The sequence below is a fragment of the Amaranthus tricolor genome, chromosome 1, assembly GCF_026212465.1.
Source record: "Amaranthus tricolor cultivar Red isolate AtriRed21 chromosome 1, ASM2621246v1, whole genome shotgun sequence".
NCBI classification, from domain to species: domain Eukaryota; kingdom Viridiplantae; phylum Streptophyta; class Magnoliopsida; order Caryophyllales; family Amaranthaceae; genus Amaranthus; species Amaranthus tricolor.
In genome coordinates, this window is record NC_080047.1 from 42,671,516 (window position 1) to 42,743,604 (window position 72,089).

At 35.0% G+C, this 72,089-nt stretch overlaps 3 protein-coding genes and 3 pseudogenes across 13 annotated transcripts in view; 2 read left to right on the forward strand and 4 right to left on the reverse strand.

The window, feature by feature from the left end:
• Window positions 1-6,660, reverse strand: part of LOC130825699 (DEAD-box ATP-dependent RNA helicase 58, chloroplastic-like) — a 22,701-nt gene extending 16,041 nt beyond the window's left edge. For 2 of the 6 annotated variants that reach the window (XM_057691079.1, XM_057691073.1), the window contains exons 1-4: window positions 6,286-6,631; window positions 5,349-5,427; window positions 3,291-3,366; window positions 2,880-2,931 (exon numbers count right to left, since the gene is read on the reverse strand). In XM_057691079.1, the coding sequence (XP_057547062.1) occupies window positions 2,880-2,931; window positions 3,291-3,296 (58 nt within the window). In that variant the 5' untranslated portion in view covers window positions 3,297-3,366; window positions 5,349-5,427; window positions 6,286-6,631. Of the gene's footprint in view, window positions 1-2,879; window positions 3,367-5,348; window positions 5,428-6,285 lie in introns of those variants that run through there. The other 4 variants (XM_057691064.1, XM_057691054.1, XM_057691096.1 and 1 more) reach the window with 4 other exon arrangements.
• An 8,547-nt stretch (window positions 6,661-15,207) lies between these two features.
• Window positions 15,208-24,034, forward strand: LOC130821130 (peroxisomal adenine nucleotide carrier 1-like; annotated as a pseudogene).
• Window positions 24,035-24,641: 607 nt separating this feature from the next.
• Window positions 24,642-26,034, reverse strand: LOC130821136 (SKP1-like protein 12). Its single transcript, XM_057686789.1, has one exon. It carries the CDS (start codon window positions 25,412-25,414, stop codon window positions 24,938-24,940), a length of 477 nt encoding a protein of 158 aa, XP_057542772.1. The 5' UTR covers window positions 25,415-26,034; the 3' UTR covers window positions 24,642-24,937.
• A 3,507-nt stretch (window positions 26,035-29,541) lies between these two features.
• LOC130825766 (SKP1-like protein 12) lies at window positions 29,542-30,988 on the reverse strand (annotated as a pseudogene).
• A 532-nt stretch (window positions 30,989-31,520) lies between these two features.
• Window positions 31,521-54,221, reverse strand: LOC130825736 (DEAD-box ATP-dependent RNA helicase 58, chloroplastic-like). Of its 6 annotated transcripts, XM_057691138.1 has the most exons (13): window positions 53,847-54,192; window positions 52,910-52,988; window positions 50,852-50,927; window positions 50,441-50,492; window positions 39,139-39,232; window positions 38,317-38,430; window positions 38,051-38,176; window positions 37,735-37,839; window positions 36,971-37,129; window positions 36,780-36,848; window positions 35,141-35,230; window positions 32,674-32,814; window positions 31,522-32,269 (listed from the first exon to the last, which is right to left on the reverse strand). In XM_057691138.1, the coding sequence occupies exons 5-13, from the start codon at window positions 39,229-39,231 to the stop codon at window positions 32,006-32,008; spliced, it is 1,161 nt and encodes a 386-aa protein (XP_057547121.1). In that variant the 5' UTR covers window position 39,232; window positions 50,441-50,492; window positions 50,852-50,927; window positions 52,910-52,988; window positions 53,847-54,192; the 3' UTR covers window positions 31,522-32,005. The 6 variants fall into 6 exon arrangements, with proteins under 6 accessions (XP_057547129.1, XP_057547113.1, XP_057547121.1 ...); XM_057691146.1 differs by lacking the exon at window positions 39,139-39,232 and having other exon boundaries at window positions 31,521-32,269; window positions 38,317-38,426; XM_057691122.1 differs by having other exon boundaries at window positions 31,523-32,269; window positions 50,441-50,927; window positions 53,847-54,221.
• Window positions 54,222-62,768: 8,547 nt separating this feature from the next.
• On the forward strand, window positions 62,769-71,595 carry LOC130823194 (peroxisomal adenine nucleotide carrier 1-like; annotated as a pseudogene).
• The last annotated feature ends 494 nt before the right edge of the window (window positions 71,596-72,089 follow it).

A 72,089-nucleotide genomic window follows, 5' to 3' on the forward strand; every position in this document is an offset into this window, starting at 1 on the left:
GAGGAGGTGGAGCAGTCTAATCAGGGGTCATCTAGTCAATCTGACACCATTCTTGAGAGACCTAGACGAGTTATCAAGAAGCCTGTTAGGTTGATTGAAGAGATGGAAGGAAGAAATTGCTTTGTTGAGAATTTAGCAGGTTATGCATTGAGTGTAGCTGATGATGTAGAGTCATATGAACCTGCCACGTATAAACAAGCAATTAGTAGTAGTGAGTCGGCGCAATGGCGTGCTACAATGGGTGAAGAGATGTAGTCTCTTTATAAGAACAGAGTGTGGGAACTTGTGAAGGTACCAGAGGGGAGGAAGCTTGTAGGGTGCAAGTGGATTTTTAAGAAGAAAGAAGGGTCATCTGAATCTGAGAAAGTACGATTTAAGGCTAGGCTAGTTGCAAAGGGGTTCAGTCAGGTAGAAGGGGTTGACTTTGTGGAGATATTCTCACCGGTGGTTCGACATACTTCTATTCGTGTGCTATTGTCAATTGTAGCACATTATGACCTTGAGCTGGAGCAGCTGGATGTTAAGACGACTTTCCTCCATGGTGATTTGGAGGAGGAGATTTTGATGAAGCAGCCCGAGGGATACGAAATTCCAGGGAAAGAGCACTATGCATGCAGATTGCTAAAGTCATTGTATGGACTTAAGCAATCCCCTCGGCAGTGGTACAAGAGGTTTGATTCTTTTATGGTTTCGCATTGCTTTGATAGGAACTCGTATGATTGCTGTGTGTATCATAGTAAGTAAGATAACAGTTCCATGATTTTTCTGTTGTTATATGTTGATGACATGCTTGTTGCCACAAAGAATAAATTCGATGTTGCTAGACTTAAAGAGTTGCTTAGCTCGGAATTTGACATGAAAGATTTGGGTCCAGCTAAAAAGATTTTAGGTATGGAGATCTATAGAGATCGAGCTAGGGGTAAGCTTTTCTTGACTCAGAAAAGTTACATCGAAAAGATTTTGTCTCGTTTTGGGATGGAGAAACCTAAGCCTATAAGTACACCAACATCTGTAAGCTGCAAATTATCTTTGTCTATGTCACCTCAAACTGAAGAGTTGGCGTATATGTCTAGGGTCCCTTATTCCAACGCAGTTGGTTGTTTGATGTATGCTATGGTCTGTACTAGGCCGGATATTGCGCACGTTATTAGAGTTGTGAGTAGGTTCATGGCTCGACCTAGGAGAGAGCACTGGCAGGGGGATTTTTCGCTATTTGAGAGGGACAACTGATATTGGTCCTATGTATGGGAATGGTAAGGAGTGTTTGGTAACTGGGTATAGTGATTCTGATTATGCAGCTGATGTAGATACCAGGAGGTCGGTGACGGGGTATGTGTTTACTTTGGGTGATTCTGTAGTTACTTGGAAGTCTACATTGTAGTCTTCGGTTACGTTGTCAAAGGCCTTGTAGGAGAACTGGGTATTGCGCTACGGTGTATTGTAATAATCTAACTGTCATTTGCTTAGCTAAAGACCAAGTACACCATGATCGGACAAGCATATTGATGTCAGTTATCATTTCTTGCGTACTGACAAGAGAATAAAAGTAAAGAAGTTCGGGACCGCTGACAACCCAGCTGATTTCTTTACTAAGTCTGTTCGATTTAGTAAGTTTAAACATTGCTTAGACTTGCTAAATATTGATTGCTATGTGATGTAGTAGGCACTTAGGGGCCGTGTTGGGGAGCCCCTGTTGTAGGCATGTTGGCCTTAAGGTGGAGCTTGCCCGGGGCTTGTGATGCAGGTGGAGCATTATGAGTTGTTATACTTGGTGATGAGTATGTGATGGGTCTTGGTCGGAGAGTTGTCGGGATGAGTCTTGGTTGAAGACTTATCGGAATGTACGGCTTATGCATGAGCTTTGCATCGGGTTTTGGCTTGAGATATGTTCACTATGTGTTGGTGAGATCGTTTGTTGTGGAGATTGTTGAGTATGGTGACTCCAACTAGTAGCACTATTGAGTGGTGAAGAAGATGAATCAAGAGACAAGTCATGGAAGAGCTGCAGTGTGAGTCCACAGGGCGGGCGCGGAGTGCGTTCTGTCTTCATTTCGCGGCTCGCGTAGTTGTACACGGCTTGCAAAATGGCGATTTCTTTTCACGGGAGGTGTCTTTCGGGCCGGTTACTTTGTGTTTATTATGTAATAACTTCCTTTTATTGGGCATTAGTATATAAACTCCCATTTTCGGATTAATACATTATGAGTCACAAATTGAGAGAGATCACAAGAGAGCCATTATAATTTGTGAGTGTGATTGAAATTCATCTTGTAAATTCTTTGCGATTATAGTGAAATTATTTGATCTCGGTGACGGTGGACATAGCTATCACATTGACAATGAACCACATTAATTCTCTAGTGTCATTTTCTTATTGTTTGCATTGAATTTCTTATTGTTTCATTATTGTTCATCGATGTTGCTTCTGCTGTCACACAACACATGTAGTCATATACTATATGCACAATCAAGTAATGGGAAAAATGAAATGGTCCAAGAAATATGAAGATAGCATGTCCCTAAGGCTCGGATTGATAGTGGGTCATAAATGGTGGTAATTAGAATGAATTTAAACATCAATTTCATAAAAATGTGTCATCTTTAAACATGTGTGAAACCATGCATGAAGAAATTAGGTTAAATTTTATATCAGTTTTATCATTTAAAACCCATAAACAAACGGACTGTAAATATGTAGAGCTGGAAGAGCATGGAAAATGATATTCAGTGGAAGAACAGAAACAACAAAAAATTATGCAACTCTAAAAAGAAATCAGTGGAGCCATACATAGAAATAAACTTTTTAAAATTCAAAAAATGAAATTGAAGATATTTTTAGAATGGAAGTATTACTCCTAAAAAGAATAGTGAAAACATACCTTTGGAGGACGTGGTCAGGTACATGACCTTCACACAATTGACGAAGTGTTGCTGAAGTCCGGAGTTGAGCAACAAAAGATCCAATGGCGGTGAAAGCATTAACAAATTTAGAATGATTTGTTGGAAAGAATTGATTGGATCTAAGCTTAAGGCTACCATTTTGAAAGGAAAGACTTGGTGAAAAAGAAAATTGTAAAAGTAGATGAGATGAAGAGAAAAAAGCAGCCATTGTTAGAGCTTGAAGAAGGATAAGACTTAAGAGAGCCAGGCAAATCTTAGAAAGTTTACAAGAAGGATATACAAGGGAGGACACAAGGCCTCATAACAAAGCATATACAATCAAAGTTTACAAAAGATAAACAAGAGCTACAAAATCGAAAGATAACGGTATGACACGGGTTATGCTTCACCTTCATCACTCTCCCCCAATGCAATGTAATGCAAAAGGAGCTCCAAAACCTGCTACGCTTGTTTATGATCTTCCTGCTGCTCGACATTAGACCAAAGGTCAATGTGTCATAGCAGGACAATCATAGAAAGTCATCAACAATCAAACATAAACACAAACACGTACACGTCAGTAACTAGCATCAAATATAATAAGGCCAACTAGTAGATAACATTATGTTATACAACAACATAAGATAATTTCATAAGACACAAGCACATATAGTAACCATTTATCGTCCACTTGTACTTCTTAATCTCATTACATCATTTCCAACCCGAACCATGTGTTCTTGGGTAGAATGCAGGTCTTCACACTCCTCTTCTCAAAACATAAACTCTTGCAAAACACGCGTAGTATCAATTCAACCAAGGCATTAACAGACTACCTAACACATGACCTTATAGAGCTTGTCTATCTTAAAGTAAGTGTGATCATAGTTTATCTTTGGGACTGGTAACTCCCTTGAGGTAACTTAACTTAGGCGCACTTCTCACTAGCATAAACTACTCTATCATTGAATAAATTTTCTATCAATGAGTAAACGTTTCATCAATGTGTAAGCTTTCTATGAATGAATAAACTTTCTATCAATAAGTAACATTCTATCATTTCACCACTTCATGGCATAGTGACATGACCATAAGCGTTATCGGCCACCCCGCACCCATGGCAAAGTATGAGCTCATACCCCCTCCAGCTGACCCTCTCGGGTCCTACCTTCGAGAAAAACTAACACATTGGGGTACCAATCCAGAAGAGGCCACCATATTGGGATTTGCAAGGCCCGGACGGTAACACCTCGGTCAAGGGGCGGTATCAGCCACCCAGCGCCCAATGACAAAAGTATGCTCATACCGAAAAAGAGATATGTTATGTAGATACAATCGAGATAAAAATAAAATGAATTGGAATCAAAACTTTGAATTAGCAAGAAATCGAAACAAAAGTTGCTAATTGAGTCAGAACTTAAAACCAACCAGATCCGATGACAATACAAAAATATTTTAGAGAAAATACATTTTTAAAACAAATATTCTCCATTTTTTGGATACAAATTATATATCGCAAAAAATTCAACCTATTTATTGGGCGGAAGACAGAAAGAAACCATTTCATTTTTTTATTTCATTATTTATTTTGACTTCAAAATTGAATTATATTTGTTCTATATACTCTTGTCAATATAAATATTAAAAAAATGAAATTACAATTTAAGTAAAACGTAGAAAGAAAAAAATGCAAATGAAATTCAAAATATAACTTTATTTTTAATTTATTTTTAGAAGGAGAAATATATATAAATAGGAAATAGAATAATATATTTTACTAATATATATATATATATATATATATATATGTATGTATGTATATATATATATATTTTAAGATTTTAATTATTATTAACGTAATTAATATTATTAAAGTAATTAATATATAAAATATATAGAGATTTTCGTTAAATATTAGTTAATAGAATAATTTTATTATTATTATTATTTTATAGTATTATTAATATTAAAATTATAGAAATATGATATTGTATATATCGTATTTTAAAAGCGAAGTACAAACAAAAGGGATACGGTGATCCCGTCGGATCTCACATAGGGGACTATTAAATTAACCGGCAGTTGAGTCACGCCAGCTAATCATAATATAATACTTTATCAAATGGGAATAACTCCCGCTTTCGACTATTAAAGAGTGCCCTGGGATAGTAGAACGCCGAAACTCATTGAGCAAATCACACAAAATATGAAATTTACATATAAAGGAGTCATTCTAACTCCAAGTAAGGCATAATCCAATTCTTAAATAAGTAAGGGGGTGGTTTCAGCCTTCTACTAACACTCTCATTCTCCAAACTATTCTAAGCGCAAGGATTTCATAGTCGATAACTCTTCATATAAAGTGTATTCACTATACCTCATAGTTTTGATACAATGCATATTATCACAATAAACAATAATGTCTTAAAGCAAATTATATATAAGGGTTAGTTACTGCGTGTACGTACCTGTAAGCGTCACTGCACGACCAAAATGTCACAAAAATCACCCAATTAAAGTTCTACCTTCCTCTTATGAAATGGGCACCTATATAAATAGAAATAATAAGTTCACTTATCTACTTTGTCATACCAACTAAATGCCAAACCACTTTCATCCATTCAAGATAAGTCTCTCATTACTCTAGCACGCAGACATCTCATTCAACATAATCATAATCATCAACTTAACAAAGACGCAAGTCTTTCCATGACTTTAAGAATAGAAGTATTATGTGAATCGTTCCTTTACATCAACTAAATGGGAGTTATATGATTCACGTTACTTTAAAAACATAAAAATTCACACTTAAATCTTACAATGTTAATATGACACTAGTATGACGATAATGACAAATCTTAAGTTATCGAATCGCGAAATCATTCGCTACATTCCCCATGGTTAGAAAAACTACCATCAAAGAATCACAACAAGTAACTTTAGCAACCATCAACAATAAGTTGACACAATACGCATGATCTTATTTATAACTTTAATAACAACCTAACAAGAGTAGTTGTAATTAACAACAATCAAACAACAACCATTAACAACTATTACTCTTAATTAACAACCAAAATTACTCCCATAGTCAACTACAATCATAACCATACCAACTATCACTGTAATAAAAATAATCAACCAAACTAAGCCTTAAAACAACTTGTAAGGTTATCCAATCAATCATCACACCACCAAAATATAGCATAAGAACACACACCATTAATAATTTCAACTCTAAATCAAACCCTAATCCATTCATGTTCAAAGACAACACCTTTAACTACATTCATAATAAGATTCATTAGAAAAAAAATAATATACAAGCAACACAAAGCTCATAAACTTTATAAAATTTCAATTAGAAACTAGAAAAATTAATTAGGGTGGAAGAAAATAGCTTACAATGGTGAAACTACTAAAGGGGGTGAAAGACAAGGGGTTGATATGGTAGCCGTGACCCAAGGACCGTGTGGAATGGTGGAGGAAGCACCGAGTGCGGCTGCTACTGCTGGCGGCACAAAGCAGCCAGGCTGCTGATGGGAGGAGAACACGCAGCCAGCTGTTGTGAGGAGGCAACGCAGGCTGCTGCTACTTGTGGCTGCTCGTCGGGTGGCTTGTACTGCTCATAGGTGACTGGTGCTGCTCGTGGAGGCGCCAAAACAGTGGGCTACTTTTGTGGAGGCGCAAAAACAGTGAGGGAGAATGGAAAAAAGGGAAAACGTGATATTTGTGAAGTGAAGGCAATGAGTGGTCTCAACTTAAAAACCCTAATTTCTCTTTTCCTAGGGTGAATTTTCTAGTTTGGCCAAAATAAAATAAAATAAAAACCCCATTTTATTGTGCTCAATAATTTTTAATGCAAGTATAACTTTAATTTGAACCTCTTTATTTTAGTAATAGCAAATCGATTTTTAATATAAATTTGTTAGCCTTTTTAAATTTATATATATAAGTAATCAATTTAACTGATTTTAAATAATTTAATATAATTATAAAATTTTCAAAAATTATTATGATAGTAAATAATAATGTCATAAAATGACATGGTGTTACACTTATCCCTCTCCTCATCATATTCATCTTCCTCTTCTTCAACACCGAGATCACATTCATTTTGACTAATGCTCAAACCTCCTACAAGTGTTGAAGCCCTAACATGAGGTAAATAACGATCAAACTGCATACCCCAACTGCTAGGTTCATATTTTCCCATTTGAGAAATTCCGTACCCTGCAGAATAGTGAGAATTTTGAGGGTTTTGGGACATTTGAAGCCATTGCATAGAATAATTTGGTCGATATATCTGTTGAGTCATGGGAATTTGAGTGTTTGGGATGTTTTGTGGATATGGTTGGGGTGAAATTGTGTTATAAATAAATTGTGGCTTTGGTAACCAATTATGTGGATTAATTTGAGGGATTTATAGTGGATTTGTGATGTTTTGAGCTTGTTTTTTCTTATTTTTTCTCCTTAATTGAGGATTATTACAATAATTTTGATTTTTAGAATCCTTATTTATATTTTGAGAAATTTATGGAACTTTTTAGATTTTTAATGAATTATTTTTGAATAAATTGAAAATAGCTTAAATAATGATGGATTTTTTTTGTGATAAAATGTATCAAAATTGGTCCCTATTTATAGAGAAAAAAAATTCTGGAATTTTGGTGAATTTTTTTAATATAAATTATCAATTTTTTGTATGCTCCATATTAAATTAGTAGTAAAAAGTAGAAGGGTCACTATCACAACACTGCCGTTGCGACACGTGTCTTAGCAGTGGCAGATAGATTTCTGTTTTTTTACTGTTCCTGTTGCAAACGCCATCATTTAGCTTGTTTTTAGAGCTGTTCATGGGCGGGCTACCCGCCAGGCCCGACTCGAAAAACGGGCGGGCATGGACAGCGTTTTTTTAAAAAAATTTAAGTTTGGACGGGTAGTACCCGCCCGCCAAGATAAATTGGGCGGGTAGCGACACTAAAAAAATACCCGCGGGTATCCCCGTCCGCCCGCTTAGTTTAATATATATTAAATTTTTAATAATTAATTATATTAAGTTACCCAAAAGAAAAAATAAAAAAGGAAGTAAGGAACCGCCTCTTTTAATGTTTTAAGTTACCTTAAAATTTCAAAACCTGCTTTTCAGTTCTTGCCTTCTTCATTTTTCCCTCACGGGCACACGGCTTCACAGTTCTTCATTCCTCCCTCACGGCTTGTGTTACCATTGACCAAGTTTTTTGAAACTTTTTATGTATTTTTATATACATGTAATTCGAGTATTTTGAAACTTTTTATGTATTTGGAGTATTTTGGACAATGTATTGTATTTTAATTATTATCAAAACCCAACTTTATATTTTGTATTATATTTTTGATATTTATGTAATAAATACCCGCGGGTTCCGCCCGCTTTAAAAATGGGCGGGTAGCGACAAAAAAGTTATGCCCTCAAATGCGGGCGCGGTTTTGTATATTTGTGCCCGCGGGTAGATTTTATAGCAAATACCCGATCCAATACCCGCCCAAGCCCGCCCATGAACAGCTCGACTTGTTTTTGTTCTGATTTGCATTGTTTTATCTTGTTTTTTGCCAACTCATTTGTTCAAGAAAATATTGTTGTCAAGCTTATTTTAAATGAACATGCTCTTGGTGAACAACTTTTTACCACCATTAAGAGCATTTATTTGTATTTCATGGATTGATGAACAAGTAAAATAACTCTATTAAGGATACTCTAAGGTCAGTGTTAGTTCGTTGTTATTAAAAGCGAACAAGAGAAAAAAAATATATCACAGCTTTGTTTGCTATACTAACGGCGAACAAAAGAAGAAATTGTCATAACGGTCGAATGGACAAAAAAATAAAAATAATGTTTATTCGTTGTTGATAACGGCGAACATACTATTTGATTTTTTTGTCTCTTTAAATGTTATAATATTTGTCGTTAGTAACAGCAAACAACGTCGTGGTAATAGAGATACTTATTTTGGAAATAAAAATTTACCGAAACATATTTTGGAATTTTTTTTAAATGGCTACTATATTCCATTTTTCGAAATGTGCAAAGGAGCAAGAAAATAAATAGGCGTATCGTGGGGCTATTGGATGTGTGGGTTGAGTTTGGGAGTCTATAGTCGCTAAATATGGAAGGACTAAAAAGAAAATTTGAAACAAATAAGCTTTATTGACAAAAAAAAATTAAAAAATAAGCTTCGGAGAAACTTTGTTCCAAAAATAAGCGCTTGTTACTCCAAAGCTAGGTTTGGAGGTTGTTCGCTGTTAGTAACAACAAACAATGAGCAGGTCAAAAATAGTCAAGTGTTTATTCGCCATTAATAACAGCGCACAAAGACTTTGGTCCAAAAAAAAATAAATGGGTTGTTCGCTGTTTTAAATAGAAAACCAAGTTATGTGGTGTTTGTGGAGTACTATTCAACAGCTTTATATGTGGATGGCAACAAAACTGATTAAATACTTATGTGCTTTACTGTAATTGTGTAAGCTTTTAATTAATTTTGCTTTATTGCATAATTCTTATTTTTACTTTCTCATTACTGGTTCTGTTCTTCCTTTTCTCTCTTATAAATTTGCCTCTCTCATAACTGTATTTATGGGTCTTTTCTTGATTTGGATAATCCATAGCTAAGTTTAATAGTGATGCAAGTTGAAGGCAATTGGCCATGGAGGCTGAAGAGCGACTATTGATGGTGGATATTTGTAACGGTCCGGTTTAAGCGACCCGGAAATCCATATAAAGATACAAATTCCGGTTCACTCTTTGGACTCTAGAGAAGACTTCTCTGTAGGACCGTCAAACGTTTCGTCGATAAAGAAATACAGTTAAAGTAGAAACAGTACCAATGGAAAAAGGTAATAAGTCAGCGGAAGCTCTAACGTACAACTCGAGAGCCTAAAGGCCTCTTAACAAAACTAATTGAAATAGCGGAAGCGAAAAGAAAACTACACTATCTCTTGTTACTTAATTACAGAGATTCTGTCTATTCATAATCTAATATAAAAGATAATACATAGTCTTACTTATTATGGGTTCTACGTCGAGATCTCACTCCAGACCCCACTTGCAATCAACCTACTAGTCGTCATAAGACAACACACAGTAGGTTCTAAAGAAACAAACCAATACACGTCAGAGACTTCATACAAATATCAAACAGGTTAAATACAAGCAGAATGTTCATCCTAACATGCATAGGCTCTAATACATTTATTATTAATTAATCCCAACTTGTAAAGTTGCCCGTCCTGTTCGGGTCGCTCAAGTATAAACCATTCTTTATTAGATAATTCCAACTTGTAACGTTGCCCGTCCTGTTCGGATCGTTCAAGTATAAATCCAAATCTTTTGGAGGAATACACTTGGGAGAGCTAATCCCAAGGCAACCACCGACCTAAGACGTTGCCCGTCCTGTTCGGGTCGCCAAAGGCTAAAGTATGCATACCCCCATGGTGACCGTAATGATCCAAAACTGTCATGGGAACAATAATTGTAATAATCCAAACCAATACGTTAACCCCTTTGGGTAACAGAATCTAACCAAACGTCAACCCCTTTGGGTGACAAACACATAAATTCTCAATTTCCAATTAATTTCTTTCAAATTATTTGAAGTGTCTAATCCTTATGTGATTTACAATGCCTTGATTAGAAATAAAACAACACTACTTGCACAACCACATAAACAGTATGGTCTAAGCGTGTACCTTTAAGCGCTGCAAACAACAATGCTCAAGCACAACTGAAATTTCGCCCTCTTATAAATTGAGGTCCTAAATAACACACACACAAAACGATCACGTATTAGGACGTGTTTACACATTTAATCCACTCCATATGCCAAAATAACACTAAGACTAGATAATTTTTAATTGTTTACATCCAATTCCCAAAGGTTCCAAATTTCACATTCTGACCAGAAACTTTAAGGGCCATTTCGGACATATTAGAAAATTCAAATGAAAAATCCGACTTCGCCATTGCGTTCGGAACGCGTCAATTACCTTGGGTACCAATTTTCGTAATTTCTAACCTTCATTTACTATTTTTAATTATTTTAAGCGTTTAACGAGTTTTTAACGCAACGGTGCTCAAAACAACGGAAAACAACTAACGTTTCCGAGTCGGCACCTTTAACGAGGCAGATCAGCCGCTGCCCGAATACATATACATATATATTTTTTTAAAATCCTCATTATTATTATTATTTTATATATACATTATCAACCCCCTTTTCTTTTAAAACTCATGACCAAAATAATTCTAACAAGAACACATCCACAAAATCCTTCAAGAGACTTGAAATTTCATAAATTATGATAACTAAATTAAATAACTTAATTCTCTTAGCAAATTAAATTTTGTAGAGAATTATAAAACCAAATCACCCTTTAAAAAAATATCAAGACACATATATATATAAATATAACACAATCCTTCTAACAAATCAAATTTTGCTAAAGGATTATTAAACCCTTGGATGACTACATAACCTAATCCATACCAACTTAATTTCTACTAACAAATTGAAATTTAGTTAGAGAAATTTAAACCATAAAAGAAATTTATTTGAATATAACAAAACTCAATTCTTATAACAAATTTAAACTTTGCTACAGAATATAAATCAAGAACATAACTTAATCCTTTTAACAAAATTAAGGTTTATTAAAGGATTGTTAAAGAAAATTACATAAAAAAAATATATACTCAATCCTCCTCAAAGTCATAGGATATCATCATACATAAAAATATAATTCATCTTAGAAAACCTTGTATATAAAATCTATAACTAGCAATTTCAATTAAACTTACCCCTTTAATCAAAAGATTGAATGGAAGAACAAGAGAACAATTTTTTTTTTCGCTTTGAAATGTCGAACCAAAGAGGCAAAGGTTCAATTGGAAGCTTAGAAGAGTGAAGAATTCAAATGGTGTTCAAAAGGATTAATAGGCAATTAAGGAGTAAGCTTAATGTGTCATAATACCCACTTATGAGAGGAGTTACAAGACTCCTCCCGTTACACTACCTAACCGGCCACCCTTCCTTTTCCCTATTTTTTTTGTTAATTAATTAATTAATTAAGTGATTGTTTTATTTTTTTATTTTATTTTTTTGAAAACAGAAAAGAAACGCTACATGACAACAGCGTACGCGATAAAACGCGTTACCGTTAAAATTTTAACTTACTTTATTTCTTATAATTAACTATGTATAATAGTATAATTCAATATTACTTATTTATTTTATTTTATTATACTCTATTTTATTATATTTTATTTATTTTCAATCCCGATAAATTACGGGGTGTTACAATATTAGGTTTTTGTTGTGGAACTTTGGTGAGATAATGATCACAAATGAGTGAAAAAAGTGTTGACCTTCATATCAAAGGATGAGTCTTTGAGTGAGTTGATTGATAGGAAAGGAAATGAGCAAAAAGATGTTTAAGCTATAGTAGTGGATTTAGAGTTTTGACAATGGAGGTTGTAATTGTGGGTTGATAATGGTCGTTTTGTTCTTAATGGTTATAAATTGAAGTGATATAATTTCTGTGTCTATTAACCTAATTAAAATTGCTGCGATTTTTTTTCTCTCACTTAAATTTTAGAGATTGATTTCACCATTGTTTATATGAGTTTTGTTGTTTTTTGTAATAGAGAAAATAGAGGAAGAATGTATAATTTTACTGAAAAGGGAAGAAAGCCGAGTACATAACAAAGCTGAACAATAACAAATTAGAGACATGTGTCATGGTCTTACATGGTATTGGATACTCTTGGAATATTATAAACTACTCCAAACAGATTTCTTACTTGGTTCACTGTTTAAAACAGCGAACAATCCATTTATCTTTTTGACCAAAATCCTTGTGCGCTCTTACTAACAACGAACAAACACTTGATTATTTTTAACCTACTCAATTGTTTGTTGTTATTAACAGCGAACAAACTCCAAACCTAGCATTGGAGCAACAAGTGCTTATTTTTGGAACAAAGTTTCCTCGAACCTTTTTTTTAATTTTTTTTGTCAATAAAGCTTATATTTTTCAAATTTTCGACTAGAAAGGAGTACAAAACTTGCTAAGAGTGGGGTAGAAGTGCACATTGGAGATTAAGCAAAATTTGATGTTATGACAATTGGGACTATTAGTTCATCTTTGACTTCTAGTTTGATATTAGAGCTTAATAAATGTTATCATGTTCCCATTATTGATAAAACGTTATTTTATTTCTATGTTGGATGATGAAGGATATTTTATAAACATATTTTAGTTGGTCATCATGAAATTTTCTAAAACCCTTTTATGCAAAAGAAATTTATAAAAACAAATTATTTTCTACGAGTATTATATCAAGTAAGGGTCATCTTCACAAGGTCTGTTAGATTTGAGCTGGTGTAATGCTGTAAGGTAAAAAGGATTAAGAAAGAGAGGCAAACAGATAAGTAAGGGTAAGGGCAAGCAAGCACAAAAAAAAAAAGAACCACTAAGATAAGCAAGCAAGAATAAAAAGATTAGGATTTGAGCCTTAGGTTCTCTTAACATAATCAAAGGGCTAGTAATAAGGCATCATGTAAACATTGTGAAAGGAAAAGTCAATTTAAGGATACATGATAGATCCTAATAACTCAAACTAGGTTTGACTCCATGGCGAAAAGTTCTTTGGTCGGTAGAATCGACTTTATAGTTATCAAATGTTTTTTGGTCGATAAAACGATTACGTAGCTACCACCATTAGCTTGCCAACAATAATTAAATCTACCTATGCATTTGGTCGGTATGAGGTTTGATAAATTAGGCTGGACTTATTATGAATACCAACATATTAACGAGGAGACACGAGGTGCACACACTTTATAAGCCAAGGAGATACTTACCATCCCAAAACCATATGGCTATGGGAAAAAGGTCTCCAATAACTTATAAAGCGTGGACACCATTTTCAATTTGTCGATGTGAGATAACCCATCCCAACACCCCCCTCACATTTGAACCCCTGTCTAGTTCGCATGTAAAAGTAATCAGTTAAGGTAGGAACACCATTTTTTTCGGACCTGCCATTTTAAAATTTTGATCGAACTATCAACTCTGATACCATGAAAAATAGAACTCAAGAGAGATTTCTGATTTTTAGAATTATATTCACATTACTAAGAAAAGAAATAATAAGCTCTGATTATACAAAAAATAACTTAAAGAAAAAACTAGCTTTCCTAAAAATAACCTAATCCTAAAAATACCCTAATAATCTTCCTTAATAATAGGAAGTTATTAGTAAAAAACTCTAAATATTAACTGTTATTTTCTACAAGGTTGGTTTATTATCTAACCCTATCATAAATCGATTTCAATCTTGGTTGGGAACTCATTGTTTCTATAGTGATTGAAAAAAGAGAAGTGATATATAACCAGAATGCAAATGATTTTTTTGTCAAGTGTAATAATTAAATATAAACAACACGAGATATATCGATTATTTTAGGTGAATATAACGTTTTACTGGAAATCAACTTTGATCTATAAACTAATAAGATTATTTTACCATCAATTATAATAGAGAGGTTACACATATAAGTATTGATCAGACAAAATTATGCCAAATAATATAAGATGCTCATTGGTATTATGGTGTGAGTTTTGTTGCATAGATTTGAGTATAGTATGAATGATAAATATGGTAAATAATACAGAAAGAAAGGAGATGAGAGAATTTTGAAGGGAGAGGGGTAAACAAAAAATTTTATAATAAAGGAAAAATTAACATTAACGCTCGTTGTTGCAAATAATCTCATCATTAGATTATTTTTTAATAATTTAACTTTTACCTTTAGTTCGATGTGAATAATCCAATATTTGACTTAATTTGCTACCAATATACCTTATTATTACACATTACTAATAATATAGTATGTTGTGGGCAAATGTATGAAAAATATTAGATTATTAGACAATAATCCAAAGTAGGATTATGATAAAAAAAAAAATGGCTATACAATAATTAACAAATAAAGACAAAAAAGAAGTGAAATAGTTTTTATTATAGGTAAAGGTGTTCAAATAGACTCGATGATCTGGTATTCCCCCGACTTTATAATCGAACGTCACAATTATGTCAAAACCAAACATGAACACAAGATTCAATTTTGAACCAACCCGAAATATCTGACCCAAAATCGACCCGATAATCCGAATGAACACTTCTAAAATAGACTGACTTGATGAAATCGAATCCAAGTGGTATTTGCTCTTCAACGAGTACACAATGCAATCCTCAAGAAGTATGTTTGTAAGATTTGGCTTCGTTAGGGCATTATTTTGGCGTAAAATGGAAAGAAAGAAGTTTAGAATCCAAACCTCAGATTATTGAATGACTATTGAGAAGACCATGAGCCAGATAGGAGTCGTTGGTGGTGATTGAAGAACATCTAAAATCTGGAAAAACAATTCCAAATCTGAAAACGATGCGAAAATGACAGCAAAACCATGTGGGTACTGGGTGGGTCACTCTAATACTATTGCCTCTACTCCTTTGTCCTTCTTAATCAATTCCCTTCATTTTCTTCCATTCTCCATCGAACCCAAATCACAAATCACAAATCACATCTGCCCTCCAACTTTCTCTGTTTTTTGTGAATGTTCTTTCTTGATTAATGTAATTTTCATAAACTAACATTTGGGTTCTTTTTGTTTTATGTGTATCTCTAGATGGCTTTAAATTTCGCATCATTAATTGAGGCAACATCTGGAGCCATTGGTGCTTTGGTTAGCACCACTGTGTTGTACCCTTTAGACATTTGTAAAACCAAGTATCAAGCTGAAGCTCGTTCTCGTCATCAACAAAGATACAGGTTTCCATTTTTCTTATCTTTTCTGGGTTTTCAGTTTCATGCTAGTTCTTTGCCGAATTCCTGTTGGTTTTGATTTTGTGCCCAATTGAATTCATTGCTTCTGTTGCTCTGTGGTGTTGTTTGATTTGGGTCTGATCTTTCAAAATTTGTTCTATGTTTGATAGAATGAACAAGAAGGTCATGCATGAATTGTTCCAACATTTTTTTTGCTGATTTCAATTTTGGGGGTTTTGAAGTAGGATCAGTTACTGCATATCTGAGAATCAGAGATCTATTTTCCCTCCATCACACGAAAGTTACCCCACTTTTTTTTTTTAATCTATACCACCCAATTTATTCAATTTCATATCACAATAACTCAAGCTAAAGATGGGAGGATGAGGTGTACGAAAAGTCCCTCTAATCCATGGTGTAAAATCAAGGCTGCACTGCATTGCGTCGGCCGCGTTGTTGAGGTTTTTAAAAAAATAGGAGATATTTCTCGTGTTGTGAAGGCGTAAAAATCACATTTTGAGCCGTATCAAGGGGATATTTTATGTTTTCGACCAATATTTAGGCATTACGATAACCACGTCACTCCCGTTACTGCATCATCATTGTGTTACAACGATTGTGACCATTATCCCATTTTTACACTATGCTCCGAGCCTCCCATGACTATGTGAGACAAATGAACATTAGAAAAGTTTTTGGAGCCTTCTCTCCAGCAGTTAGCATATCCTCTCTGTTAAGATATAGATGAGTAATGACTAGCAATGCATAAAGGCGTAGTGAAATAACAAAACTTTAAGGGAAAAGGACATATTGCGCTCTTGGGAAACACAACTAATGAGTAAAAAAAATACTCTGGGAGTTAAGCTTCCGCTACTACAAAATGTAGATCGAAACAATAAAAAGATTTGTGGTAGCCTGGAACTGTCATTTGTCAAGAATTAAATTCCCTATTTTCAAATGAATTCTATGTTGTCAAACACTACTTTAAGTAATTATCACTTATGTACGCACTATCATCCTTGTGATAACAAAGAGATTATTTCTTAATAATTCTTGGTAGTAAACGCCATATGGAACTTCACATAAATTAAAAGTGGACATGAATTATTGAGCTATTTACCATAGATTTGTCCATCATAACCCTTTCCACTACCCACCTTTTTTCTCTCTGTTTCACTTTCATATTTTCTGTCTTTCTTTACACCCTCTTCGTCCTCTCTCTCCATAATGGAGAACCCACCATTGATGAATAAGAACTTCCAATTACAAACTCTTACCCAACCCAAATCTCTTTCTCCTTCATTCTCCTCTTTCTTTCAGGGTTTCCATTCTTTCCCATTTATATACTTTTCTCATTGTCATCTTGGCAAACCATTGATGAAATGCAAATTCCTTACCTCCAATTCACTCTTTTTATAGTTGTATGGTGATTTGCTCCCATCAACGCAAGTGAACATGTCATAGGTGAATTTTGTAGTTGTGGAGATTTTAGACATTGGTTTATCAAGTTGTGAAAACTTTGTGAATATCACATTACTCTACGCCATAGTGCAAAAATAAGGTAACGGTTGTAGTCACGGTTACGGGTAGGAATGTAGGATGATGCGGTATTGGGAGTAACTATTGGCCGAAAGTGTGAGATATCCCTTGAAACAATACAAAACACGTTTTTTACACCTTTACCACGCGGGCAACTTTGATTCTTTTTAATTTGAAACCCTTTACGAAGCGCTCTATGCTATGCAATGTGATCTTATTTTGAACTATGCTCTACGCATGCCTTCTTATCTGCATACGTATCCTCTTCCACGACTTTTGAATTGTTGTAGAACTTTACCGGTCCAATGTTGTGCAAAGGGTGACAGTGTCCATAAAATGTCAATTCACCATATTATGGAAAATTTGGACCGGATTTCTAATGGACCTAGGATATTTGGTTAAAGAGTTGATGTTTTTTTAAGTCATAGTTGACATTCTTCTTTTTCCTGTCAGTTTTACAAAATGAGTTGCTTGATTTCTTTTGAAATACTCAAGATTTGAAGTAATGACATGGATGTCAAATTTTTAGATTATAGAGGAATGATGGGATTTGGAGAGAATGAAGAGTTAGGATAGATTGCGGTTAGAGAGAGGAAGAAGGAGCTTGATGAGATAGGGGTGTGTGGAAAGAGGAGTGAATCAGAAGGAAAGAAAGAGGAAATGAGGTTGTGACTCATGCAAGGGAGAGAAGGGAAAGTGGTGGTTAAAGCTCTGGTGCCTCTCCCCTTCTCAAACCCAAAAAAATTTCTCTATCCAATGTTTTTAAATTAAAACCCATCAACGTGTTCCTCATGTTTTCTTGTGAATGTTGTTGGTCATGTCATATATGCTATGTTTCAATGTACTACCAAGAAAAAAAAACATTTCTTTCATCCAAATTCAACAATATGACTGCAAAATCTCTTTGCCAATGACGTTTGGACATTTCATCATCCACAAAGGTTGCAAGCTCTACCTACTTCCAGATATGGTGCTTTTTTTTTACAAGACCTGCTTGCAAAACCAGACTCCCAACCTGACTTTGTAGAGAAACATCCTCAAATTTGTAGATGTGCAAAATCAACTATAGAAAAGAATCTGGCATTATAAATTTTTACTTCGAGCTGTTAGAAAGACCATACTATAAACTGACTGGAAATGAACGAATTCAGACACCATTTGAAACTATTTTTGCACAATGAACAGAATTTCAGAAAGTTGTTAACTTGTGCCTGTATCATTCTCAGGTAAATTGTCATTGAGTTTGCACTACATGTGTTTTCTCCCCTTCTTTTGTGTGATTTTTTGCTAAAAGTAACTCATGTCATTCGAGTTTTGTCGTTTAATATGCCTTCTACCACCAAATAGATGCAACTTTTGACCAATAAAGTTCTCATATATAAAGTCGAATGTAGCATCAATTTGATGACAAGACATACATGTTATCACGCTTTCATCTCCAAATCTCTCAAGCACGCACTATAGTATAATGGTATATATACTTTTGCACGAGTTCACCCTTCACTAGAGTATTATTGTTGTTGATTGCTTCTTTAGCATTTTCCATTATGGTAGCTTGATCAGGTTCCATATCATTTAGACGATAATTTATGACTTATGTCTTTGAATTAAATGTTGGAAGATTTTTTGTACTAAAGTCATGGGGACATTCCATGTCGGTGTAACAGATCAGTCGGACCCGTAACCGAAACTTGATAGTTTGGACAATATGAGTCTGCCCAATGACTCCCAAAAGATACTTCCTTATATTTATTATTTCCAAAGCTAATTATTATTACAAAGGGTGGCCCTTTATATAGCCTAAGCCCCAAGAGACAACTACAAAGAATAACAACTAATCTAATCGACACAATACAAAGACTAATAATAGTGAAAAGACAATAATGCCCTTGGACCCTTTGACCTAAGTTATCATAGTTGGATATCACTAATGAATGTCTAATTACTTAAGTATTTCTATAAAAGAAGAGCATGATGAGCTATAAGTTGATTTAGGTCTATGCTTTTTTTGGTGCCATATTTCCTTTTTTTTTATTTATATTAGTTACTTAAAAGTTTTGCTTTGTTGTACCACAGGAACCTTTCAGATTTTTATGGGAAGCCATACAATATGGTCAAGTTCTTTCCCTATATCAGGGTTTAGGGACAAAGAACTTGCAATCTGTTATACAACAGTTTGTTTATTTTTATGGATACAGCTTTCTAAAGAGGCTTTACCTGAAGAGAAGTAATTCTAAGTCTATGGGCACAGTGGCAAACTTGATTGTTGCTGCTGCTGCAGGGGCTTGCACCAGTATTATTACTCAGGTATTTCTCATATTTCTAGTTGATGAATAACCGTTATCATGTGCTACGTTATTTTAATTTTCTTGAGTTTCGTATGCATTCATGACATGTTGATCTAGAAGGCCTCTCGGGCCTTTTTTTTTTTCCCAGGGGGTCTATGATGTCAAAAATCTACTGAATTTTAGTTTGTTGCATAATTATCTAATGTTTATACTACATATCTAACCTTAGTCTAGAAGCTTCTATATATAAGTTACACCTTTTAATTAAAAAGAATTTGAATTCAAATGGAGAATAAGGCTTTGTTAAATACTTAGTTTTAAAAGGCGCAAAGCACACCGAGAAATAGAGGTCTGAGAGCCTAGAGGCTAAGCGCAAGGTGAAAACTCAAGCTTTTCGTAGGCAAGGATCACTTATTTGCTTAAATGCTTATAAAAAAGTATATTTGATATATTGCTTAAAGATTCGAAATTTTTTTCCATTGCACTATGCCACTAATATAGTGCAAAATGGTACTAGAGGGTACCTAAAACCCCATTTTAAAGCATTTTGCCTAATTGTTCTGTGTTTTATTGTGCCCTTTTGTGGGTTCCACATCGTTTTTCTCTTGTGTTCTTTGATAACAATGTGATAAAAAACTAAGTGGTTTGATTCTCAACACCCACACGAATGATTGATTCCCTATTCCCCTTACTTGTATGGATTTTCTAGCCTATTCTCAACTAAAAAAAACAATGTGATAAAACTAGAACTCTAGAAGAATTTAAAAAAAAAGAGATAGAATTTATGAAATAAACTAGCTGAAAGCTGGAAAAACAAGAACAGGAAAATTGACAGAAGAAAAAACCAGAAGAAAGAAAACACTCAAAGTTTAAGTTGACAAAGGAAGAAAAGACAAGGTAATGAAGAATCTAGAAGGAAATAAAAAAAATGAAAAATCTTTTGCAAGACATTCTTGATATGGTTTACTCCTTGGCAAGTCTCTATTGCAATTGTGCGTTTGCAACTTGATCTAACAACTACATTCCTAATGTGATAATTGAAGTATAAAGTTGAGTAAAAATCGGATGATTTTTTAGTCATGTAGTTATTGAAACCACTATCAATTAACTATTTATTTGTTAATTCTTGGCCATCTTCATGCACACCAACCTACTTCTTCTGAAACTTGTGCTTGTGCTTGTGCTTGTTCTTGATTCCGCTTCCTTTTGCAAACTTTCTTTGTATGACCAAACCACTTGCAATGGTTGCATTGAGGCATACCTATTCCTCTACAATCACTTTCTAGGTGATTAGTTCTCTTACAAATTCCAAATGGAGGAAACTTACCTTTCTTTTCCAATTGCATTTCCTCCTTTTGCAGAATTACACTTGAAAATGTTTTTGACTTCTTGCTTCTCGTCATCTTGCTTTTATGACTGATCTAAAATGATCCTTCTAGACTATAGTGCAAAAATACGGTCGCAGTAACAGGCGCGAAACAAATTTCACGACCAATATGGATGATTTGATTTCGCAATCAATTCGGCCAATATTTCAGCCGCTGTAAACTCAAAAACCTTTACGATACGGTCGCGATATGGTGATGCGGCCTTGTTTTTGCACTATTTGAATCCAGACTTGTGTTTGTTCTTTCGTTCAATCTTTCTTGTCATTCTTGCTTTTGTGGCCAAACCACCTTTGTGCTTTCAATCACACCAGTGCTCTATCATTTACTTCTGCGACGAGATTCAAGATTTTGTTGACAACATCTACTTCTTTATTTTAATCTCTTTACATCTTCATTTGATTAATTAAATTTGTGTCTTGTGTAATAATTGTTGATGTTTTCCTTAGACTCTTACTTAGATTTTCATAATTTCGTCTCACGTTGTAAGTATGATGGTTTTGATTTTCCCACTTCCTTGAAACTCTCTTTGCAAAGTACCTCATGCTTCTTTTGATGAAATTGCAATAATCATTCTCAGAAAAATGGTATTTGTCACAGATGATCTCCTCAGATGGAGCTGCACTTCTTGACGGTGTTAGCAACCTGAGAAAATGTTGCTTTGGCTTTCGAAGCGTTTTCTACTACTTCCCATAAATCTTTGTCTCTTAAGCTAATCTTTAATTAGCATCCAAAAATCACAATTTTCTCCATCAAATATGTGAATTATTTCTGGTTGAAGGTCCTTATTTGTAGAAGATGCATAAGCCATGTGTTTGGGGTTTTTGTATTTGGGTATTTTTTGCAGATATATGTGGAATTTATGCCTTGAACTTATGACTCTTGATACTAATTGTTGGAAGGGGAAGTAGGAAAAATTTGTGAGATGCTAGGAGAGATAAAGTAAGAGAACTTAATATTTTGCTTGTATATCTCTTTATTGATGTGGTATTACTCTCTTACAAATGATGAGTACAACCTTTGGTTTTTCACCTAATCATAACTCGTAACTATTCATACTTTCCAACTAAACTAGACTTAATACATGAACCTATTAGTTAAGCATACTAAAAGTTTTCTACCTTACAATGGTCTCATCAACTACGATGGGATTGTTTAGAATTAATTTTTCCATACCTAAAAAGTTTAGGTGAAGGTTTTTGTTGGATATGGCGATATAGCAAGGGTATGTTCTTGTCAGAGGGAAAACTGAAATTTGATTATACTTAACTGTCACATCTAAGTATTCCAAAGTAAATGAAGCATTTTTTTCCTCTCTCCTTTACTTGTATTGCATCGAACCTTTGGCTGATTGCTTTATTTCTGCTTTGAGTTTACAGCCTTTAGATACAGCATCATCCAAAATGCAAACGAGCGAGTTTGGTAAGTCTAAAGGGCTCTGGAAGACCCTCACTGAAGGCAAATGGAGTGATTCCTTTGATGGACTTGGCATCTCTCTTCTGTTGACCGCAAATCCGTCTATCCAGGTATGTGATTTCAACTCCTGTACCCTTGTCTGGTAAATTTCATGTTATAGATCTTTCTAGCGAACAGCTAAAAAAACTGACTTTGTTTTGTCTTGCTAGTACACAATTTTTGATCAACTCAAAAACAGACTCCTAAAAACCAATAGCAGAAAGTCGGACTCATCCCCACAAGCTCTATCTGCTTCTGCTGCATTTTTACTGGGAGCTCTCTCCAAGACTATTGCCACCTGCTTGACATATCCAGCAATTAGGTACGTGGTTCTTTTGTTCCTCAAAAACAGACACCTGAAAAAACATGTTGAATTGTCGTCCTCAAACTCGTGTAGTTGTGTCAAGGTGAGCCTTTGACAACTTCCCACCGCTACTTTTATGATTCTGCGAATTTCCTTAAAAAAAATACCCATGTTGAAATGTCAAGGTGCCAATAGGCAGACACAAGTACGTGTGTAATAGAATCCGAGTAATATAGGTCATGAACAAAATACCTATAATAATACAGTCTTTCATTAATTTCCCTACAGGCTACAATATACCAATTTTTGATTAACCATGAATAATACTATCTTAGGGGTTTTTTTTTCTAGAATAATACCAACTTTAGTTTATCAACTAATTTCCTATTTTTTTTGTCATATAATCTTCTATAGTTTGATTTTTAGCATGTTAGGGATATTCTAGGGAAATACCCCTAAGTTAGTATTATTCATGGTTAATCAAAAATTGGTATTATTGTAGGAAAATAAGCAAAAGGTTGTATTATTCCTGATAATTTTCCTTAAATCAAATGGTTTAAGTTTTGTGCAGGTGTAAAGTTGTGATTCAGGCAGCAGAGACAGAAGAAGAGAAGCTGCCAGAAACACAAAAGAAAGCTCGTAAAACAATCTCGAAAGTATTCTACAACATTTGGAAATATGAAGGAATATCGGGATATTATAAAGGTTTACAGGCGCAGATTTTGAAGACTGTTTTGAGCTCTGCCTTACTTCTGATGATAAAAGAGAAGATTACAAAGAGTACTTGGGTTATAATGCTTGCTCTTAGAAGATACTTCTCCAAAACTAGTCCAAGATTGAAAAGCTCATAATTCTATCGCTCAATCATCGAAGTTTTTATCCGCTGGGATTATCGTGTAAAGAAAGATTATATTAGGTTTGCTATGCTCTGAAGAATTTTGTCAATAATGCAAAAAGAGCTTGCTTAAAGTAGGAGAGATTATCCTACTGGTCTTAGATTACATGAAGGGATTGATTGTTTGTTTTTCCTATACCTATAAATGAAATTGTATTTCTAGTTGTCATTTTTTTCCTTTGTATTTTATGGTAATGTCAAAATCAGTATGTATGCTTAAGAACAAGTGTTCATTCGGGTCATGGGTTGATTTCGGGTCATGGGTTTTGAGTTGGTTTAATATAGAGTCTTGTGTCCGCATTAATTTATGTAAATTTAATTGCATTTTAAAGTCGGATTAAGTCGAATTCGATTACAAAGTCGGGTAAATATTGGATCGTTGAATCTATTTTGAATAAACACGATAAATGAGCAATTGTCTTAAGTAATTACTGCTTTTCATAAAAGATCCTTTGTTAGATTTATTAACAATGTTATTTGCAACTGTCAAAACATTTATAATATCAACCAGGGGTGGATCTATGTATAGGCCTCCCCGGGCACATGCCCTATGCGAATTTTTTTAAAAAAATTTTTTAAAAAATAAAATTTCTGAATTTTGGGAATTAGGGGTCAGTTTTCTACCGCACCGCCTCATGCCCTCACCCCGCGGAGCCACCTCAGACGCTCACGGATGCTGTCTGCCTGCCGCTGCTGCTCGTTGCCTGCTGTGGGCTGTGGCTGCTCACAGCCTCTCTTCACAAAAACCCTAAAAAATCAAAATTTTGATTTTTTTTTTTTAGGTATTTTCACTCTTTATCTTAATCTTTATCTTGTAATCTTTAATTTTAATCTTAATCTTTATTCTTAATCTTGATTCTTGAATTTGTTAGAATGTTGTTTCTTGATTTTTTTTGTTTATGTTCTTTGAATAATTGAATATTTGTTAATGTTAATTTGTTTGTTTATCTTGAATAGTTAAATTTAAATCAAAATTTAAGAAACTAAATAATGAGAAAACCCAATTAATTCTACAATATTATTGAATTTTAGGAAGAAGCTGAGAGAAATAACTTCAAGAACAACAAATTTCTGAAATTATAATCACACAAAAGAATTTTTTTGTAGGATAAAGAACAAAATTTGTATTGAATAGAAAACATGAATGTTATAGAAGAAAACAGAGTTAATCTATAAAAAGGGGAGGGAAGAAGCACAGAGACTGTTGAAACAAACAAACATGATGAAAAACTACTTTTGTTTCATCAAATGGAATTTAAATACCACCAAACAAGAAAAGAATCTAAATTAAGTTATAAAAAATCTTAAACAAGAAATCAATTTTAGCTTCAGAATCTCTCGAATACCCATGAATTCTCATTTCGAACTTGTTTCTCTTCTTCAGGTGTAAAATCATTCTTGATTTGGAAATCTTCCCTGATTTTCTCCACAGACATACCTTTAATCATGTCGGCCACTGTTCGGCAAGTCAAATCAATCAAAGAATCCATAAGAAGATAATTAGCAGCCATAGTCAGATCAAACAAGATACTCCAATTACATTTGATGAATTCTTCATCCCATTTCTTGAGTTCTTCATCATTTATAGGTGGATCCTGTTTGGCGTGTTTTTTGCAGTAATCGAGAATGTGCGGCAGAATATCTGCATGAACTTTAAGCGGAGTAACACCATTGGTGAAGTTGTGACCCTTGATAAGGCTCTTGATCATCAGACTTTGCGATTCGACGATGTCGGATTCCACATCGAATGTCTGTCCATCCGAACTCATTAGGGTTATTATCTTCTCGGATGAAGACGATGCCATTGTTATGAAACATTGAGAAAACTAAGAAAACCAGAGACAGAGAATTGTATTGCGTTCTTCAGAAGGAGAACTGTAAATTGTTTCAAAAGAAATACGCTAGGAGAAAGTTGTATTTATAGTGAGGAAAAAACAAGGGCTACGGAATTTTTATTTTTTTTTTCGAAGTAACACAAATTTTCGAGAGACCGGTGTCTTTGATAAACTATCTTTAATTGAGTTGATCCAATGGATTAAGGGTCGGGTCACATTTTAATAGGTCATTAGCGGGTCACGTTAATTGCAAAAAAAAATTTACCCCTTTTTTTTATTATATTTTTAAATGATATTAATATTTACATAAGTGGGTCGATCCAAAAGGCCATAAAGTATAATAAAAAAAAATATTTTATGAACTTTTAAACATCGGGTCAAAGTGGGTCAAACGGGCTTTGCTTTGCCTCGACCCGTTTAAGATTTGACATGACCCACCCCTACCCTACCCGCCTCGACCCGCCCCAACCCGTTGAACACCTCTAGATAGGAATAGTTGGAGACACCAAATTCAGACTCTAGACTAATAATACTTTTTTTAGTTGTCTTTCTTGTCCTCATGTCTTGTTGTTTAATTACCTACCCTTTTCTACTTTTTCCTCAACTAGTCTATTATATCATCTCATTCATTATTTCGGCTGTGTTAAAAGGTAGGGAGAATATAAGGAGAAAAGTAGTATAAGAGATAAACTTATATCGGTTTATCTTCTATTGCATTCACTATCAAAGTATTGTGGAACTTGCACATATGTATAGTGCAAGATGATAAAGGGATACAAAAGTGTTACTATTAAAAGGGATAGAAAAACCCACAATCCAATGCATTCAATGTGTTGTCCCATTAATCACAATACTCCCCCTTGAATGCATTACATATATGTAGAAATTTTATTATGACATTTATGATCCTAAAACTGTCTCATTAAAAACCTTTATCAGGAAAAACCCGGTGGGAAAAAAAAAACTAATTAAAGGAAAAAAGAGTACAGTGATCATATTTCTCCCCCTGAAGTTAACATATGTCTCGAAATCGTCACATTCCAATCTTGCGTACCAAATATTCGAATTGCTTTGACGGGAGTGACTTTGTGAATAAATCAGCAGGGTTTTCACATGATTGAATTTCTTGGACTTTTATCTTTTTATCTTTCTGCAAATCATGTGTGAAGAATAATTTTGGTGACAAGTGTTTTGTTTTATCTCCCCTGATGTATCCTTTTCTGAATTGGTTGATACATGCATCATTATCTTCATAAATTGTAGTTGGTACCCTAGTTGTATCGTTTAAGCCACAATCCTTTTGGAGTTGGCTGATCATGGATTTCAACCATACACACCCTCGGCTGGCTTCATATAAAGCTATCAGTTTTGCATGATTTGAGGATGTAGCTGTTAGAGTTTGTTTTGTTGATTTCCAAGATATTACGGTTCCTGCATATGTAAATGCATATCTAGTTTGTGACTTGGCCGTATGTGGATCAGATAGATACCCTGCAACAGCATATCCAGTGAGTATGGCATCATTTCCTGACTGGAAAAATAATCCAAGGTCTATAGTTCCCTTTAGGTATCGAAATAGATGTTTTATCCCATTCCAATGTCTTTCTGTTGGTGCATTGCTATACCTAGCTAATAAATTTACAGAAAATGCTATATCAAGTCTTGTATTATTTGCTAAGTAAATTAAAGCACCAATGGCACTCAAGTATGGCACTTCCGGACCTAAAATTTCTTCGTCTTCTTCTTGTGGGCGGAACGGGTCATCTTTTATATTTAGTGATCGTACCACCATTGGAGAACTTAGTGGATGAGCCTTGTCCATGTAAAATCGTTTCAAAACTTTCTCAGTATAATTGCTCTGATGGACAAATATTCCACTTTTCAAATGTTCAATTTGTAGACCAAGACAGAATTTAGTTTTTCCTAAATCCTTCATCTCAAATTATCTCATCAAATATTTAGCTGTTATCTCAATTTCTCTTGGGGTTCCAATCAGATTTAAGTCATCTACATACACAGCAATTATTACGAAACCGAATTGAGATCGTTTGATGAATACACATGGGCTAATTTGGTCGTTTTTGAATCCTGCTTTCACAAGGTATTCACTCAAACGATTATACCCCATTCGCCTGGATTGCTTTAATCCATACAATGATTTCTTTAATTTTATAGAAAACATCTCTCTACGTACATTCTTTATTGGTAAGTTTAGTCCTTCAGAGACCTTCATATAGATGTCTGTGTCGAGTGACCCATATATATACGCAGTTAGGACATCCATCAATCTCATGTGTAGGCGTTGAGAAACTGTTAAACTTACCAGAACTGAGTGTGGTTGCATCAACTACTGGGGAATATGTTTCTTCATAATCAATTCCTGACATTTGAGAAAAACCTTGAGCTACAAGTCTTGCCTTGTATTTGACAATTTCATTTTTCTCATTTCTTTTTCTTACAAATACCCATTTGAAGCCTACGGGTTTTATGCCGTTTAAAGTTTGTAAAATTTGCCCAAAAACTTTCCTTTTTTCTAATGATTTTAATTTGCCTCAATTGCTTCTTTCCATCTTAGTCAATTAGGTCTTTTTCTGCATTCATTTATCGATATTGGCTCAAGATCATTTTCATCATTAATTATTTCAATAGCTACGGAATAGGCAAAGGATTCATTTGGAATGATTCCTTTCGATTCCATTTTTTCTTGAAGAAAATATAATTCATTGAGATTTCATAATTTTCATCCTTTTCATTATCGGAGATGTCTTGATTTTCTCCTTTATTTTCATTTACATTTTGAATATTATTTGGTGCACCTTCTAGTTTTCTCAATTTTCTTGGTTTTAAATCTTTTGATCCAAGTGGCCTTCCACGCTTTTTTTGCACAACAATTTCATCACTTTTTGCCTTTTCATCAGGAATTTCTATTTGAGCTGGAGTATTTGCTGCTGGTATATGTGATTTTGTAACTCTCTTAGTATCTGTGAATGCATCAGGTAATTGGTTAGCAACACTTTGAAGGTGAAAAATTCGTTGTACTTCTTGTTCACATGATTTTTTTTTTGGTCTAAATATTCTAAATGTGTTGCTTTCCAAATAAGTTCAATATTTTTTTTCTGTAAGTCCACATTCTCCCCCTAAGGATGGGAATATTGTCTCATTAAAGTGGCAATCAGCAAATCTAGCTTGAAATTGATCACCAGTTAATGGTTCAAGATACCGAATGATTGATGGAGATTCAAAACCGACATATATTCTCATTCTTCTTTGTGGACTCATTTTTGTATGTTGAGGGGGAGCAATGGGTACATATACAGCGCATCCAAAAATTTTCAAATGTGAAATATTTGGTTCATGACCAGCTACTAATTGCATTGACGAATATTTATAGTGAGGAAAAAACAAGGGCTACGGATTTTTTTTTTTTTTTGAAGTATCACAAATTTTTGAAAGAGATCGGTGTCTTTGACAAAATATCTCTAATTGAGTTGATCTAATGGATCAAGGGTCGGATCACATTTTAATAGGTCATTAGCGGATCATATAAAATGCAAAAAAAAAAAATTTACCCCTTTTTTTATTATATTTTTAAATGATATTAATATATACATAAGTAGGTTGATCCAAAAAGCCATAAAGTATAATAAAAAAACTATTTTATAAACTTTAAAAAATCTGGTCAAAGTGGGTCGGATTTAAACGTGCTCTAATCTGCCCCAACCCGTTTAAGATTTGACATGACCCACCCCTACCCTACCCGCCCCAACCCGTTGAGCACCTCTAGATAGGAATAGTTGGAGACACCAGATTCAGACTCTAGACTAATAATACTTTTTTAAGTTGTCTTTCTTGTTAAATGTCTTGTTGTTTAATTACCTGCCGTTTTCTACTTTTTCCTCAACTAGTCTATTATATTGTCCCATCCATTGTTTTGGCTGATGTTATTTTTCTAAAAGGTAGTTTTGATCTTGAGGCAACGTTAATCACATTCTTCTCTATGCACGGCTTTATCTATTAGGGTAAAATTAACCGTTTTTCTCTAGTACTCCCTCTCAAAAAAATACGAGTATGGATTGATCGTCACCTTCCCTCCCCCAGACCTAGTTTTCGAGCAGGATATTGGGTTGATGATGATGAACAAAAAAAAAATTCATAATATCAAGATCCAATATATCAAAACAAAACCATTTCTATATACAGAGAGAATTGAATTTTATTGTGACAATCAGACATGAATCTTGCATTTATTAACAAGAACAAGAAATCAATCTTAGCTAGAATCTACTAATTCGATTACCCAATCAACAAGAACTGGAAACCAATCTTGGCTACAAAATCAACTAATTCAATCACCCAATTCACAAGAACTAGAAATCAATCTTACCTACAGAATAAACTAATTCAATTACCCAATTCACAAGAACTAGAAATCAATCGTAGCTACAGAATCCACTAATTCATTTACCCAATTGATAAGAACAAGAAATCTATCTTAGCTTCAGAATCACTCGAATACCCATGAATTCTCATTTCGAACTTGTACCTCTTCTTCAGGTTTAAAATCATTCTTGATTTGGAAAACTTCCCTGATTTCCTCCACAGACTTATCTTTAATCATGTCAGCCACTGTTTGGCAAGTCAAATCAATCAAAGAATCCATAAGAAGATAGTTAGCAGCCATAGTCAGATCAAACAGATACTCTGATTACATTTGATGAATTCTTCGTCCCATTTCTTGAGTTCTTCATCATTTATAGGTGGATCCTGTTTTGCGTGTTTTTTGCAGTAATTGATAATGTGCGGCAGAATGTCTGCACGAACTTTAAGCGGTGTAACACCAAATTGGAGTCGATGTGATTCTCGATAAGGTTCTTCATCAATGGACTTTGCGATCTGACGATGTTTGCTTCCACATCAAATGTCTTTCCATCTAAACTCCTTAGGGTTATTACCTTCTCGGATGAAGGCGATGCCATTGTTATGAAAGATTGCCAAAGTTGAGAAAACGAAAGAACATTAGAGACAGAACTGTATTGTTTATCTTCAGAGGGAAAACTGTAAAATGTTTCAAAGAAAAAAGTAAGAGAAAGTTGTATTTATAGTGAGGAAAAAACAAGGGCTACAGGATTTTTTTTTTATTTTGTATAAAGTAATACAAATTAAGAAATGGTTTGTTTGAGAGTCCGTCTCTAATTGGGTGTAAGAGTATACATTTGAGCTGTGCCTGAGAGACGTTTCTAGAGATAAGGTCTCTCAAAAGACTGGCTAATTTTATCCTGAACAATGCATAGCAACGAAATCTATCTAACGATCCGCTAATTGAGTAAACTAATAAATTCATTTAATTTATATTAAAAAATAAAATAAAATCAAGAAATAAACACCGATATTTTAAAGTTGCATTCTCTTCAAGTGTATGAGTTGTCACCTTCTTTTCCTCCTTAGACCCTAATCATAGTTTATATGAACGAAATACATAGGATATAATGATAGAGATGAATTGTGATATTTTGAAAAATTACAATGGATTTGTATGCTTATCAATGATCATGAAACAAATACTTGATTGATAATAAAAAAAATATCAAATTTATTTGAAAAATGATGTATACATACACTAAAGTCAACTACAAAAGTTGCTTTGATTTATATTTCGATGATTGCAAACAATGCAAAATTGAGATAAAGTTTTGCACCAAATTGAACCCAAAGATCAGGCCAATGAATTCGAGAATTCAATTTAGGTAATTGTTAATAAGAAATGAAAAGATATGATCAGATTTTACTAATCTCAAACACGACTCTAAATAGCTTCACTCACCTTCAAGCTATTGTCCTCCTACCCTTAATCAAAGCTTCACTCACTTTGATCTTAGTAGAATCTTGCTATGATCTTTTCTTGTTTCACTTACAAGGGAAGAACATAGGAAAAAAAAATGCGAAAGCATTTTCTCTTAGAAATCTTATTAATCATCAAAAGTCAAATACAACTGAGCCTAGATGCCTCCTTATATAAGAGGACATAGAAAGATAAGCACATGACTAACACATGACGTTTTAATATAATTAGCTCATGTGTCTAAGTAACTCCTAACAATACCTTACGATTTATTTATCAAACAACAAAGTAAATAAACAAACATAACACGATTATGTTTGTATTATTAACTACTGTGTGTCCTCATATAATTGTCAAAATGAGAGTCTTCACACCAAGACTTGTAGTTGATCGTACATATCATTGTAAACCAACAAGCATATATGAATCCTCCATCTTAATTTGCATTATGAGCCATAACCATATATTAAACAAGCTCACCGAGTTCGGTAGTTTGAGACTGTTTTCATTACCCCATTCAACCTATTGCAAGTTTGCACCAGGTTGTGCTTAATAGATGAGGTGAATTTCATACCAGTTTGATATTAATCGAGCTACTATTTTGTCGAGCTAATTACGATTGATACTCTCGAGCTCAAAGTGTAGTGACAAACATGTTATCAAGAAGGAAAAAAAGACAGAGACAAGATATGACAATAAACACTTCCTACATTAAGAAAAAATTAGAGGAAAAGCTCTTCACATTGAAACTTCAGTTCATGTTGAAAGCGTTTTAAGACAAATTGTTCCTCACGAACTATTAAACTCGTCACAAAGCATTTGTCTTCTGAGAACGGCTTCCTACCTGTCCTCCCAGCTCGATGTAGATAGTGAACGGCACTTTTTGGCAAATCAATGTTGTAAATATGAGTCGTCTCCGCTAGGTCGACTCCTCTTGCTGCTAGATCCGTTGACACAAGAAGATACCGCCTTTTCTTTCTAACCTCCTATATTTCATATATGAATACTTTCATCAGTTTCACATCAGAACATGGAAAACTTAAACTGAGCAAAAATGTTATGAGCATGTGTTTGGTAACATTGACTTATTCCCAATACTACAGCCGATCTTGTTTTGGTTATTAACGGATTTAAATAGCCTACTGTACTGTCTTTCTGAGGTCGTGAAATAAGATTGCCAGTTTTTAGTGTCTTCAAAGTTTGTAGTTCGACCACAATATCAGACCACCATATACGGCAGATTTTGGTTTTTTGAGTGGCTTTTCTTTTGATATCTCAAGACACTAATTCAACAGAACAGATAAAATCATAAAATACATAGATTATAAATTTACTAGAGTAACCAGGTACATGTCTAACCAAACAAAACTTAATAGACGTTGGAATATACCAAGAGAGAAGCTGCTCGCGAATTGAAATTCTGATCTTCCTCTAGAAGTGCAATATCGGAAAATCCTTCACAAGAGCTTTTTAAAAAGTCAATTAGCAGAGTAGTTGTTGGCGTATCCCCTGCCCTTTTTGACTTCTCTGACTGTGGACAAAAATTCAGCACCTTAGAAACCTCGATACATCATAGATATCTATCTCATTTGCAACAAAACCATGTATCAACTCACTTCATAAGGGCAAATAATTTTCCAAACTTCTACAGCATTACATCAAAAAAATAAGATTAAAATTTCTCATATCTATTGCAGCGTAATAACAATAAAACTGATATTAGTTTTTATTTTTATTATCAAAGTAACAATTAAAATCCAATCTAACACAGTCCTTCGCAGCACAACTATCACACAAATCTGACGAGTTAAAGCAGAACTCTGTCTTGGCGCGGGTGGGCAAAGACTAGTGAGCCATATCAGCTAGGCTCAAATGAGGGCAGCAACAAAGACCCAAGAAACAATCCAAGAAAAATGGAATACAACAACAACAAGAGCAACAAACACCACCATGTTGATGATTCTGATGGAGTTTGTATGGATTCTGACTTTATGCATTCTACACATAATGATGAATCAAGTACAAGCCAAAACAATAAAGAAGAGAAGCAATTAATTATGGGAAAGCAAGAACAAAAGCTTAGAAACAAAGAAGACCAGCAGCAAGCCAAGATCAGAGGCATTCAAGGCCATCAGCAGCCCCTGAACAGCTCCACTGACCAGGCCACCTTGGCGGGCCTACCCAGACATGACCTGAGCCCAAGGAATGACGTGGAGGGCATATTTGGAATCTCCACACTAGGACCTAGCTACCATGGTCCAAGGGTCCTACTCATGATCATTGAAAGCACATGGAAAAGTAAGGAAAAGGTTGCACAGTCATCATGGACAGCAAGCCAAAACATACAGCAGCCTCTGACCACTGACCAGGCCATCTTGGCAAGCTCGCCCAGACGTGATCCGAACCCATTGGATGACGTGGAGGGAAGGGCTGGAATCTCTGCACATGGACCTAGCTACCATGACCCAAGAGCCCTCCTGGAAGTCAACGGAGGTGGACTGAAAACAGAAGCTAAGGTCACCCAGTTGACAGAAGAACCAACAGCTGCTGCATAGTTTGATTGTTCTGTAAGTTTCTTAGGCGCGTGTATAGGCACGTGTTTGTAAATAGCCGTTAATAACCGTTAGGCATTCATATAGATAGCCTGCCTCTCATTCCTAACTCTATATATAGTTGATTCATTCATTGTAAAAGTCGTTGATTGTTGAATAAAATTCCAAATTTCAGAAAACTTCAAGAGTTTGAATTTTTCTTCAATTGCTTGCAATTGGGTTACTTGGGCCAGTTTGCCCTCCATTGATTGTGCAACCTCTTGATCAGCCTTCAAGATTGCACTTCATCCTATCCAAGAACATTGATAATTCCATTGATTAATCAAAGGAACTCTTCATTGTTGCGTTGAAAAGGGGCTTGGCAGTCCACCCTTTGACAAGGCACTGTGTTTCAGTCTTGGAATATCCTCCTTTATAAGCCTCTGTGTTTCAGTTTCAATCCATTCCCATCACTTTGCTTGGCGCACATACATCAACTAGGCACAAAGTTTGTCCAGAGTTTTCCCAGCTTTATTGCTGCTTATTGCCTGGCAACAAGTTGACGTTTATAATGCAATGACTCGGTCCGTAGTATGTCTAATCCAAGCAGCTCTTCACTACTTTATGCCCCACTTTACTTGCTGGCTCTTCCTTGTGCACTCCTTCATGCATGAGCTTGCTCACATGACCACTCTGGTACGCAAGGTCCAGTACATTTTCATTGCACTCAGTCATACTAGCCATTAACAAGTATTGCGCAACTCGAATGAAAATTTGAGAAGAACAAACATATCCTTACTTTGGGTTAATCAATGAAGGGCAAAAGTATGCACTCATGACCTCTGTTGGTAAAATTTTTAAATTACCATCAAGCCAACTATCATATGATTTGAGAGGGTGTCATTATATAAAATGAGAATACATACAAAAATTGAAACCCCCTCCTGCCCTAGCCATCTTTCGCCACTGTTCAGCATTTACGACCCATCTTATGTGCAAATTTATACCCATAGATTGTACTATTGTATACTAGAGAATGACCAAATCCATGCACCATTTCACGTGTACCCTCTTTCCATGCACCCATGAAATTCGTTGCATAACGTTACAAAAAAAGTGTATCCAAAAAAGTAAACAATGAATCACAAACAGCTACTCTGCCTATTGATAGCTCCCATTTAACAAGGATCATATCATTCATTTTGTGTCCTTAAAACACAGCATGCAACACAAGATGAAAAATCTACAACTAAAGTCAGTAAATATATGTAGCTCACTGTTACAATTTACATAACACAAACACAGACAGAAAGTAAAAACACCAACCTGTTCATTGACAAAAAGTATTGCAGAATCAGGCTTATCCAATTGTAACAAGGATAAAATAGCTTGAAATTTCTGGTTTCTCGAACAAATCTATAAAAACATAGAGATTTAAATCACATACTTGAAAAGGTAAATCAATGCACAAAGCAGAAAACGAGAAAAGTAGATACAAAATAGAAGGATTCCACATGTTCAGTAAGGCGTGGTCTAGTGGTTAGGTTTGTTACTCAATTATTCTCCAAAGCTCAAGGTTGAGGGATCAAGCATCAATAGAGGCGACGGGGTTCCTCTTACCCTTCTACCTACTTCTAAAGAACCTTGCCCATTGTAACTGAGTCACGTCTAAGCAAGGTTTCTACCCGATACATGTATCCACTAATCGCTAGTCATAGTATAGTTCTTATTTTATTCTATAGTCATTTGACTTTAGCATCAGCATGTAAAAGTCATTCACTACTGACAAGCCGAAACAATATGAGGTAACTATCATTACAAAGAAATATATAAATTAAAATAAGTGACACTATTGTTTTTATGTAAACACCTAATTCAGGTGCATTGTGGAGACTTCTAACTAAAATTAACAAATTTTGTAATTTTTAGGCTTAAGAATAACAAGATTCTTTCTTTTTATATGTATATCTTCATTTACCTACAAATAACAAGGGTCCTCTTTTTCTCCCTCTTTCTTTCTCCAATCTCTGATTATCGAGAAAATTCATGTGTTCAAAGTTTAAATTTAAACCTTCAAAATCCAATTTACCTCCCTTGATACTTTGTCACATGTCTTCATTGAATCAACGAGAACCACGTGCAGGTTGTCGCCACATCAGATAAATTGTTTTCTTCTTCCATATTTTTATGGTGTGGCTCATAAGCTTAATACGGAAGTACTATAGTATTTATTATACTTCAGAAAATCCTAATTTATCACGTCATTCTTAACTCACGATATCCATGTCATCTTCGGCCTATCTTTTCCTCTTCCATCTCCTTAAAGTTCCAACCTCTAACTATTCCAATGGTGCATTTTTTAATTTTTGCACATGATGAAACCCAAGTAAAATCTTTCTATGTACATGACCAAACCAATGTGAACCTAGTAGCTAAAATAATATTTCTTTCTTATTGTTTTGTCATGCCCAAGGTCTATCACAACAATTTTGAGCTAGAATTCTAAATTTGTTCTTGTATATGTAAGTTTGCATGTAATGTGTGTTTGTGCATATGGTCCTTTTGCCTCATGAGAAGTTTACCCACCATCATACTATAAGTTATAACATATACATATAGATAGCATATTGATAGTGCATAACATATAAAGGGCCTCTTTTCGTTTAGTTGGTTCCTTGACATGGTATCAGGTTATGAGTTCAAGAAACCAACTCAACCAAAGCTTATGATGTTGCTTGAGGCCCTAGCGTATGTTATATACTCTACCACATATCTTTTATGAAAGTTGCATCCCTCCATGAAATTTCAGACTATTGATCATCACATTATTGGCTATTATCACAATAGAAGCAGTGAAGCACCACACAGCTTAGTTGAACAAATGACTAAACTATCACCACATTAATTAACTGTATTCCATTCTGCTTATCCCACGGAGAACACAAAAGAAAATGTTTGTCATTACCATAAATCTATGATGCAGGCGTGCAGGCATCGGTTCAACTGGATTAACATGGACATGGACAACATTGCTCTGCTTACAAGAAAAACCCGAAAAAGGAGATACGTTAACTGTAGCTGTTAGATCAATTTTTAAATCAGAAGAGTGTAAATCTAGAGTAATTCACATGGATTACAGAAACTAGATTTGCATACTTTGGTCCATTTCTGCTGTACACACTCATGCAGAAAGTGCCTATGCTGAGGAATCGATGCACTGGCAAATACAGTTTGGCGAGATTGACATGATGAATAAGATGTTAGCAATTTTCGCAGGGAACTAACTTGTCTGGCGGAATTAAACATGAAGTCAACCTGAGATAATATATATATGTATATATATATATAAGCAACTATTTGGAAGATAAAAAACAATTCAACAACTGAAATAAGCAGAAAGCATTCTCAATCACGTTACAATATATAAGAAAATTGTAGCATTAAAGTATTGCTGCATTTTAATGCATGAGAACATCACTGTTTTATACGTACCACTAGGGGGTTGAAGTGATTCAAAATAAGGTAGGCTGGTCCAACAATGGTATCAATCATGGATGTCCAAATACTGTCAAACTAATTAATGTATCGCCAGAAGACTACAGCAAATGCATTATTGAAATATATGGTGGAATCAATAGTTCAATTCCAAACTTCATTATGGCAGCTCATTAAATGTGATAATCAGTAATCAACAGTCCCGATAAGCTTCCTGCAGTTTATGACTAGTTGACAACTAAAACAAGGCATTAATTTTTTGGGAACTCAGAAGAATGTAATTATGGTAATGGCAAGTGGCAACTGATTATTTCCACAAGCCTAGATTAAAAAACTACAGGTTATAGAAGTTAAAAAAAATATCATCCACTGAGTTCCAGACCTGTGCAAAAGAGGGAAGAATAAATTTTTAAAAAATCAATTACCTCATCAATTACGAGAACTCTCATTGCGCCAAGATCTAAAGCATGTTTCTCAAGCATTTGACACAAACTTGTCACAGTAGCCACCACAATGATTGGAGGATCTGCCTAAAATACAGAAAGATATAAGACCTTTTGCTACCAAACCATATACATAATGTTTTTTTTGTTGTAGGAAGTAAACATACAATTGAAAAATCAAGTCACAAAACTGAATACCACCATTCAATATATACCAATGCTTAATAGAAATACGTCAATGAAAAATTTTTCTGTTATGCTCAAATGTAAAATGGTTAACCAAAAATGTGGATAGAACCTTTAGCCACATTCTGTGCCTTTTCAACATTCCTCCATCTAATAGGGCCATGACCGTGCATGATTTCTGCTGCTCTGATCCATTATCTGTGGGCTTTGCTGCCAACATTCGTGCAACTTTTGTAACCTTAATTATCAACAAAAAGCAAAATCAGCAAAGCCCAAAAGGAATAGGTAGGTAAACATCATCATGAAACCACATCTACTTCCTCTTCTTGGACAAACAGATATTGTGTAACAAAAGAGTAAGCGTAAAAAACTTCTTACTTGCATACCAAGTTCCCTTGTTGGCACCACAATTAATGCTTGAACAGAAGCTTTTTGGGTATTGATTGTTGAATATACTAAAAGTAGATATGTCAAGGTCTTCCCAGAGCCTGTCTAGAGACAAACAAAGATATTAAGTTTTTTTTTGTTTTTTGAATAGAAGATATTAAGATAATTGATCTAAATATCAACAGATAAATATATGAATTTTCTGTAACGAAGATGATAACTACTTGCTGGTTGAAGAAATTCAACAGTTACTGCAAGGTTAAGGGAAAAATTCCCTTTATGTGAGAGATTTTCTAGAGCATCATTGAAATTACAAAATAAAAACGAGGGTAATATTTTAGACACATAAAATAGGTTATCTTAGCTTTGTTCTTAATATAAAACTCCCAACATAGATCTGGTTATAGGTACACGGTACACAGTACACGGTACACCTCACAATAACATCTCTGCTGCTTAATAACTTATAGAAACAGTCTAGTGATAGAATATTAAAAATAGCGATATTTTGTTTGTAATTATGGCCATAACAAGAGCAAATCTATTAGTTTCCACGGCCTTCTATCTTAACTGTGCTTGTAACATAATCCATAAGAAATGAAACTTACTTTCAATATGTGAGTTTATACAATTATGATATGAATATAGTTTGAAGTAATTAATGGAAGTCAATAATATCAGTATCAGAATACATGATATCAATATTTTGTAAAATCGATAATTATATCACTAAGCCACTTCCCCGGCAATAAAAGTGAAGTAGATTGTCAAGATTGATATCGAATTGAAGATATGACAAGGCTAAATAGTGACCTGAGCATGCAGCACACAATCACATCCGGAAAAAAGTACTGGAAGACCTTGTTGCTGCACCTCTGCTGGTGTGTGGAATCCAATTTCTTCCATCCTTGGACATTCAGAAGAAAAATCAAGTCAAGCAACAATAAATGAGTGATGGTACACAGAAAAAATATTTCGTTCTCCTACTGGTCTCAGTGACCCAAAAGGATAATGTAGGACACATAATAATAGTAGCTTGGTTGCGTACCCAAAATTAGATCATTTTTCCATCACCTTTCTGAAGGGTATGGTTTTCACTTTCAATAAAAAGTTAATAAGCAAACTTGATATAACCATATCAAAAGATTACAAGCAACATAAATTTCAAATTCAAAAACCCTGACTTAGCAAAGGGATCCTAACAAGTTCTAATAGTATAAGTATAGTATAAGGTACTTATTAAGTAATAGTCCTTCTTCATGCTCTCTTATTCTGTGTATTTTTGGTGCGTTGATTTCCAAGCCTAAGGTCCCCTTCTTATTGTCTTCTAGTTTTGACACCTTCCCTAGGATCCTTTCCATGTACATTTCTGCTATGCATTATGCTTTATGCTTTTGTCTTCTAGTAAAAGGAACATGAGTCCTCTTGTTAGTGGTTAAGGTTTTGTCCTTCCCCTTGTATATATTGCACAACTGCCGCCTCTTGCTTGATAGAATTAATGAATACCATTTCCTCTACATTTGCGTAAATTATTATGGTATCGAAGCCATTGATGTAAATTGCAGCAACTTTGAAATTTTTAACCCTAAAAAGTTCATCTCTTCCCCTCTTCTCTCATCCATTTCTTTTCTCTACTTTCTTCCTTTCTTTCTAACTTTCTTGATGGAAAAAATAAATAAACCCTCAAAACCCTCTTTTATCTTCATGCATCTAATGGTCAAAACATTGTAAGTGTAGAAAACCTTGAAGGAATCAGTAATTATAGTAGATGGAAAAGGTCATTGGAAATACCTCTATCTTTAAAAAAAAAGATAGGTTTCATAAAAGGGACACTAGTGAGAGATAAAGTAGACAAGTTGGTATAAGCATCATTGAGTATTATATGATAATAAGAAGAAAATGGGAAGAACTAGAATCCTTGAACCCACTCCCTCAAATCATATTCACCGGATAGAGGAGAAAAAGTTGTTTCAGTTTCCGAATGGTGTGGATGAAATTTATGGACCGCTATTGTTAATGATGCCTACTCTTCCTACTGTTGAAGTTGCTTAAAGTAGTGTATTAAATGATCAACAGCAACAAACATTGGAGTCTTCAGCAGATGATTAAATGATGTTGAGGTGTGCTCAGCACGTGGTGTAAAAGGGCACACAAATGAGAGATGTTGGTCAGTTATTGGATACCCTAAATGGCATCCCATACACAAGAAACCATTCAAAGGAAGCGGAGGAGGAATAGGGTTCACTACCAGCAAGAGAAGCAATCAATCCTTCAATAACTAGGGAAGGAACAGAAGATATGTTCCAAACAAAGCAGCAGTAAATCCCCAAGGTGATAGTGAATCTCTAAATGCATCAGGAATCATAGTACAACAACTAGAGCACCTCCTAAAGAATCTTCCAGGAGGCTCAAATGGTGGCAAACAAACAACCACAGAGACAAATGCTGAGTTTTACAATGCTATGATGACATGTTATAATGTTTATGCTAAAAATCCGAAATGGATCATAGATTCAAGAGCCTTGGACCATATGTGTGGTAAGGTAAATAGAATGGTGAATGTTGTAAATGTAGACAAGGAACTAAAATCAACGTCCGATATTAAAAAACATCAAATATTTCTACATTTGGGAATGTTGCTCTTCAAACTAGGATGTGTTTGAGTGATTTTTCAATTTTTCTGGAGTTTAAGCATAACTTACTCTTTGCGAGTAAACTTACTCTCTGAGTAATTTGGCTAAAAATGATAAATGTAAAGTAAATTTTTATGATGGCTATTGTGTGATTCAAGATAACGTGACTCAAAAAATAAGGGGGTTAGGAGAAAGCAAAGATGCGTTGTACTATCTCCTTGATGGAAAAATTAATGTCACCATCAAAACGTTGAGTGAAATCTCAAGACAATTTTCTACAGTACAATCTTTGAAAATAGAAAATGGTGTGGTGCAGCAACACACTCTCAGTAACAATACCCTATGGCATAATGACTTGGGCATGCTCCATTAAAAAAGTTGAAACAGATAGGTTGTGTAAAGCAAGATGGTACATAGAATACTTGCTTGATATGTCCAATGAGCAAAATGACCAAACAACCATACCCTATCAGTACGTCACATGCTACCTATCCCTTTAAACTCTTGTATATAAATATATGAGCCCCTGCTGAGTGGAAACAAAGGGGATGTATAGTTTTTTCCAAATAGTTGTAGATGACAATATAAGAACAACTTGGGTAACTCTTTATAGACACAAGTTATATGCATTTCAAGCACCGCAGAATTTTGTGAAAATTACTCACACTTAGTTTGGAATGCATGTGAATATGGTGAGATCAGATAATGCCTCGAGTTTAGGAATGATCAATGCAAAACACTCCTTACAGATTATGGCGTTGTCACCAAACATCTTGGCGGATAGGCCTTAGCAAAATGAAAGGGTTAAGAGGAAGCACAAAAATGTGTTCGAGATGACTAGGTGCCTCAGGTTTCAAACAAGATTTCCAAAAAACTTTTTGGAGAGATTGTGTTCTTACACATGCCTATATCATATAAAAAAAATAAAAAAATAAAAAAATAAATAAAACTTACCTACCCCAATCCTAGCCAATAAAACACCTTTTGAAACCTTACACCACAAACGTCCAAACCACAACACTATGAAAACCTTTGGTTGCTTTAGTCTTGCTTACAATCCTCAAACCAACATAGATAAACTAAGCCCCAGGGAGCGCCATGCATCTTTCTTGGATATCCTTCTCACAAAAAAGCTTATAAATTCCTCAACCTTTTCACCAATCAAGTCTTTACTTCTAAGGATGCGAAGTTCTATGAACATATATTCCCATACACTCTCTCCAACGAACTCTTATCAACTCATTCCTCCCTCTCAAGAACACAAAATCACTCATCCAACTATATGATGATGAAGAAGCCTCACCCGCAAACTCACCTATTTTCCCACCATTATCTACAACATCAATTGCATCACCAACAACTTTACCCTCCCAGCCACAAATTAAAACCTTTCCTTCTCAAACCCAAAGAAAATTTAATAGGCCCCCTCAACTTCCAACTTGGCTACAAGATTACATCACAGACTCACCGCCTAGCCCAACAAACACAATTACAAATCTGTCCAAAACAGCCTACCAAATAAATAACAAGATTCTTACCTCTGTCAACCCTCAATTCTCCAATTTTATGATTAACCTTCATCATAATCGAGATTCTCAAATGTTCAAAGAAGCTATTGCATATCCTCATTGGATTATAGCTATGAATGAAAAGCCTGCCTCACTGCTCGAAATCAGAAATGGGAAATAACCAACCTTCCAGCTGGTTAAAAGCCTATTGGTACTAAACGGTTGTTTGAAACCAAGTACCAACCGGATGGGAGCATTGAAAGGAAACAGACAAACTCAAGACATTGATTATAAAGAGACATTTGCCTCAGTTGCTAAACTCACCACCATCATACCTCTCCTTGCCATTGCAACAATCAGTATATGGGAATTGTCATAAATGGATATTAAAAATGCCTTCCTCCATGGAGAAATTGATGAAACCGTCTACACAAAAACCCCTACTAGTTATATTGGGTCAGGCATTCCTATTTTTGCCCATGAACCAGACAACAATCCTCAAACCTTTAAAGTATGCAAACTCAAAAAACCTTGTATGGCCTCAAACAAGCACCAAGAAAGTGGTTCTCCAAACTTTTTCTTGCCCTCAAATCATTTGGCCACACCCGATCCAAAAATGATTACTCTCTCTTCTACAACCACACAACTCATTCACATATACTGTTGCTTATCTATGTTGATGACCTTATTCTTGCTAGTAGTGATTCACTCGTCATCCAAAAAACCAAGCAATTTCTCTCCTCTAGGCTTCATATAAATAATTTGGGGATTCTAAGATATTTCTTGGGGCTAGAGATCGATCACAATGCAACAGGAATATTCCTCTCTCCGCATAAATATCAATATCTCACTGACCTTGTGCAAGAATGCCACAAGTCTACATCCAAACCTCTAAAACTACCCCTAGACTCCAACATCAAGCTTAAAACTAACAAAGGAGACCCTCTTCTAGCTCAGCCCATTGGCTAGCTAATATATGTCACAATCACTCGCCCAAATCACTTACAGTGAGTTCATGCACAAGCCAACCACCGCGGGCGGCAAAACAGCTCTTGAAGCACCTCAAGAAAAATAAAGCACATATCCTTCTTGCCTCAAATACATCACCGACTCTAGCAGCATATTGTGATAGTGACTCGAGAGGTTGTCCTTTCACTTGGAAAAGCACCACTAGTTTTTGCAATCTGCCTAGATCTTCTCCTATCTCCTGGAAGTCCAAGAAACAGTCTGTGAGTTGCTTGCTCATCTGCAAAAGCTGAGTATCGAGCTCTTGCTCTTACTACTACGTGAAGTTTTGTGGTTAAGGAAACTCTTAAAAGACCTAGGCTTATGAACATTGGGTCCTAGACTTATTTGATTTGATAATAAGGTTGAACTCTCTAATGTTGCTAACCCTGTGCACCATGAGCGAATCAAGGATGTGGACTTGGATAGTCATTTCTCATTTCAGGAGGGAAAGCAATCCACTGGTGCCATCAAGAAGACATACATTCCCTTGAAGCAACAAATTGCAGTTATCTTTATCAAACAGCTCTCAGTCAATCAGCACAATCATCTTCATATTAAGCTTGGAGTTCACTCTAACACTCCACTCCAAGTTTGAGGGGGAGTATTGAGGAATATTCCCTCTTCATGCTCTTTTATTTTGTGTATTTTTTGGTGCCTTGCTCTCGAAGCCTATGGTCCCTTTCTTATTGTCTTCTGGTCTTGACACCCTTTTTAGGATCCTTTCCATGTATATTTTTGTTACGCTTTATGATTTTGTCTTCTAGTAAAATGGGCATGTTTCCTCTTGGTATTGGTCAAGGTTTGGTGCTTTTCCTTGTATATATTACACAGTTTCCTCCTCTTGCTTGATAGAATGAATGAAACATTGAAAGAATCATTCTCTACCATTTCCTCAGCATTTGCATGAATCATCGGTACTCCTTAGATGTGTTCATTCCAATCATGGAATGGTTTCAGGTCAGGTGTTTCGAATTGGGCAAAAAATAAGTCTTGTGTCCACGTTGGTTTTTACATTATTGTAAATCTATTTTTAAAGCGAGTAAAATAGAATTTGGTTATGTAAGTTCAGGTATATGTCAACTCGGATCCTTACGACCGAGAAAATGGTTATAAGTGGCTTTTTATGACATTCAGGAAAAATTATAATTGCCTTTGGCATTCCAAGCAGAAAACACCCATGTTGTTGAGTATGGTGACTCCAACTAGTAGCACCATTGAGTGGTGAAGCACATGAATCAAGAGAAGAGTCATGAAAGAGCTGCAGTGTGAGTCCGCAAGGCGGAGGGGATGCTATCCAGGTCCGCAGGGCGCGGAGTGCGTTCTGTCTTCATTTCGCGGCTCGCGTAGTTGTACACGGCTCGCGAAATGGCGGTTTATTTTCACGGGAGGTGTCTTTTGGGCAGGTTACTTTGTGTTTATTATGTAATAACTTCCTTTTATTGGGAATTAGTATATAAACTCTCATTTTAGGGTCAATACATTATGATTTACAAATTGAGAGAGATCACAAAAGAGCCATTATAATTTGGGAGTGTGATTGTAATTCATCTTGTAAATTCTTTACGATCATAGTGAAATTATTCATTCTCGGTGCCGGTGGACGTAGCTATCACATTGATAGTAAACCACGTTAAATCTCTTGTGTCATTTTCTTATTGTTTGCATTAAATTTCTTATTGTTTCATTATTGTTCATCAACCTTGCTTCCGCTGTCGCACAACAATTGACATCAAGAGCTCAGGTTTAAGTCCTTAGAGAGTTTTTGAGTGAAACAATGGCTGGAGATTCTACAATAAGAATCAAGAAATTTACCGGGAAAATAGCTTCGTGCTATGGCAAAAGATGAAGGCTCTGTTGAAACAGCAGCAAATCTGGCGTCCGGTGGCTCCAAAGACTACTACTGCGGGGTCAGAAGACGGATTAACTGACGGGCAATTAGCAGTAATGGAGGAAAAGGTTCATTCTACCATTTTTCTATGTTTGGATGATCATATCATCACGGAGTTCGCTGATCAGGCTACAGTTACGGAATTATGGATGAAATTGGAGTCATTGTATATGACTAAGTCACTGACCAACAAATTATCGCTGAAGCAGCGGTTGTTCAGCCTCCGAATGCAGTCAGGTACTCCCTTACGGGAACATCTTGAAAAACTTAACTCTAGTTTACTGGATTTGCGTAACTTAGATGTCAAAATAGATGATGAGGATGCTGCGTTGATTTTACTTGTGTCTCTTCCGTCTAGCTATGAGGATTTTGTTGAGTCTTTTGTTGTTGATAAAGACTCTCTGACCCTAGAAGAAATGAAGGCAGCACTTCATACTAGCGAACTTCGTCAGAAAGCTATAGGTGACAACGGGGAGTGGCAGTGGGTTGTTTGTTAAGTCCGAGAAATCTAAAAGGAAGAAGGGGGTTAACAAGGGCAACTATACTGGGTCGGGTGCTGGAAACGGCAATGAGGGATCTGGTAGGACTGCGGGGAAGACCTGTTATTACTGTAAGGAACCGGGTCATTTTAGGGCTAATTGTCCGATGAGGAAGGGCAAGTCCCAAGCTGCTGTAGTTGAAGAAAAACCGAAGGAGAACTATAATTCAGAGGAAGACTTGGCATTAGTGAGTTCTGCTAACTCTAAGGATCTTTCTAATGATTGGGTTCTAGATTCGGGGTGTTCGTTCCATATGAGTCCGTGTCGAGACTGGTTTGACACATATGAGTCTAGCAATGGGGGTAAAGTTATTGTAGGTAACAATGCACCTTGTAAGATTACCGGTATTGGGTCCATGAGATTGAGGACTAGTGATGGGCGAAAGTTGACATTGACTAGGGTGCGGCATGTCCCTGCTTTGGAGAAGAATCTGATTTCATTAGGTACCTTGGATGATTTGGGGTACAACGGAGTGTTTTCGGATGGGGAGCTGCCCATTTATCGAGGTTCGGAGCTGGTACATAAGAGTATCAAGAGGAACACCCTTTATGTCTTTGAGGGTGTCACACTGTCTAATTCTGCGATTTGCGCATCGATGTCTCACCAGAAGATGACCAAGATTTGGCACATGAGGCTTGATCATATGCGAGAGAAGGGGATGCAACAATTGTCTAAGAAGGGTCTACAATCCGAGATCAAGGTTGCCAACCTTGAATTTTGTGAGCATTGTGTCTTTAGGAAGAAACACATGTCAAAGTTCAGCAAGGGTGCTCACATTACTGATGATTGCTCGATTATATCCATTCAGATTGCTGAGGTTCATCTAGGGTTGAAGGTATGGGAGGTTTTCACTACTTTGTGTCATTTGTAGATGACAAGTCCCGATACACATTGCTTGGGTTGCTTAAGTCAAAGGATGAGGCCTTCAAAGCTTTTAAGCAATGGAAAGCTTTGGTGGAGAATAGACAGGGTAGAAAGATTAAGAACCTACAAACAGACAATGGGCTAGAGTTTTACAAAGAGGAGTTTAATCAGTTCTGTGCAGATGAGGGTATTGGTCGGGATCATACCGTCAGGATGACACCACAGCAGAACGGTGTTGCAGAGCGGGTTAATCAGACACTGCTTAAGAGGTTCGATGCATGCTCTCTAATGCAGGGCTTGGGAGGAGGTATTGGAGTAAAGCTGTGATGACAGCTTGTTATATCATCAATAGAGGTCCTTATTCGGGAATTGAATTCAAAATCCCATTTGAGATCTAGAGTGGTAGGTTGCCTAGTTTCTCTAATTTGAAGATTTTTGGCTGTGTTGCTTATTATCATGTTAGTGAGGGTAAGCTGGATCCACGAGCCAAGACGAAGTGTTTTGTTGGGTACGATGATGGTGTGAAGGGGTTTAGGATCTATTCACCTTCGAAGGGTCGGGTCATTCTTAGTAGGAATATCACTTTTGATAAGAGCAACATGTATTCCTAGAAGAGCTCGAAGTCTTCTAATATGGGGAAGGAAGAGGAGAACATACTACAGACAGATAGGGTGCTTGAGGTACATCAGTCATCCATTGCTAATTTACCTCGAGTACAGTTTATCGATGATGATGCTGAGGTTCTAGTGCCGAGTACTCCTGAACCTAAGGTTGTTCCATCTTCTCCTAACTCTAAGAGGAGGTGGAGCAGTCTAATCAGGGGTCATCTAGTCAATCTGACACCATTCTTGAGAGACCTAGACGAGTTATCAAGAAGCCTGTTAGGTTGATTGAAGAGATGGAAGGAAGAAATTGCTTTGTTGAGAATTTAGCAGGTTATGCATTGAGTGTAGCTGATGATGTAGAGTCATATGAACCTGCCACGTATAAACAAGCAATTAGTAGTAGTGAGTCGGCGCAATGGCGTGCTACAATGGGTGAAGAGATGTAGTCTCTTTATAAGAACAGAGTGTGGGAACTTGTGAAGGTACCAGAGGGGAGGAAGCTTGTAGGGTGCAAGTGGATTTTTAAGAAGAAAGAAGGGTCATCTGAATCTGAGAAAGTACGATTTAAGGCTAGGCTAGTTGCAAAGGGGTTCAGTCAGGTAGAAGGGGTTGACTTTGTGGAGATATTCTCACCGGTGGTTCGACATACTTCTATTCGTGTGCTATTGTCAATTGTAGCACATTATGACCTTGAGCTGGAGCAGCTGGATGTTAAGACGACTTTCCTCCATGGTGATTTGGAGGAGGAGATTTTGATGAAGCAGCCCGAGGGATACGAAATTCCAGGGAAAGAGCACTATGCATGCAGATTGCTAAAGTCATTGTATGGACTTAAGCAATCCCCTCGGCAGTGGTACAAGAGGTTTGATTCTTTTATGGTTTCGCATTGCTTTGATAGGAACTCGTATGATTGCTGTGTGTATCATAGTAAGTAAGATAACAGTTCCATGATTTTTCTGTTGTTATATGTTGATGACATGCTTGTTGCCACAAAGAATAAATTCGATGTTGCTAGACTTAAAGAGTTGCTTAGCTCGGAATTTGACATGAAAGATTTGGGTCCAGCTAAAAAGATTTTAGGTATGGAGATCTATAGAGATCGAGCTAGGGGTAAGCTTTTCTTGACTCAGAAAAGTTACATCGAAAAGATTTTGTCTCGTTTTGGGATGGAGAAACCTAAGCCTATAAGTACACCAACATCTGTAAGCTGCAAATTATCTTTGTCTATGTCACCTCAAACTGAAGAGTTGGCGTATATGTCTAGGGTCCCTTATTCCAACGCAGTTGGTTGTTTGATGTATGCTATGGTCTGTACTAGGCCGGATATTGCGCACGTTATTAGAGTTGTGAGTAGGTTCATGGCTCGACCTAGGAGAGAGCACTGGCAGGGGGATTTTTCGCTATTTGAGAGGGACAACTGATATTGGTCCTATGTATGGGAATGGTAAGGAGTGTTTGGTAACTGGGTATAGTGATTCTGATTATGCAGCTGATGTAGATACCAGGAGGTCGGTGACGGGGTATGTGTTTACTTTGGGTGATTCTGTAGTTACTTGGAAGTCTACATTGTAGTCTTCGGTTACGTTGTCAAAGGCCTTGTAGGAGAACTGGGTATTGCGCTACGGTGTATTGTAATAATCTAACTGTCATTTGCTTAGCTAAAGACCAAGTACACCATGATCGGACAAGCATATTGATGTCAGTTATCATTTCTTGCGTACTGACAAGAGAATAAAAGTAAAGAAGTTCGGGACCGCTGACAACCCAGCTGATTTCTTTACTAAGTCTGTTCGATTTAGTAAGTTTAAACATTGCTTAGACTTGCTAAATATTGATTGCTATGTGATGTAGTAGGCACTTAGGGGCCGTGTTGGGGAGCCCCTGTTGTAGGCATGTTGGCCTTAAGGTGGAGCTTGCCCGGGGCTTGTGATGCAGGTGGAGCATTATGAGTTGTTATACTTGGTGATGAGTATGTGATGGGTCTTGGTCGGAGAGTTGTCGGGATGAGTCTTGGTTGAAGACTTATCGGAATGTACGGCTTATGCATGAGCTTTGCATCGGGTTTTGGCTTGAGATATGTTCACTATGTGTTGGTGAGATCGTTTGTTGTGGAGATTGTTGAGTATGGTGACTCCAACTAGTAGCACTATTGAGTGGTGAAGAAGATGAATCAAGAGACAAGTCATGGAAGAGCTGCAGTGTGAGTCCACAGGGCGGGCGCGGAGTGCGTTCTGTCTTCATTTCGCGGCTCGCGTAGTTGTACACGGCTTGCAAAATGGCGATTTCTTTTCACGGGAGGTGTCTTTCGGGCCGGTTACTTTGTGTTTATTATGTAATAACTTCCTTTTATTGGGCATTAGTATATAAACTCCCATTTTCGGATTAATACATTATGAGTCACAAATTGAGAGAGATCACAAGAGAGCCATTATAATTTGTGAGTGTGATTGAAATTCATCTTGTAAATTCTTTGCGATTATAGTGAAATTATTTGATCTCGGTGACGGTGGACATAGCTATCACATTGACAATGAACCACATTAATTCTCTAGTGTCATTTTCTTATTGTTTGCATTGAATTTCTTATTGTTTCATTATTGTTCATCGATGTTGCTTCTGCTGTCACACAACACATGTAGTCATATACTATATGCACAATCAAGTAATGGGAAAAATGAAATGGTCCAAGAAATATGAAGATAGCATGTCCCTAAGGCTCGGATTGATAGTGGGTCATAAATGGTGGTAATTAGAATGAATTTAAACATCAATTTCATAAAAATGTGTCATCTTTAAACATGTGTGAAACCATGCATGAAGAAATTAGGTTAAATTTTATATCAGTTTTATCATTTAAAACCCATAAACAAACGGACTGTAAATATGTAGAGCTGGAAGAGCATGGAAAATGATATTCAGTGGAAGAACAGAAACAACAAAAAATTATGCAACTCTAAAAAGAAATCAGTGGAGCCATACATAGAAATAAACTTTTTAAAATTCAAAAAATGAAATTGAAGATATTTTTAGAATGGAAGTATTACTCCTAAAAAGAATAGTGAAAACATACCTTTGGAGGACGTGGTCAGGTACATGACCTTCACACAATTGACGAAGTGTTGCTGAAGTCCGGAGTTGAGCAACAAAAGATCCAATGGCGGTGAAAGCATTAACAAATTTAGAATGATTTGTTGGAAAGAATTGATTGGATCTAAGCTTAAGGCTACCATTTTGAAAGGAAAGACTTGGTGAAAAAGAAAATTGTAAAAGTAGATGAGATGAAGAGAAAAAAGCAGCCATTGTTAGAGCTTGAAGAAGGATAAGACTTAAGAGAGCCAGGCAAATCTTAGAAAGTTTACAAGAAGGATATACAAGGGAGGACACAAGGCCTCATAACAAAGCATATACAATCAAAGTTTACAAAAGATAAACAAGAGCTACAAAATCGAAAGATAACGGTATGACACGGGTTATGCTTCACCTTCATCACTCTCCCCCAATGCAATGTAATGCAAAAGGAGCTCCAAAACCTGCTACGCTTGTTTATGATCTTCCTGCTGCTCGACATTAGACCAAAGGTCAATGTGTCATAGCAGGACAATCATAGAAAGTCATCAACAATCAAACATAAACACAAACACGTACACGTCAGTAACTAGCATCAAATATAATAAGGCCAACTAGTAGATAACATTATGTTATACAACAACATAAGATAATTTCATAAGACACAAGCACATATAGTAACCATTTATCGTCCACTTGTACTTCTTAATCTCATTACATCATTTCCAACCCGAACCATGTGTTCTTGGGTAGAATGCAGGTCTTCACACTCCTCTTCTCAAAACATAAACTCTTGCAAAACACGCGTAGTATCAATTCAACCAAGGCATTAACAGACTACCTAACACATGACCTTATAGAGCTTGTCTATCTTAAAGTAAGTGTGATCATAGTTTATCTTTGGGACTGGTAACTCCCTTGAGGTAACTTAACTTAGGCGCACTTCTCACTAGCATAAACTACTCTATCATTGAATAAATTTTCTATCAATGAGTAAACGTTTCATCAATGTGTAAGCTTTCTATGAATGAATAAACTTTCTATCAATAAGTAACATTCTATCATTTCACCACTTCATGGCATAGTGACATGACCATAAGCGTTATCGGCCACCCCGCACCCATGGCAAAGTATGAGCTCATACCCCCTCCAGCTGACCCTCTCGGGTCCTACCTTCGAGAAAAACTAACACATTGGGGTACCAATCCAGAAGAGGCCACCATATTGGGATTTGCAAGGCCCGGACGGTAACACCTCGGTCAAGGGGCGGTATCAGCCACCCAGCGCCCAATGACAAAAGTATGCTCATACCGAAAAAGAGATATGTTATGTAGATACAATCGAGATAAAAATAAAATGAATTGGAATCAAAACTTTGAATTAGCAAGAAATCGAAACAAAAGTTGCTAATTGAGTCAGAACTTAAAACCAACCAGATCCGATGACAATACAAAAATATTTTAGAGAAAATACATTTTTAAAACAAATATTCTCCATTTTTTGGATACAAATTATATATCGCAAAAAATTCAACCTATTTATTGGGCGGAAGACAGAAAGAAACCATTTCATTTTTTTATTTCATTATTTATTTTGACTTCAAAATTGAATTATATTTGTTCTATATACTCTTGTCAATATAAATATTAAAAAAATGAAATTACAATTTAAGTAAAACGTAGAAAGAAAAAAATGCAAATGAAATTCAAAATATAACTTTATTTTTAATTTATTTTTAGAAGGAGAAATATATATAAATAGGAAATAGAATAATATATTTTACTAATATATATATATATATATATATATATATGTATGTATGTATATATATATATATTTTAAGATTTTAATTATTATTAACGTAATTAATATTATTAAAGTAATTAATATATAAAATATATAGAGATTTTCGTTAAATATTAGTTAATAGAATAATTTTATTATTATTATTATTTTATAGTATTATTAATATTAAAATTATAGAAATATGATATTGTATATATCGTATTTTAAAAGCGAAGTACAAACAAAAGGGATACGGTGATCCCGTCGGATCTCACATAGGGGACTATTAAATTAACCGGCAGTTGAGTCACGCCAGCTAATCATAATATAATACTTTATCAAATGGGAATAACTCCCGCTTTCGACTATTAAAGAGTGCCCTGGGATAGTAGAACGCCGAAACTCATTGAGCAAATCACACAAAATATGAAATTTACATATAAAGGAGTCATTCTAACTCCAAGTAAGGCATAATCCAATTCTTAAATAAGTAAGGGGGTGGTTTCAGCCTTCTACTAACACTCTCATTCTCCAAACTATTCTAAGCGCAAGGATTTCATAGTCGATAACTCTTCATATAAAGTGTATTCACTATACCTCATAGTTTTGATACAATGCATATTATCACAATAAACAATAATGTCTTAAAGCAAATTATATATAAGGGTTAGTTACTGCGTGTACGTACCTGTAAGCGTCACTGCACGACCAAAATGTCACAAAAATCACCCAATTAAAGTTCTACCTTCCTCTTATGAAATGGGCACCTATATAAATAGAAATAATAAGTTCACTTATCTACTTTGTCATACCAACTAAATGCCAAACCACTTTCATCCATTCAAGATAAGTCTCTCATTACTCTAGCACGCAGACATCTCATTCAACATAATCATAATCATCAACTTAACAAAGACGCAAGTCTTTCCATGACTTTAAGAATAGAAGTATTATGTGAATCGTTCCTTTACATCAACTAAATGGGAGTTATATGATTCACGTTACTTTAAAAACATAAAAATTCACACTTAAATCTTACAATGTTAATATGACACTAGTATGACGATAATGACAAATCTTAAGTTATCGAATCGCGAAATCATTCGCTACATTCCCCATGGTTAGAAAAACTACCATCAAAGAATCACAACAAGTAACTTTAGCAACCATCAACAATAAGTTGACACAATACGCATGATCTTATTTATAACTTTAATAACAACCTAACAAGAGTAGTTGTAATTAACAACAATCAAACAACAACCATTAACAACTATTACTCTTAATTAACAACCAAAATTACTCCCATAGTCAACTACAATCATAACCATACCAACTATCACTGTAATAAAAATAATCAACCAAACTAAGCCTTAAAACAACTTGTAAGGTTATCCAATCAATCATCACACCACCAAAATATAGCATAAGAACACACACCATTAATAATTTCAACTCTAAATCAAACCCTAATCCATTCATGTTCAAAGACAACACCTTTAACTACATTCATAATAAGATTCATTAGAAAAAAAATAATATACAAGCAACACAAAGCTCATAAACTTTATAAAATTTCAATTAGAAACTAGAAAAATTAATTAGGGTGGAAGAAAATAGCTTACAATGGTGAAACTACTAAAGGGGGTGAAAGACAAGGGGTTGATATGGTAGCCGTGACCCAAGGACCGTGTGGAATGGTGGAGGAAGCACCGAGTGCGGCTGCTACTGCTGGCGGCACAAAGCAGCCAGGCTGCTGATGGGAGGAGAACACGCAGCCAGCTGTTGTGAGGAGGCAACGCAGGCTGCTGCTACTTGTGGCTGCTCGTCGGGTGGCTTGTACTGCTCATAGGTGACTGGTGCTGCTCGTGGAGGCGCCAAAACAGTGGGCTACTTTTGTGGAGGCGCAAAAACAGTGAGGGAGAATGGAAAAAAGGGAAAACGTGATATTTGTGAAGTGAAGGCAATGAGTGGTCTCAACTTAAAAACCCTAATTTCTCTTTTCCTAGGGTGAATTTTCTAGTTTGGCCAAAATAAAATAAAATAAAAACCCCATTTTATTGTGCTCAATAATTTTTAATGCAAGTATAACTTTAATTTGAACCTCTTTATTTTAGTAATAGCAAATCGATTTTTAATATAAATTTGTTAGCCTTTTTAAATTTATATATATAAGTAATCAATTTAACTGATTTTAAATAATTTAATATAATTATAAAATTTTCAAAAATTATTATGATAGTAAATAATAATGTCATAAAATGACATGGTGTTACACTTATCCCTCTCCTCATCATATTCATCTTCCTCTTCTTCAACATCGAGATCACATTCATTTTGACTAATGCTCAAACCTCCTACAAGTGTTGAAGCCCTAACATGAGGTAAATAACGATCAAACTGCATACCCCAACTGCTAGGTTCATATTTTCCCATTTGAGAAATTCCGTACCCTGCAGAATAGTGAGAATTTTGAGGGTTTTGGGACATTTGAAGCCATTGCATAGAATAATTTGGTCGATATATCTGTTGAGTCATGGGAATTTGAGTGTTTGGGATGTTTTGTGGATATGGTTGGGGTGAAATTGTGTTATAAATAAATTGTGGCTTTGGTAACCAATTATGTGGATTAATTTGAGGGATTTATAGTGGATTTGTGATGTTTTGAGCTTGTTTTTTCTTATTTTTTCTCCTTAATTGAGGATTATTACAATAATTTTGATTTTTAGAATCCTTATTTATATTTTGAGAAATTTATGGAACTTTTTAGATTTTTAATGAATTATTTTTGAATAAATTGAAAATAGCTTAAATAATGATGGATTTTTTTTGTGATAAAATGTATCAAAATTGGTCCCTATTTATAGAGAAAAAAAATTCTGGAATTTTGGTGAATTTTTTTAATATAAATTATCAATTTTTTGTATGCTCCATATTAAATTAGTAGTAAAAAGTAGAAGGGTCACTATCACAACACTGCCGTTGCGACACGTGTCTTAGCAGTGGCAGATAGATTTCTGTTTTTTTACTGTTCCTGTTGCAAACGCCATCATTTAGCTTGTTTTTAGAGCTGTTCATGGGCGGGCTACCCGCCAGGCCCGACTCGAAAAACGGGCGGGCATGGACAGCGTTTTTTTAAAAAAATTTAAGTTTGGACGGGTAGTACCCGCCCGCCAAGATAAATTGGGCGGGTAGCGACACTAAAAAAATACCCGCGGGTATCCCCGTCCGCCCGCTTAGTTTAATATATATTAAATTTTTAATAATTAATTATATTAAGTTACCCAAAAGAAAAAATAAAAAAGGAAGTAAGGAACCGCCTCTTTTAATGTTTTAAGTTACCTTAAAATTTCAAAACCTGCTTTTCAGTTCTTGCCTTCTTCATTTTTCCCTCACGGGCACACGGCTTCACAGTTCTTCATTCCTCCCTCACGGCTTGTGTTACCATTGACCAAGTTTTTTGAAACTTTTTATGTATTTTTATATACATGTAATTCGAGTATTTTGAAACTTTTTATGTATTTGGAGTATTTTGGACAATGTATTGTATTTTAATTATTATCAAAACCCAACTTTATATTTTGTATTATATTTTTGATATTTATGTAATAAATACCCGCGGGTTCCGCCCGCTTTAAAAATGGGCGGGTAGCGACAAAAAAGTTATGCCCTCAAATGCGGGCGCGGTTTTGTATATTTGTGCCCGCGGGTAGATTTTATAGCAAATACCCGATCCAATACCCGCCCAAGCCCGCCCATGAACAGCTCGACTTGTTTTTGTTCTGATTTGCATTGTTTTATCTTGTTTTTTGCCAACTCATTTGTTCAAGAAAATATTGTTGTCAAGCTTATTTTAAATGAACATGCTCTTGGTGAACAACTTTTTACCACCATTAAGAGCATTTATTTGTATTTCATGGATTGATGAACAAGTAAAATAACTCTATTAAGGATACTCTAAGGTCAGTGTTAGTTCGTTGTTATTAAAAGCGAACAAGAGAAAAAAAATATATCACAGCTTTGTTTGCTATACTAACGGCGAACAAAAGAAGAAATTGTCATAACGGTCGAATGGACAAAAAAATAAAAATAATGTTTATTCGTTGTTGATAACGGCGAACATACTATTTGATTTTTTTGTCTCTTTAAATGTTATAATATTTGTCGTTAGTAACAGCAAACAACGTCGTGGTAATAGAGATACTTATTTTGGAAATAAAAATTTACCGAAACATATTTTGGAATTTTTTTTAAATGGCTACTATATTCCATTTTTCGAAATGTGCAAAGGAGCAAGAAAATAAATAGGCGTATCGTGGGGCTATTGGATGTGTGGGTTGAGTTTGGGAGTCTATAGTCGCTAAATATGGAAGGACTAAAAAGAAAATTTGAAACAAATAAGCTTTATTGACAAAAAAAAATTAAAAAATAAGCTTCGGAGAAACTTTGTTCCAAAAATAAGCGCTTGTTACTCCAAAGCTAGGTTTGGAGGTTGTTCGCTGTTAGTAACAACAAACAATGAGCAGGTCAAAAATAGTCAAGTGTTTATTCGCCATTAATAACAGCGCACAAAGACTTTGGTCCAAAAAAAAATAAATGGGTTGTTCGCTGTTTTAAATAGAAAACCAAGTTATGTGGTGTTTGTGGAGTACTATTCAACAGCTTTATATGTGGATGGCAACAAAACTGATTAAATACTTATGTGCTTTACTGTAATTGTGTAAGCTTTTAATTAATTTTGCTTTATTGCATAATTCTTATTTTTACTTTCTCATTACTGGTTCTGTTCTTCCTTTTCTCTCTTATAAATTTGCCTCTCTCATAACTGTATTTATGGGTCTTTTCTTGATTTGGATAATCCATAGCTAAGTTTAATAGTGATGCAAGTTGAAGGCAATTGGCCATGGAGGCTGAAGAGCGACTATTGATGGTGGATATTTGTAACGGTCCGGTTTAAGCGACCCGGAAATCCATATAAAGATACAAATTCCGGTTCACTCTTTGGACTCTAGAGAAGACTTCTCTGTAGGACCGTCAAACGTTTCGTCGATAAAGAAATACAGTTAAAGTAGAAACAGTACCAATGGAAAAAGGTAATAAGTCAGCGGAAGCTCTAACGTACAACTCGAGAGCCTAAAGGCCTCTTAACAAAACTAATTGAAATAGCGGAAGCGAAAAGAAAACTACACTATCTCTTGTTACTTAATTACAGAGATTCTGTCTATTCATAATCTAATATAAAAGATAATACATAGTCTTACTTATTATGGGTTCTACGTCGAGATCTCACTCCAGACCCCACTTGCAATCAACCTACTAGTCGTCATAAGACAACACACAGTAGGTTCTAAAGAAACAAACCAATACACGTCAGAGACTTCATACAAATATCAAACAGGTTAAATACAAGCAGAATGTTCATCCTAACATGCATAGGCTCTAATACATTTATTATTAATTAATCCCAACTTGTAAAGTTGCCCGTCCTGTTCGGGTCGCTCAAGTATAAACCATTCTTTATTAGATAATTCCAACTTGTAACGTTGCCCGTCCTGTTCGGATCGTTCAAGTATAAATCCAAATCTTTTGGAGGAATACACTTGGGAGAGCTAATCCCAAGGCAACCACCGACCTAAGACGTTGCCCGTCCTGTTCGGGTCGCCAAAGGCTAAAGTATGCATACCCCCATGGTGACCGTAATGATCCAAAACTGTCATGGGAACAATAATTGTAATAATCCAAACCAATACGTTAACCCCTTTGGGTAACAGAATCTAACCAAACGTCAACCCCTTTGGGTGACAAACACATAAATTCTCAATTTCCAATTAATTTCTTTCAAATTATTTGAAGTGTCTAATCCTTATGTGATTTACAATGCCTTGATTAGAAATAAAACAACACTACTTGCACAACCACATAAACAGTATGGTCTAAGCGTGTACCTTTAAGCGCTGCAAACAACAATGCTCAAGCACAACTGAAATTTCGCCCTCTTATAAATTGAGGTCCTAAATAACACACACACAAAACGATCACGTATTAGGACGTGTTTACACATTTAATCCACTCCATATGCCAAAATAACACTAAGACTAGATAATTTTTAATTGTTTACATCCAATTCCCAAAGGTTCCAAATTTCACATTCTGACCAGAAACTTTAAGGGCCATTTCGGACATATTAGAAAATTCAAATGAAAAATCCGACTTCGCCATTGCGTTCGGAACGCGTCAATTACCTTGGGTACCAATTTTCGTAATTTCTAACCTTCATTTACTATTTTTAATTATTTTAAGCGTTTAACGAGTTTTTAACGCAACGGTGCTCAAAACAACGGAAAACAACTAACGTTTCCGAGTCGGCACCTTTAACGAGGCAGATCAGCCGCTGCCCGAATACATATACATATATATTTTTTTAAAATCCTCATTATTATTATTATTTTATATATACATTATCAACCCCCTTTTCTTTTAAAACTCATGACCAAAATAATTCTAACAAGAACACATCCACAAAATCCTTCAAGAGACTTGAAATTTCATAAATTATGATAACTAAATTAAATAACTTAATTCTCTTAGCAAATTAAATTTTGTAGAGAATTATAAAACCAAATCACCCTTTAAAAAAATATCAAGACACATATATATATAAATATAACACAATCCTTCTAACAAATCAAATTTTGCTAAAGGATTATTAAACCCTTGGATGACTACATAACCTAATCCATACCAACTTAATTTCTACTAACAAATTGAAATTTAGTTAGAGAAATTTAAACCATAAAAGAAATTTATTTGAATATAACAAAACTCAATTCTTATAACAAATTTAAACTTTGCTACAGAATATAAATCAAGAACATAACTTAATCCTTTTAACAAAATTAAGGTTTATTAAAGGATTGTTAAAGAAAATTACATAAAAAAAATATATACTCAATCCTCCTCAAAGTCATAGGATATCATCATACATAAAAATATAATTCATCTTAGAAAACCTTGTATATAAAATCTATAACTAGCAATTTCAATTAAACTTACCCCTTTAATCAAAAGATTGAATGGAAGAACAAGAGAACAATTTTTTTTTTCGCTTTGAAATGTCGAACCAAAGAGGCAAAGGTTCAATTGGAAGCTTAGAAGAGTGAAGAATTCAAATGGTGTTCAAAAGGATTAATAGGCAATTAAGGAGTAAGCTTAATGTGTCATAATACCCACTTATGAGAGGAGTTACAAGACTCCTCCCGTTACACTACCTAACCGGCCACCCTTCCTTTTCCCTATTTTTTTTGTTAATTAATTAATTAATTAAGTGATTGTTTTATTTTTTTATTTTATTTTTTTGAAAACAGAAAAGAAACGCTACATGACAACAGCGTACGCGATAAAACGCGTTACCGTTAAAATTTTAACTTACTTTATTTCTTATAATTAACTATGTATAATAGTATAATTCAATATTACTTATTTATTTTATTTTATTATACTCTATTTTATTATATTTTATTTATTTTCAATCCCGATAAATTACGGGGTGTTACAATATTAGGTTTTTGTTGTGGAACTTTGGTGAGATAATGATCACAAATGAGTGAAAAAAGTGTTGACCTTCATATCAAAGGATGAGTCTTTGAGTGAGTTGATTGATAGGAAAGGAAATGAGCAAAAAGATGTTTAAGCTATAGTAGTGGATTTAGAGTTTTGACAATGGAGGTTGTAATTGTGGGTTGATAATGGTCGTTTTGTTCTTAATGGTTATAAATTGAAGTGATATAATTTCTGTGTCTATTAACCTAATTAAAATTGCTGCGATTTTTTTTCTCTCACTTAAATTTTAGAGATTGATTTCACCATTGTTTATATGAGTTTTGTTGTTTTTTGTAATAGAGAAAATAGAGGAAGAATGTATAATTTTACTGAAAAGGGAAGAAAGCCGAGTACATAACAAAGCTGAACAATAACAAATTAGAGACATGTGTCATGGTCTTACATGGTATTGGATACTCTTGGAATATTATAAACTACTCCAAACAGATTTCTTACTTGGTTCACTGTTTAAAACAGCGAACAATCCATTTATCTTTTTGACCAAAATCCTTGTGCGCTCTTACTAACAACGAACAAACACTTGATTATTTTTAACCTACTCAATTGTTTGTTGTTATTAACAGCGAACAAACTCCAAACCTAGCATTGGAGCAACAAGTGCTTATTTTTGGAACAAAGTTTCCTCGAACCTTTTTTTTAATTTTTTTTGTCAATAAAGCTTATATTTTTCAAATTTTCGACTAGAAAGGAGTACAAAACTTGCTAAGAGTGGGGTAGAAGTGCACATTGGAGATTAAGCAAAATTTGATGTTATGACAATTGGGACTATTAGTTCATCTTTGACTTCTAGTTTGATATTAGAGCTTAATAAATGTTATCATGTTCCCATTATTGATAAAACGTTATTTTATTTCTATGTTGGATGATGAAGGATATTTTATAAACATATTTTAGTTGGTCATCATGAAATTTTCTAAAACCCTTTTATGCAAAAGAAATTTATAAAAACAAATTATTCTCTACGAGTATTATATCAAGTAAGGGTCATCTTCACAAGGTCTGTTAGATTTGAGCTGGTGTAATGCTGTAAGGTAAAAAGGATTAAGAAAGAGAGGCAAACAGATAAGTAAGGGTAAGGGCAAGCAAGCACAAAAAAAAAAAGAACCACTAAGATAAGCAAGCAAGAATAAAAAGATTAGGATTTGAGCCTTAGGTTCTCTTAACATAATCAAAGGGCTAGTAATAAGGCATCATGTAAACATTGTGAAAGGAAAAGTCAATTTAAGGATACATGATAGATCCTAATAACTCAAACTAGGTTTGACTCCATGGCGAAAAGTTCTTTGGTCGGTAGAATCGACTTTATAGTTATCAAATGTTTTTTGGTCGATAAAACGATTACGTAGCTACCACCATTAGCTTGCCAACAATAATTAAATCTACCTATGCATTTGGTCGGTATGAGGTTTGATAAATTAGGCTGGACTTATTATGAATACCAACATATTAACGAGGAGACACGAGGTGCACACACTTTATAAGCCAAGGAGATACTTACCATCCCAAAACCATATGGCTATGGGAAAAAGGTCTCCAATAACTTATAAAGCGTGGACACCATTTTCAATTTGTCGATGTGAGATAACCCATCCCAACACCCCCCTCACATTTGAACCCCTGTCTAGTTCGCATGTAAAAGTAATCAGTTAAGGTAGGAACACCATTTTTTTCGGACCTGCCATTTTAAAATTTTGATCGAACTATCAACTCTGATACCATGAAAAATAGAACTCAAGAGAGATTTCTGATTTTTAGAATTATATTCACATTACTAAGAAAAGAAATAATAAGCTCTGATTATACAAAAAATAACTTAAAGAAAAAACTAGCTTTCCTAAAAATAACCTAATCCTAAAAATACCCTAATAATCTTCCTTAATAATAGGAAGTTATTAGTAAAAAACTCTAAATATTAACTGTTATTTTCTACAAGGTTGGTTTATTATCTAACCCTATCATAAATCGATTTCAATCTTGGTTGGGAACTCATTGTTTCTATAGTGATTGAAAAAAGAGAAGTGATATATAACCAGAATGCAAATGATTTTTTTGTCAAGTGTAATAATTAAATATAAACAACACGAGATATATCGATTATTTTAGGTGAATATAACGTTTTACTGGAAATCAACTTTGATCTATAAACTAATAAGATTATTTTACCATCAATTATAATAGAGAGGTTACACATATAAGTATTGATCAGACAAAATTATGCCAAATAATATAAGATGCTCATTGGTATTATGGTGTGAGTTTTGTTGCATAGATTTGAGTATAGTATGAATGATAAATATGGTAAATAATACAGAAAGAAAGGAGATGAGAGAATTTTGAAGGGAGAGGGGTAAACAAAAAATTTTATAATAAAGGAAAAATTAACATTAACGCTCGTTGTTGCAAATAATCTCATCATTAGATTATTTTTTAATAATTTAATTTTTACCTTTAGTTCGATGTGAATAATCCAATATTTGACTTAATTTGCTACCAATATACCTTATTATTACACATTACTAATAATATAGTATGTTGTGGGCAAATGTATGAAAAATATTAGATTATTAGACAATAATCCAAAGTAGGATTATGATAAAAAAAAAAATGGCTATATAATAATTAACAAATAAAGACAAAAAAGAAGTGAAATAGTTTTTATTATATGTAAAGGTGTTCAAATAGACTCGATGATCTGGTATTCCCCCGACTTTATAATCGAACGTCACAATTATGTCAAAACCAAACATGAACACAAGATTCAATTTTGAACCAACCCGAAATATCTGACCCAAAATCGACCCGATAATCCGAATGAACACTTCTAAAATAGACTGACTTGATGAAATCGAATCCAAGTGGTATTTGCTCTTCAACGAGTACACAATGCAATCCTCAAGAAGTATGTTTGTAAGATTTGGCTTCGTTAGGGCATTATTTTGGCGTAAAATGGAAAGAAAGAAGTTTAGAATCCAAACCTCAGATTATTGAATGACTATTGAGAAGACCATGAGCCAGATAGGAGTCGTTGGTGGTGATTGAAGAACATCTAAAATCTGGAAAAACAATTCCAAATCTGAAAACGATGCGAAAATGACAGCAAAACCATGTGGGTACTGGGTGGGTCACTCTAATACTATTGCCTCTACTCCTTTGTCCTTCTTAATCAATTCCCTTCATTTTCTTCCATTCTCCATCGAACCCAAATCACAAATCACAAATCACATCTGCCCTCCAACTTTCTCTGTTTTTTGTGAATGTTCTTTCTTGATTAATGTAATTTTCATAAACTAACATTTGGGTTCTTTTTGTTTTATGTGTATCTCTAGATGGCTTTAAATTTCGCATCATTAATTGAGGCAACATCTGGAGCCATTGGTGCTTTGGTTAGCACCACTGTGTTGTACCCTTTAGACATTTGTAAAACCAAGTATCAAGCTGAAGCTCGTTCTCGTCATCAACAAAGATACAGGTTTCCATTTTTCTTATCTTTTCTGGGTTTTCAGTTTCATGCTAGTTCTTTGCCGAATTCCTGTTGGTTTTGATTTTGTGCCCAATTGAATTCATTGCTTCTGTTGCTCTGTGGTGTTGTTTGATTTGGGTCTGATCTTTCAAAATTTGTTCTATGTTTGATAGAATGAACAAGAAGGTCATGCATGAATTGTTCCAACATTTTTTTTGCTGATTTCAATTTTGGGGGTTTTGAAGTAGGATCAGTTACTGCATATCTGAGAATCAGAGATCTATTTTCCCTCCATCACACGAAAGTTACCCCACTTTTTTTTTTTAATCTATACCACCCAATTTATTCAATTTCATATCACAATAACTCAAGCTAAAGATGGGAGGATGAGGTGTACGAAAAGTCCCTCTAATCCATGGTGTAAAATCAAGGCTGCACTGCATTGCGTCGGCCGCGTTGTTGAGGTTTTTAAAAAAATAGGAGATATTTCTCGTGTTGTGAAGGCGTAAAAATCACATTTTGAGCCGTATCAAGGGGATATTTTATGTTTTCGACCAATATTTAGGCATTACGATAACCACGTCACTCCCGTTACTGCATCATCATTGTGTTACAACGATTGTGACCATTATCCCATTTTTACACTATGCTCCGAGCCTCCCATGACTATGTGAGACAAATGAACATTAGAAAAGTTTTTGGAGCCTTCTCTCCAGCAGTTAGCATATCCTCTCTGTTAAGATATAGATGAGTAATGACTAGCAATGCATAAAGGCGTAGTGAAATAACAAAACTTTAAGGGAAAAGGACATATTGCGCTCTTGGGAAACACAACTAATGAGTAAAAAAAATACTCTGGGAGTTAAGCTTCCGCTACTACAAAATGTAGATCGAAACAATAAAAAGATTTGTGGTAGCCTGGAACTGTCATTTGTCAAGAATTAAATTCCCTATTTTCAAATGAATTCTATGTTGTCAAACACTACTTTAAGTAATTATCACTTATGTACGCACTATCATCCTTGTGATAACAAAGAGATTATTTCTTAATAATTCTTGGTAGTAAACGCCATATGGAACTTCACATAAATTAAAAGTGGACATGAATTATTGAGCTATTTACCATAGATTTGTCCATCATAACCCTTTCCACTACCCACCTTTTTTCTCTCTGTTTCACTTTCATATTTTCTGTCTTTCTTTACACCCTCTTCGTCCTCTCTCTCCATAATGGAGAACCCACCATTGATGAATAAGAACTTCCAATTACAAACTCTTACCCAACCCAAATCTCTTTCTCCTTCATTCTCCTCTTTCTTTCAGGGTTTCCATTCTTTCCCATTTATATACTTTTCTCATTGTCATCTTGGCAAACCATTGATGAAATGCAAATTCCTTACCTCCAATTCACTCTTTTTATAGTTGTATGGTGATTTGCTCCCATCAACGCAAGTGAACATGTCATAGGTGAATTTTGTAGTTGTGGAGATTTTAGACATTGGTTTATCAAGTTGTGAAAACTTTGTGAATATCACATTACTCTACGCCATAGTGCAAAAATAAGGTAACGGTTGTAGTCACGGTTACGGGTAGGAATGTAGGATGATGCGGTATTGGGAGTAACTATTGGCCGAAAGTGTGAGATATCCCTTGAAACAATACAAAACACGTTTTTTACACCTTTACCACGCGGGCAACTTTGATTCTTTTTAATTTGAAACCCTTTACGAAGCGCTCTATGCTATGCAATGTGATCTTATTTTGAACTATGCTCTACGCATGCCTTCTTATCTGCATACGTATCCTCTTCCACGACTTTTGAATTGTTGTAGAACTTTACCGGTCCAATGTTGTGCAAAGGGTGACAGTGTCCATAAAATGTCAATTCACCATATTATGGAAAATTTGGACCGGATTTCTAATGGACCTAGGATATTTGGTTAAAGAGTTGATGTTTTTTTAAGTCATAGTTGACATTCTTCTTTTTCCTGTCAGTTTTACAAAATGAGTTGCTTGATTTCTTTTGAAATACTCAAGATTTGAAGTAATGACATGGATGTCAAATTTTTAGATTATAGAGGAATGATGGGATTTGGAGAGAATGAAGAGTTAGGATAGATTGCGGTTAGAGAGAGGAAGAAGGAGCTTGATGAGATAGGGGTGTGTGGAAAGAGGAGTGAATCAGAAGGAAAGAAAGAGGAAATGAGGTTGTGACTCATGCAAGGGAGAGAAGGGAAAGTGGTGGTTAAAGCTCTGGTGCCTCTCCCCTTCTCAAACCCAAAAAAATTTCTCTATCCAATGTTTTTAAATTAAAACCCATCAACGTGTTCCTCATGTTTTCTTGTGAATGTTGTTGGTCATGTCATATATGCTATGTTTCAATGTACTACCAAGAAAAAAAAACATTTCTTTCATCCAAATTCAACAATATGACTGCAAAATCTCTTTGCCAATGACGTTTGGACATTTCATCATCCACAAAGGTTGCAAGCTCTACCTACTTCCAGATATGGTGCTTTTTTTTTACAAGACCTGCTTGCAAAACCAGACTCCCAACCTGACTTTGTAGAGAAACATCCTCAAATTTGTAGATGTGCAAAATCAACTATAGAAAAGAATCTGGCATTATAAATTTTTACTTCGAGCTGTTAGAAAGACCATACTATAAACTGACTGGAAATGAACGAATTCAGACACCATTTGAAACTATTTTTGCACAATGAACAGAATTTCAGAAAGTTGTTAACTTGTGCCTGTATCATTCTCAGGTAAATTGTCATTGAGTTTGCACTACATGTGTTTTCTCCCCTTCTTTTGTGTGATTTTTTGCTAAAAGTAACTCATGTCATTCGAGTTTTGTCGTTTAATATGCCTTCTACCACCAAATAGATGCAACTTTTGACCAATAAAGTTCTCATATATAAAGTCGAATGTAGCATCAATTTGATGACAAGACATACATGTTATCACGCTTTCATCTCCAAATCTCTCAAGCACGCACTATAGTATAATGGTATATATACTTTTGCACGAGTTCACCCTTCACTAGAGTATTATTGTTGTTGATTGCTTCTTTAGCATTTTCCATTATGGTAGCTTGATCAGGTTCCATATCATTTAGACGATAATTTATGACTTATGTCTTTGAATTAAATGTTGGAAGATTTTTTGTACTAAAGTCATGGGGACATTCCATGTCGGTGTAACAGATCAGTCGGACCCGTAACCGAAACTTGATAGTTTGGACAATATGAGTCTGCCCAATGACTCCCAAAAGATACTTCCTTATATTTATTATTTCCAAAGCTAATTATTATTACAAAGGGTGGCCCTTTATATAGCCTAAGCCCCAAGAGACAACTACAAAGAATAACAACTAATCTAATCGACACAATACAAAGACTAATAATAGTGAAAAGACAATAATGCCCTTGGACCCTTTGACCTAAGTTATCATAGTTGGATATCACTAATGAATGTCTAATTACTTAAGTATTTCTATAAAAGAAGAGCATGATGAGCTATAAGTTGATTTAGGTCTATGCTTTTTTTGGTGCCATATTTCCTTTTTTTTTATTTATATTAGTTACTTAAAAGTTTTGCTTTGTTGTACCACAGGAACCTTTCAGATTTTTATGGGAAGCCATACAATATGGTCAAGTTCTTTCCCTATATCAGGGTTTAGGGACAAAGAACTTGCAATCTGTTATACAACAGTTTGTTTATTTTTATGGATACAGCTTTCTAAAGAGGCTTTACCTGAAGAGAAGTAATTCTAAGTCTATGGGCACAGTGGCAAACTTGATTGTTGCTGCTGCTGCAGGGGCTTGCACCAGTATTATTACTCAGGTATTTCTCATATTTCTAGTTGATGAATAACCGTTATCATGTGCTACGTTATTTTAATTTTCTTGAGTTTCGTATGCATTCATGACATGTTGATCTAGAAGGCCTCTCGGGCCTTTTTTTTTTTCCCAGGGGGTCTATGATGTCAAAAATCTACTGAATTTTAGTTTGTTGCATAATTATCTAATGTTTATACTACATATCTAACCTTAGTCTAGAAGCTTCTATATATAAGTTACACCTTTTAATTAAAAAGAATTTGAATTCAAATGGAGAATAAGGCTTTGTTAAATACTTAGTTTTAAAAGGCGCAAAGCACACCGAGAAATAGAGGTCTGAGAGCCTAGAGGCTAAGCGCAAGGTGAAAACTCAAGCTTTTCGTAGGCAAGGATCACTTATTTGCTTAAATGCTTATAAAAAAGTATATTTGATATATTGCTTAAAGATTCGAAATTTTTTTCCATTGCACTATGCCACTAATATAGTGCAAAATGGTACTAGAGGGTACCTAAAACCCCATTTTAAAGCATTTTGCCTAATTGTTCTGTGTTTTATTGTGCCCTTTTGTGGGTTCCACATCGTTTTTCTCTTGTGTTCTTTGATAACAATGTGATAAAAAACTAAGTGGTTTGATTCTCAACACCCACACGAATGATTGATTCCCTATTCCCCTTACTTGTATGGATTTTCTAGCCTATTCTCAACTAAAAAAAACAATGTGATAAAACTAGAACTCTAGAAGAATTTAAAAAAAAAGAGATAGAATTTATGAAATAAACTAGCTGAAAGCTGGAAAAACAAGAACAGGAAAATTGACAGAAGAAAAAACCAGAAGAAAGAAAACACTCAAAGTTTAAGTTGACAAAGGAAGAAAAGACAAGGTAATGAAGAATCTAGAAGGAAATAAAAAAAATGAAAAATCTTTTGCAAGACATTCTTGATATGGTTTACTCCTTGGCAAGTCTCTATTGCAATTGTGCGTTTGCAACTTGATCTAACAACTACATTCCTAATGTGATAATTGAAGTATAAAGTTGAGTAAAAATCGGATGATTTTTTAGTCATGTAGTTATTGAAACCACTATCAATTAACTATTTATTTGTTAATTCTTGGCCATCTTCATGCACACCAACCTACTTCTTCTGAAACTTGTGCTTGTGCTTGTGCTTGTTCTTGATTCCGCTTCCTTTTGCAAACTTTCTTTGTATGACCAAACCACTTGCAATGGTTGCATTGAGGCATACCTATTCCTCTACAATCACTTTCTAGGTGATTAGTTCTCTTACAAATTCCAAATGGAGGAAACTTACCTTTCTTTTCCAATTGCATTTCCTCCTTTTGCAGAATTACACTTGAAAATGTTTTTGACTTCTTGCTTCTCGTCATCTTGCTTTTATGACTGATCTAAAATGATCCTTCTAGACTATAGTGCAAAAATACGGTCGCAGTAACAGGCGCGAAACAAATTTCACGACCAATATGGATGATTTGATTTCGCAATCAATTCGGCCAATATTTCAGCCGCTGTAAACTCAAAAACCTTTACGATACGGTCGCGATATGGTGATGCGGCCTTGTTTTTGCACTATTTGAATCCAGACTTGTGTTTGTTCTTTCGTTCAATCTTTCTTGTCATTCTTGCTTTTGTGGCCAAACCACCTTTGTGCTTTCAATCACACCAGTGCTCTATCATTTACTTCTGCGACGAGATTCAAGATTTTGTTGACAACATCTACTTCTTTATTTTAATCTCTTTACATCTTCATTTGATTAATTAAATTTGTGTCTTGTGTAATAATTGTTGATGTTTTCCTTAGACTCTTACTTAGATTTTCATAATTTCGTCTCACGTTGTAAGTATGATGGTTTTGATTTTCCCACTTCCTTGAAACTCTCTTTGCAAAGTACCTCATGCTTCTTTTGATGAAATTGCAATAATCATTCTCAGAAAAATGGTATTTGTCACAGATGATCTCCTCAGATGGAGCTGCACTTCTTGACGGTGTTAGCAACCTGAGAAAATGTTGCTTTGGCTTTCGAAGCGTTTTCTACTACTTCCCATAAATCTTTGTCTCTTAAGCTAATCTTTAATTAGCATCCAAAAATCACAATTTTCTCCATCAAATATGTGAATTATTTCTGGTTGAAGGTCCTTATTTGTAGAAGATGCATAAGCCATGTGTTTGGGGTTTTTGTATTTGGGTATTTTTTGCAGATATATGTGGAATTTATGCCTTGAACTTATGACTCTTGATACTAATTGTTGGAAGGGGAAGTAGGAAAAATTTGTGAGATGCTAGGAGAGATAAAGTAAGAGAACTTAATATTTTGCTTGTATATCTCTTTATTGATGTGGTATTACTCTCTTACAAATGATGAGTACAACCTTTGGTTTTTCACCTAATCATAACTCGTAACTATTCATACTTTCCAACTAAACTAGACTTAATACATGAACCTATTAGTTAAGCATACTAAAAGTTTTCTACCTTACAATGGTCTCATCAACTACGATGGGATTGTTTAGAATTAATTTTTCCATACCTAAAAAGTTTAGGTGAAGGTTTTTGTTGGATATGGCGATATAGCAAGGGTATGTTCTTGTCAGAGGGAAAACTGAAATTTGATTATACTTAACTGTCACATCTAAGTATTCCAAAGTAAATGAAGCATTTTTTTCCTCTCTCCTTTACTTGTATTGCATCGAACCTTTGGCTGATTGCTTTATTTCTGCTTTGAGTTTACAGCCTTTAGATACAGCATCATCCAAAATGCAAACGAGCGAGTTTGGTAAGTCTAAAGGGCTCTGGAAGACCCTCACTGAAGGCAAATGGAGTGATTCCTTTGATGGACTTGGCATCTCTCTTCTGTTGACCGCAAATCCGTCTATCCAGGTATGTGATTTCAACTCCTGTACCCTTGTCTGGTAAATTTCATGTTATAGATCTTTCTAGCGAACAGCTAAAAAAACTGACTTTGTTTTGTCTTGCTAGTACACAATTTTTGATCAACTCAAAAACAGACTCCTAAAAACCAATAGCAGAAAGTCGGACTCATCCCCACAAGCTCTATCTGCTTCTGCTGCATTTTTACTGGGAGCTCTCTCCAAGACTATTGCCACCTGCTTGACATATCCAGCAATTAGGTACGTGGTTCTTTTGTTCCTCAAAAACAGACACCTGAAAAAACATGTTGAATTGTCGTCCTCAAACTCGTGTAGTTGTGTCAAGGTGAGCCTTTGACAACTTCCCACCGCTACTTTTATGATTCTGCGAATTTCCTTAAAAAAAATACCCATGTTGAAATGTCAAGGTGCCAATAGGCAGACACAAGTACGTGTGTAATAGAATCCGAGTAATATAGGTCATGAACAAAATACCTATAATAATACAGTCTTTCATTAATTTCCCTACAGGCTACAATATACCAATTTTTGATTAACCATGAATAATACTATCTTAGGGGTTTTTTTTTCTAGAATAATACCAACTTTAGTTTATCAACTAATTTCCTATTTTTTTTGTCATATAATCTTCTATAGTTTGATTTTTAGCATGTTAGGGATATTCTAGGGAAATACCCCTAAGTTAGTATTATTCATGGTTAATCAAAAATTGGTATTATTGTAGGAAAATAAGCAAAAGGTTGTATTATTCCTGATAATTTTCCTTAAATCAAATGGTTTAAGTTTTGTGCAGGTGTAAAGTTGTGATTCAGGCAGCAGAGACAGAAGAAGAGAAGCTGCCAGAAACACAAAAGAAAGCTCGTAAAACAATCTCGAAAGTATTCTACAACATTTGGAAATATGAAGGAATATCGGGATATTATAAAGGTTTACAGGCGCAGATTTTGAAGACTGTTTTGAGCTCTGCCTTACTTCTGATGATAAAAGAGAAGATTACAAAGAGTACTTGGGTTATAATGCTTGCTCTTAGAAGATACTTCTCCAAAACTAGTCCAAGATTGAAAAGCTCATAATTCTATCGCTCAATCATCGAAGTTTTTATCCGCTGGGATTATCGTGTAAAGAAAGATTATATTAGGTTTGCTATGCTCTGAAGAATTTTGTCAATAATGCAAAAAGAGCTTGCTTAAAGTAGGAGAGATTATCCTACTGGTCTTAGATTACATGAAGGGATTGATTGTTTGTTTTTCCTATACCTATAAATGAAATTGTATTTCTAGTTGTCATTTTTTTCCTTTGTATTTTATGGTAATGTCAAAATCAGTATGTATGCTTAAGAACAAGTGTTCATTCGGGTCATGGGTTGATTTCGGGTCATGGGTTTTGAGTTGGTTTAATATAGAGTCTTGTGTCCGCATTAATTTATGTAAATTTAATTGCATTTTAAAGTCGGATTAAGTCGAATTCGATTACAAAGTCGGGTAAATATTGGATCGTTGAATCTATTTTGAATAAACACGATAAATGAGCAATTGTCTTAAGTAATTACTGCTTTTCATAAAAGATCCTTTGTTAGATTTATTAACAATGTTATTTGCAACTGTCAAAACATTTATAATATCAACCAGGGGTGGATCTATGTATAGGCCTCCCCGGGCACATGCCCTATGCGAATTTTTTTAAAAAAATTTTTTAAAAAATAAAATTTCTGAATTTTGGGAATTAGGGGTCAGTTTTCTACCGCACCGCCTCATGCCCTCACCCCGCGGAGCCACCTCAGACGCTCACGGATGCTGTCTGCCTGCCGCTGCTGCTCGTTGCCTGCTGTGGGCTGTGGCTGCTCACAGCCTCTCTTCACAAAAACCCTAAAAAATCAAAATTTTGATTTTTTTTTTTTAGGTATTTTCACTCTTTATCTTAATCTTTATCTTGTAATCTTTAATTTTAATCTTAATCTTTATTCTTAATCTTGATTCTTGAATTTGTTAGAATGTTGTTTCTTGATTTTTTTTGTTTATGTTCTTTGAATAATTGAA

Bases quoted from the DNA above. Each gene is read 5' to 3' on its own strand.
- LOC130825736 (XM_057691122.1), bottom strand. From the start codon at position 50,670: ATGGCTGCTTTTTTCTCTTCATCTCATCTACTTTTACAATTTTCTTTT. The intron at 37,130-37,734 runs GTAATTGATTTT...ATATTATCTCAG, and splicing joins GAGTTCTCGTAATTGATGAG to GTTGACTTCATGTTTAATTC. The intron at 36,849-36,970 runs GTATGCAAATCT...TCTTGTAAGCAG, and splicing joins TACAGCAGAAATGGACCAAA to AGCAATGTTGTCCATGTCCA.
- LOC130821136 (XM_057686789.1), bottom strand. From the start codon at position 25,414: ATGGCATCGTCTTCATCCGAGAAGATAATAACCCTAATGAGTTCGGAT.